Source organism: Rattus norvegicus, chromosome 13 (assembly GCF_036323735.1).
Source record: "Rattus norvegicus strain BN/NHsdMcwi chromosome 13, GRCr8, whole genome shotgun sequence".
NCBI lineage: Eukaryota > Metazoa > Chordata > Mammalia > Rodentia > Muridae > Rattus > Rattus norvegicus.
The window spans coordinates 98,653,062-98,725,150 of record NC_086031.1 but is presented as its reverse complement, the minus strand read 5'-3'; the positions used below and the strand labels follow the sequence as shown (position 1 = coordinate 98,725,150).

At 44.6% G+C, this 72,089-nt stretch overlaps 1 long non-coding RNA gene across 1 annotated transcript; it reads left to right on the top strand.

Moving 5' to 3' along the window:
• Window positions 1-50,400: 50,400 nt before the first annotated feature.
• On the top strand, window positions 50,401-61,434 carry LOC120096339 (uncharacterized). The gene is made up of 3 exons (XR_005492709.2): window positions 50,401-51,016; window positions 56,783-57,565; window positions 58,668-61,434. It is a non-coding gene; the product is annotated as an uncharacterized LOC120096339 (long non-coding RNA).
• Window positions 61,435-72,089: the final 10,655 nt, after the last annotated feature.

The window sequence follows — 72,089 nt, the reverse complement described above, 5'->3', positions numbered from 1 at the left end:
CTTAACAACGTGAGAAGTTCATTCAGTCTTAGCAGTTCCGGGGTGTTTTGAAATATCACTAATATCTACTCTGAAACTCAAGGCAAGCTGTTAGTTGTGAGCCCTTGTAAATACAAAAAACAAAACAAAACAAAAACAAAAACAAAACAAAAAACCAAGTCATGCAATCCCAAGGCAAAATAGCTGGGTGTTTGCAGAATACTTATTTCCATTGCAAAAGGGAAGGGTTTGGTAGGATCAAAGGCTGCAGAGCAGACACTCAGTCTGTAGTGGACAGACAGCATCCAGGACACACAGTAGCCTGCTATGAACTCTCAAGGACTGGTACTGGTGCTTTGTGCTCCCAAACCCTTTGCTCAGCACGTGTTGAGAGGATTCTGCAGGGTGGGGGAGGGGGGCACAAAGAACCTATACTCTCCATGCGTTTCAGATGGATTCCCAATCCTCAACAGCGTCCATTTTCTTAGGTGACAAAGAACATGGATCTATTGCTCTTCTTATCCTCGACCTTGGTGATTCCCTGCAGATCTCAATTTTCTTGCTTCATTTTCCCCAAATTGGCCATGCCAATCACAGTGTTCTTACCTATGATCCCTCCCTCCCCCCTCCCCTCCCCATCTGCTCTTCCACCCACACCCCTCCTTCCAAGGGCCTCCAGTGTATATTTGTTTCCCCTTCTGAGAAGGATTCAAGCATCCATTTCCCCTCCTTGCTATTTGGATCCTTTGGGTCTGGGGATTATAGCATGGCTATCCTGTACTTTATGGCTAACATCCACTTACAAGCGAGTACACACTATGCATGTCCTTCTGGGTCAGGGTTACCTCACTCAGGATACTTTCTGGTTCCATTCACCTGTCTGTGAAGTTCACGATATCCTTGGTCTTAGTGGCTGAGTCGTGTTCCAATGTGTAGATAGACTACATCTTCTGTACCCATTCTTCAGTTGGGAGACATCTAGGTTGTTTCCAGTTCCTGGCTATTATGAATAAAGCTGCTATGAAAATAGTTGAGCACGTGTCCTTGTGGGATGGTGGAGCGTCTTTTGGGTATGTGCCCTGGAGTAGTATAACTGGGTCTTGAGGAAGAACTATTCCTGATCTGAGAAACTGTCAAATTGATTTCCAAAGTGGTCGTACAAGTTTACATTCCCACCAGCAATGGAGGAGTGTGTTCCCCTTGCTCCACAACTTCCCCAGCATGTGCTGTCACTGGGTTTTTAATCTTAGCCATTCTGATGGGTGTGAGATGGAATCTCAGAGTCATTTGGATTTACATTTCTCTGATGATTAAGAATGTTGAACATTTTCTTAAGTGTTTCGCAGTCATTAGAGATTCTTGTGCTGAGAATTCCCTGTTTAGCTCTTTTTATTATTTTCTTTTTATTCATTTATTATATATAAGTACACTGTAGCTGTCTTCAGACACACCAGAAGAGGGCATCGGATCCCATTGCAGATGGTTGTGAGCCACCATGTGGTTGCTGGGAATTGAACTCAGGACCTCTGGAAGAGCAGTCGGGGCTCTTAACCGCTATCTCTTCAGCCCTCTGTACCCCATTTTAAATTAGGGTATTTGGATTGTCAGTGTCTAACTTCTTGAATTCTTTATATATTTTAGATATTAGCCCTCTGTCAGATGTAGGGTTAGTAAAGACCTTTCCCCAATCTGTAGGGTGTCATTTTGCCCTGATAATGAAGCCTTTCAGTTTCATGAGGTCCCACTTATCAATCGTTGATCTTAGAGCCAGAGCCATGGATTGGTTTAGTAGTTCATACCCTGTACCGGTGAGCTCAAGGCTACTTCCCTCTTTCCGGTCTAATAGATTAAATGTGTCTGCTTTTATGTTGAGGTCTTTCATATATTTGGACTTGGGTTTTGTACAGGATGATAAATATGGATCCACTTGCATTCTTCTTCATATAGACATCCAATTAGACCAGCATCATTTGATGGAGATGCTCTTCCTTTTCCATTGTATGGTTTTGGCTTAGCTCAAAGAAATCCCTAGCCCTCCTCTACACAAGTGATAAATAGGCCGAGAAAGAAGTTAGGGAAACAGCACCCTTCACAATAGCCACAAAATAACATAAAATGCCTTGGTGTAACACTAACCAAGCTAGCGAAAGATCTGTATGATGAGCACTTCAAGTCTCTGAAGAAAGACACTGAAGAAGATCTCAGAAGATGGAGACATCTCCCTTGCTCATGGATTGGTAGGATTAACGTAGTGAAATGGCCATCTTACCAAAAGCCATCTGCAGATTCAGTGCAATCCCCATCAAAATTCCAACGCAATTCTTCATAGACATAGAACAGAGCAATTTCCAGCTTCATATGGAAAACCAAAAACAAACAAACAAACAAACAAACAACCCCCCCCCCCCAGGATAGTTAAAAGACCCAGAACTATAAAAGGATGTCTGGAGCTATCACTATCCCGGACTACAGAGCAATAGTAACACAAACTCAGTGGTGCTGGCATGGAAACAGACAGTAGGGTCAATGGGTTAGAGTGCTTGCTCCATTGGCAGAAGGTTGGGGTTTGATTCTCAGCCTTCACACGCCACACACACACACACACACACACACACACACACACACACACACACAGCTGTTTGTTACTCTAATCCAGGGGATCTGGCATCCTCCTCTGGCCTCAGCAGGCACCAGGGATGCACATGGTGCACATACATGTATGCAGACAGAATACACACACACTCTGTTGTACTCTTTGTTCACGCCTCTACTTACTTTTACCTTCCAACCCAGAGTCCCTGTGTTGGGCTCCTTCTCTGTGCACATCCTTTTGTTTCTTTCTGGACTATGGCTCCAATTATTCCTTGGTATTCTTGATTATTCTGAGTCTATCTTCGTCTCTGCATTTTCTATTGTGTTTCAACCCACATGTTAGTTGACCTGATAGACATGGATCTGCTTGTGAGTCATCTCCTGATTTCTCCAATGCTTTGTATTCTTTCCCACATTGATTTCCCTTCTGGGATCCTACTGAGATACATGTACACACACACAGAAACACACACACAGACACACACAGACACACACAGACACACACAGACACACACATATATATAGTGTATGTATGTGTACACACATACACACATGTATATAGTATATATATGTATACACACATGTATATATGTATATATAGTATATCTATGTGTACATACATATGTGTATAAAGTGTATATATGTGTATATACATATGTGTACACGCATGTATATATGTGTAGTATATATATGTGTATACACACACATACACACACACAAATGGGCCTTGTGGATGTTTTATAAAGACAGAATAGCTAAATAAAACGGCCCAGAACAGGAACAGAAAACATATTCTCACCTGCTTCTGCCCATGTGCTGTTTCCCTGATGCCTGGAAGAATTTTCCCCACCGTGGTTTCACAGCATCTTTCCCGACACCCATCTCTCTCCTTCCCTGCAGCACTTTCTGCCCACCTGCAGAAGTGCCACCCCCTACCCCCCACTGTTGTGCCTGACTCTCTTCCCAGACACTGTGACTACTTTGCAGGAGGGAGACCCTACCCTCTCACGTCTCGACCTCTAGGCCTGCACGTGCAGGTGTTCAGTCTGCTACTGAGTGAGTGCAAGGTCGGCCCTGTGACAACCAGAGGGTAGAGACCTTTGTTCTTGTTTGGTGGATTAAATCATGAGCAAAATTCCAAACTTAGTGACTTCTGGTGAGGAGCGGTGATAAATCACAAGCCACTTCCTTCTTTTCTGGTTCTGAGATTGGAACAGGAGTAGGGACCACTTCCTCTCACCAATCTTGAGAACTGCCACTCAGCCCTGACCATCCTGTCCTCACTCTGTCTTGGTTACCTTTTGTTTTTCTCAGAAGGTGCCAGAAGCTGAAGGAGGCACGAGAAAGAAGTGTGTGTGTGTGTGTGTGTGTGTGTGTGTGTGTGTGCATCTGTACACAGCGAAGGAATGAAAACAACAGCTTTCAAGGTGGTAAGATTGCTGGCTTGAGTTCTTCTATGTCTCATGTCTAACTGGAAGGTCCTTCTCTTGACAAAGTACAGTTTGAGGCCACGGATACAAAGGGAAGCACAAACTTGGACATTGTGACATGATATTTTCATCCACAAATGTGTCGAGCTGTAGATACAGCTGTGATGGGACGTACAGGGCCCACAGACTTGAGAGGTTTGCAGACTTCATTGGAGGAGGACAAAAGTGGAGCAGCCTCTTGTTAAAAACATGCTAAGAGCTTCCCAGAACGAGGCCTCCGAGATGGAGGCCTCCAGGTATGAGTCTTGTCCTGATGGCATGGGTGTGAAGTAAGGAGCTGGTTCTGCTGCTTCTGGCTGGAGAATTTAAGAGCCCAGCTTTGTGGATCTGCGTTTTCCCTCTTCTCCCTTCTTTTCTCTTATTTTTATATTTAGAAATCCTTGCAACTACTTTTGGATATTCAAAAAAGGGTAAGGATGGACACCGAGATGGCTCAGCAGCTAAAGGTGCTTGTGGCCAACCCTGACAATCCGAGTTCAAACCCCGGAACCCACAGTGTAGAAGTGGACTGACTATTGCAAGTTGTCCTCTGGTCTCTAAAATATGTCATTACGTGTCATATCACATCACATGACATACACACACACACAGATACAGACACACAGAGACACACAGACATACACACAGAAGAAATTAAGTGTAATACAATTTTTTAAATGACAAAGAAAAATAAAAATTGACACGCCCTTTATCTCTGTATGTATTCCTTTCCCCCTAGAACTAACTACCCTCTGTAGACCCCATAAACAACATTTCTCCCCCCTCCCCTCCACAGCCCGTCTTCCTCCTTTTAATTTACTGCTACTTCTGCGATACAAGGTCTGGGTCTCTGCTGCAGACCTAGTTTCCTTTCTCACAGATAAGCTGCATCCCAGGGCTGGGGATTTTGTGACCAATTGAGTTGTAACTTTTTAATGCTTTTGATTCAGTAGGACCGGGAGACCCTGGAAGGCAGGGCTCCAGGGAGTCCTAGTACTTCCCAGCATGACAAAGACCTAAACTTAGAAAACTCAGAGAACCACTGCAAACTTCTCATGTGGGAGCTACAAAGAGGGATCACGGGGAGAGAGCTGTGTGTGTCCAGAGAAGCTGTGCACCGACCTGAAGGGCTAATAAAACAAGAGAAGACAGTGAACATTTGCCAAAAGCTAGGGTGTGGTCCACAGGGCAGGAACATGGAGTTGCTCCATAAGATTAGAATAAGTAAAACATTAATAGTTTGCATGCTTCCTGCTCCCCCTCCCCCTGTTTCATGAAAATTAAAATCCATCTAATGTATCGGCTTTAGGTGACTATGAGACACTACACAGACAGTGGGCATGAGGTGTGAGTTCAGTGACAGAGCAGTGGTATGCAGAAAGCTCTGGGTCCTATCCCTAGCACCACCAAAAATAAATACAACAATAAAATAAAAAATAAAACCCGGTAGAATTTGTAGTTGTCAAGGAAGGCTGCTACTGTGAATGGCTGGTCTGTCTGTAATAATGTTACCACATAACAACAGCCACAAGACGAGTAGCTCAGAGCCAGCTTTCGGCAGATCTTTGTTCCAAATAGGGTGGCATAAGAGAGGCCTACACATCTGTAATTGTCTGACTAGGCATCTGCAGCAGGCTTTTCTCTCTCAGCTCATGTGGGTAACATGGTTGCAAAAAGGCCAGTAAGAGCTGCCAGGGTCCCCAGCATGGGAGCCACTCACTGCAGACTCGACTGGTGCAGAATGCCCAATGAGGTTCTGACCTAATTACTGTTAAAAAACAGATGATGGCGAAAGTTAGCTCAGCCCCATTGTAGCATCGATCTTGTTATAGAGGGGCCTCCCTTTTGGGGTGAGAATGGAGGAAAGGCTCCAAGAGACGCCAATGACTGTAGAGAACAGAAGTCATTCTGGTCCTCAGCACTCAGTGGAGGATAACTTCAGTGCCCACACAGGCTTTCTGTTAGTCTATTCCATTAATAAGCAGGCACAGACATCCTATCGAAGAGTGAGCCGCAGGCTGTCTTCCCAAAATAGAGCATTCCTCATTGCTCTCATTTAGCTTCCTTCAGAAACACTCTTCTTAATAAGTCATGTTAGTTGTGAGGAGACAGGAGGGGCAATGGAGCGGGTGGTGGACAGGCTGCCTCTGTCACCGGTCTTGGGTTTCTCCCAGGTGAGTGTAGTGGCCCTCTTATAGAAGGAGTCTGGGAGTTACAGAGATAAAGGTTCCTTGTACCTAGAGATCTGCTGTCAAACGACATGACATATTCAACAGGACTCGTGGCTGGAGCGATGACTCAGCAGTTAAGATCACTTGCTGCTCTTGCAGAACTGAGTTTGATTCTTAGCTCCCATGTCAGGCAACTCACAACCACCTATCCAGGGTATCCGATGCCTGTGGCCTCCTCAGGCACCTCTGTTTAGGAGCACACACACACACACGTGCACATGCTTAAAAACAAAACAAACCTTAACAGAATGTGACTACGCTATCTACTTTCCTTGTTGCTGTGACCAAATTCCCCGAGAAGAAACAAATTAAGGGGAGAGGGGCCGTTTCCACTGTGGTACAGAAGACATGATGGTAGGAGTGGGAGACAATGGTCACATCGCATCTATAGTCAGGAAGTAGGGCCTGACTCACTTCCTCCAGCAAGGCTCCACCTTCTAAAGGTTTTACAGTGTTCTAGGAGGGTTCAAACACATGCACCCATGGGGGCTTTCACATTCAACGACGGCAGTAAAAGCACGGTGTTGGAGCAGGAAGGCTGGGGTGGAGCCTGTCCTCTGACACTCTGGGATGCGACGCTGGCATCATCTATTTCCCTTTCCAGGCCCCAGCTGTCTCCTTGACAACCCAGAGGTGAAGATACCAACCCCAAAGCAATGCTTCTGGTTACTCCATGAGCAGAGAAAGCTCTTGGTGAGATTTCTGCTTTGCACAAAAGGACCGGAAGAGGTCCTTTGGTCCCACATGGTCTAGCATAGGAACCTGGGTGCACGAAGGACCAGGGTCTCCTGTCAACTGTGACAGCCATGCCTGTTTGCTTCTCCTTTCTGATGTGTTCTAGGAGGATGTGCTGGTTAATTTATTCAGTCAACAGAAGCTAGGGTCATCTGGGAAGAGGGAACCTTAACTGAGATGACATTCCTGTTAGATTGGCTTCTAGGTAAGACTATTGGTGCATTTTTCATGATTAATAATTCATGTGGAGGGGCCTAGACTGTTGTGGGCTGGTGGTCCTGTGTTGTGTAATAATAGAATTGAGCCAGGAGAAGCAAGTTAATGAGCATCATCTCCTCATGGCCTCTGCTTTCCTTGAGTTCCTATCCTGACTTCATGAAGAACTGTGGACTACAGGATAAGACAGTACAGCCCCCTGCTGTCCCAAGCCACTTCTGGTCACTGCCTTCATAGTGACAGAAAGCAAATAGGTCAGAAGGGGACTCTGGGAACATTAGTGTTGTTTTCCTTTCAAATCAACCCAGCTTCTGTTGATCTCCCCATCCCCAGTCTTGCTAGCTGTCACTTTCAGAATCAAGGCTAGAAGCATACCTTTCTTCCTTGCTCTACCTGTTTTTCCTGATCCTTCTGTCTTTCTTATCTTCTTCATGGTTCTCTTCTTCCTTTGGCTTTTATCCCTCCTCTTCCTCTGCCTCTTCCTACGTCCCTCTCCTCCTCTTTCTCCTCCTCCCTCCCTCTCTGTCCCCATCCTTGTCTTCCTCTTCCTCCTCTATGCTCATGGTAGAGCTCTCACTTCCTTCGCCTACTTGAAGCTATAAATTTACTCCTTAGTAACACACACACACACACACACACATACACACACACCTGCATACTCACAAAACATACTCACACACACTTTAAACACATAAACATGCATGCATACTCACACACACATGCACACACACACTCATTCATACACACATATACACAAATACACATATATCACATACACACAAACCCATACATTCATACACACTTACACACTTCCTAGCTAGACTAGGGTATGGTGGGACACACCTCTGATCGCCACCACTGGGAGTCTGAGGCAGGAGAATCACAAGTTCTAGGTCAATTGGAGATATGCAATGGAATCCTATCCCCAGAACCTCCCCAAAGATAAAGTCTTTTCTATCCCCTTCCTCCAGCCCCTTGCAACTGCCCTTCTACCGTCCTCTCTAGGAATCTCACCACCATAGGTACCCCAGCAAGGGAGCCCACACATGCTGTACCAGCATTTTCACCACTGGATAGTAAGAGCAGCACGTGCTCAAGCTTCGTCCTTGTCCTAGGTGTCAGAACCGCCTTTCCTTTTTAAGGCTCGATAATCGGGCATTGTATGTTCTGATGGTCCATCTTGTCAGCTTTACAGGTTCTAGGATCACATAGGAGACAGGCCTCTGGCCATTTTGGTGAAGGAGTTTCCAGACTGACTTAATTGGGTTAGGAAGCGCATCTTGCATGTGCTCGTATCAATCCATGAGCTGGGTTCAAGACTATAGAAAGAAACCCATCTACTTGGATGTGGTGTGTACCAGGGCGTGGTGGTATGGGGGGGGTGCGTCCCCTTTCCTGAGAAGGGGAAGAGATAATGATAAAGAGGAGGGACTTGCAATGGTGGGACTTGGAGGAGAGGAGGGTTGGGGGCCATGATTGGGCTGTGAAGTAAATAAATAAATAAATAAATAAATAAATAAATGTAAACAGACAAACAAACAAACCCCCAAACTATTAGAACACGCACACACATATGCACATGCACATGCACACACACATCTATATTCATTGCTGTACTCGTCCTGACCATTGATGCAACATGGCCAGCTGCCTCAATCTCCTGCCGCCGCACCTCCCTCGTGATAGACTGTGCCCTCACACATTATCAGGTGTTTTGTTACAGCAATAAAAGAATAATAACACACGCGCGTGTATATATTATGCTTGTAGCATATATGTCAGCGTTAATCTGTCGACACACAGTGGCATAACTTGTTGACCTTGGGCCTTGCGAGTAGAGCGGCTATGAATATAGAAGTGCAAGCATCAAGACCCCGAATGAATCCAGTTCTTTGGGGTACACAGTCAGGCCCAGGATGGCTGGACTGTCTGCTATTTAGATTGTTAAGCCCTTTGCCTTGTTTTTATGGTGTCTACGTCATGTCATATCCCCAGTGCTCATGGTACTTACTGGCTCTAGTTTCTCTTCATCTTTGCCAACCTTTGTTATTTTGTTTTAACAGTCATTATCCCCTTTGATATGCTGATATATTCCCAATTTATATTTTATTCTAAGCATGGCTTTTATGATCAGAAAAACTATAATGGAGATACTGTAATGATTTACTAGAAGAATTTAGAGAATGTTTTTTGTGGCTTACTTGTGAGGGCTAAAGCGCTGGCTTCTGTGTTGTTTCTGTGAAAGCTTACCAGTTGCGCAGCCTCGACTCTCCCAGGCTGACACCAGGAGCTTGTGCCTAGCAGGGTAGAGTTGGGCCAGGTATTGTTAAACGGTGCTGACATCTTGTTTGTGAAATAGGAAGCAGGCGGGATGAAGAAGGCTGATTTCAATGAAGTTTTACGGTGAAGCTAACCGAACTGAGAAGATTTGAAAAATATTCTTTGTTTTAATAAAAAGCGTAAGTTAAATAAAACATCTTGGCTTTCATAAGCAGTGGGTAGATGTTGACATTTGAAGAAGATAATTAGTGAGCTACCTGATTATATAACATAAAATCCTGCTTGTATGCTCAGGTGCCTTCAGCAGTAGGAATCGTCTCAGGTATCAGCAATAAATCTCCAACGCCTCTTCCCCCAACCATGTGGTTATTTATTGAGGGTTTTTTTTTTTTTTGAGAGAATTGCTTTGAACATATTGACTGGTTTAATCTCGTCTATAAATCAGATTATTTTACCGATGAAGGGGAGGGACTTAGAAATAACACGCAACTCAGCTGTGCACAGAGATGCTGACAGTAGACTAGTCTTATGTTTCTCCAAGCTACCTTCTGTGAAAGTCAACTACGGGACTTGTTTATTTGTTTTTCCCAAGACAGGGTCTCACTGTGTAGCTCCAGCTGTCCTGGAACTCACTATGTAGACCAGGCTGGCCTTGAACTCACAGAAATGCACTTGTCTTTACTTCCCAGGTGCTGCTATGCTTGCACGTGTGCACTACACACATGCACACACAGACACAACCTTAATGATGGCCTTAATGGAGAAAGCACCCTTGCATTCTTCTATGTTCCAGTTCTTGATTTTAAGTCCTCTGCATTTAATCAGTTTTAGATTCGGATACCCCACACTGCTTTTAAAGGTAGCAGGTGGAGAGCCTTCTCCCAATGGTTTATGTGGAGACTCTGCAGAGACTAACTTGGTATGTGTAAGTTTGACTTGCATCATTTCACCAGCCCGAGGGGGGGGGGGAAATGTGAGCACCAGCCCACTCATGCCCAAGGCCATCTCACCAATAATTTCAGAATCCCCCCACCCCCAATCCTATAACATGAATCTAGACCTTACACACTCCAGAGAAGTCCTCCACCATGGATCTGCATCTTTAGCCTACTTCGAGGTATTTAAAGAAGAAATTAAGGCTCATGTGAATCTACATGGCTTCCCTCTGTTCTCAGAAAGGAAGTGACTGTCCTTTAACTAGGAAATTAGGAGACGGCATTTTAATATTTTTTTAATCCTTTTGTTGGCACTGGGGATTAAATTCAGGGTCTTTCACACGATAGGTAAGCGTTTTCTCACGGAGTTCCATCTTCAGTCTCTTTTGACATCTTATAATAACATTTTCAATTTGTGTATCTGTCAGAGAACGTCACCACCATTGGGTCCTGGTGAATGTACACATTGGTGAGGCTTAGGGGTACACATAAGTTCAGCTATGTTTCCTATCATCCTGAGATGACAAGACACTTGTAGTAAATTACCTTTACTATTTTAAAGGACCCCTTTTACAGCTGGATTTTAGGATCGCTTTTTCAGAGGGAGGCACAGCAGAAACGCTAGCCCTGTTACCTCTGTTTCCCTCTGCTGGGCATGTCCACTGTCTGTTTTACTGCTGAGAAAACTCAGGCTTAGAGGAAAGTTGAGTGACTCAGTCAAGGTCATCAGACTGAGATGTGCCAGAGCCAGGAAACCCATGACTACAATGACCTGGAACTTGTGTTCTTTTTCTGTTTCAGATGTCATAGTCCCAGTGAGGAGATGTATGTAGATCTAAGTATCAGGGATGAAAAGGAGGACAGTGGCCTTGAGGGAAACTGTTCTGGGCTCTTCTAGGCTTCAGCAAACATTTTTCCATGGCATGTAATTTTGCAGTCACTCCCTTACATGCAGTTCCACAGACCTAGGGGCTCACATGGGGAATGAGGGGTGACTTTAATCCGTGAGATGACCAGCCAAGGCAGCTTCAGCCTCAGGGTAAGAAAGCAGAGGCCAGGGAAGGCTAGGATAGGCTGTAATGCTATTTATGGCTTACTAATGAATTCCATTTTATAGCCCAACTCCCTTAAGTTGTCTCTTCCTGTGATTAATCCCCGTCCCCCAGTTCCCTCCAAGCAGACGGTTGTTGATAGGGAGTGTGCAGGGTAGAGTGAGTAAAGCATACTAATGCATGTTCTCCTCGGCCAGAGATAACCTCGCTTTAAACGTGATGAATGCATCTTTTACAAGGAAAGATACCATTAGGAAGGGGACTTGGGGTGTGTGCATCAAAAGCCCAGGTAAACGCACATGGCCTAGCACTTCACTCCAGTCTCTCTCTCTCTCTCTCTCTCTCTCTCTCTCTCTCTCTCTCTCTCTCTCCCTCCCTCTCTCTCTCTCTCTCTCTCTCTCTCTCTCTCTCTCTCTCTCTCTCTCTCTCTCTCTCCATCTCCTGGTCACTTTGAACAGTTTAACCAGTCTGTCAGTGTTCCTACCCAAAAGTGACTCTGTGCTGTAAACAACTAGAACGGCTACCTCGTTCTGGATTTAAACACTTCATCCCAACTCTTTTCCACACCTATTTCTTCCCTAGTTAATAATGGCATCAAGAAGCCAGATTCCTGTAAAACGGCACAGCTTTGGTCATTAAATTATACAGGATTAGGAGTGACTTTTTTGGAGGACCAAAGAACTTTAGCTCTTCTTACGCACGCTTGTGTGTAGACTCACTCGGACTTGGAAAGAGAACAGAGCTGTTTTTCTGGTGAGGATTATACAGTTAGTAATTCAATGCAAGTTGCCTCCTTCCCAGACTTCCTCATCTGGGCCCAGGCCACTGCAACACACAGACTAAACCCACCAGTCATGGTGAGTGTTATTTATAGGGATGTGTTTGTTTAGTACTGAGAAGGCATAGGCGAGCAGGGGGCATGCATGCTGGTGTCTAGGTTCAGGCTCACAAGAGACGCTTGCCCCATGTGTGTGCCAACTTGGAAATAGGAACAGAGCAGAGGAGCTGATGTTCCTAATCTAGCTTCTATCATCTTTTAAAGAAGAGCTTTGCTCTGCTGGCAAGAGAAGAGTGAAAGGAGGGGGAAGAGGAAGAAGACAACCCCCTCTCTTCCAGAACTGATAACCAAATAAAATACTGTTATATTTTCTGTCTAATAAGGACGAGGAGTTTCATAACTCCCTTGATTAAGCATGTTATCCTTCTTCAGGAAGTCACTTTGATTTATGCAAAAAGTGATTTGGACATACTTTCTCCGGCCGTGGAGATTTCATAATTCCTGGTGTACGTCTGGAAAATCTCCCCTCGTCGTGAGTCCAAACCAAATTAATGTCTTCCAGAATGACCCAAGGAATTAATGAGGTTCCCGCTGTCGGTTCTGCCCATCCAGGGTCAAGTAAATCATTTGCTGGCTCTCGGGCCCCTGTTGCTTCGCTCCCTCTCTGACTCCACATTCGATGATAAGGGTGTTGCACAAGCCTTTGAAATACAGCATCACCGACACTCTCCGTCCATCTGCTGGGCCATATTTTAAGTTCTGCTTCTCTGTCTGCTGTAAACTCAGCCTTTAATGGAGCCAGTAATTGCTGATAAATGGGGTATCAATGAAGCCAGCGTACCAGAAGTTTCCCCGTTCTTTCTGCTGATGCCTGCTGTTTAGATCTCCTCTGACATCACCTCAAATTATTGAGTGGCTGGTTCTTTCCTTCCCCAACTTGTGTTTTTGGATGAGGTCTTGACTTATTTTTTTTCCTTCTTATTTCTTCCCCCCTCTCTCTCCATCTCTCATTCTCTCTCTCTCTCTCTCTCTCTCTCTCCTTCCTCCCCCCCACCCTGATAAACTTTAGCTGGGTGCTAAGAGGCTTTTCTAGTGTGTCTTTTGTTTTCATAGTTTTGTGTCTACAGAACTGCTTTAAGTCTTCTATGTTATGTGTATAGTTTATGTGTATATACACGTTCCTGTGTGTATCTACACACATGTATATGTGTGAGTACATGTATGCTCGGGTATGTAGAAACCAGAGATCACCATTGTCTAGCTTATTAAATTATTTTCCACAATAATAATAATAATAATAATAATAATAATAATAATAATGCATCTCACTGTTGTAAAGAGTAGTGGACCAGCAAGCCCCACGGGCTTTCCCGTCCTCGCCTCTCCAGAGCTGGGTTTACGGTGTCTTCTGATGCGCCCAACTTTTTACACAGGTGTTGAAGATCCAGACCAGATGGTGTTAAGCTCTCAGCAACTAATCTATCCTTCAGCCCTGCGCTTTTCTGTTCTTTTCTACCCTGACTGTCTCCCTCGGCAACCTAAACCATGAACTAACCTGGAAGGCTTCACACGTTATGGAAGGGACTCGCCGGTGGTCTCTAGGCTAACAGGACTTCGGCGTCTGTGGCTTACCACCATCATTCCATGGCATTCTGTCTTCAGGAGTTTATCATGAGGACAGAAGCACCAGTCCTGTCCAGGCCCTCTTCTTCAGTCTCGCTTTTTCTCCTCTTTGCCTGTGTGCTTCCTGTGAGAGTCATGGCTGCTGCTGAGATGGGTAATACCTCACTCGCGTGCTCTCTTTCCAGAGGACCAGGAGGCTGCTTGTGAGACAGGTAGGTAATATCTCACTTCATGGTGTTATCTGTCTATAGGACCTGGAGGCTGCTGAGCTCCCGCTTGCCTTCCAAACAAGAAAAATCCTCAAAACATCCCAACCAGGACTCAGTTTCTGTAACCAACCAGTCCAAGGGGCATAGACATTTTCATAGCATTTTCAGATGCCACCGGTTGCTTTGCTATGATGCTGTACAGGTAGATTAGGTCCTAGGAGGAAGTGGTCTCCTGGGTCTTCTCACAGTGGTCGGGCGGGGTTCAGGTTGTGATCTGAGAGGTCACTGGGAGGAAAGAAAAGGTCCTTTCTTTCAATAGAAAGAAGAAAACCATACACAAATGAGTGACAATCTTATATTTCAAGAGGCGAGGTCCCACATGTATATCTTTGGGGCCTGTCAGCGGTCTGAGAAACTGTCTCCCGCTGTGTGATATCGACTCCTACAGCACAGAAGTGATGATATTGCTCACTAGGATGCTGCCGCGAGGCTGTGTCGTTAGACTTTGAAGGGGAGAACTCACATGTGTGAATGTGAGCAGAAGACTCACTTTCTCCCTAAGCTCTGACTTCTGCGATCCTCACCACGGCATGGATGGGCCAGTGAACAAATGGGTAGACGTGGTAGGAAGCTTGCAAGAACTGTGGTTTGAACTGTGAATGGAGTCTCTGAAGGGTTCCAGTGGTACCTTTACCAGAGTGGATCTCCATTCAAAGGTGATGATGTTCTGACTGGGATGATGCTGTCTGAGGAGAGTAGACTTCATACGTGTTCCACACAGAGGTCAGAGGTAAAGGGTCAGCAAAGGCAGACAGTCTGCAGAGGGCCTTGGTTCTACACTAAGCATTGTAGCCTCCACTAAGAAGGCAAGGAGACTGTAAAAACTCTGTCAGTCAGAACGTGACGTGAATGCAGGTTCTCTTCTCTTGCTTCTTCTCTTGTCTTTCCATTTTCTGTCATGGACTGAATTGAATGCTTCCAAATTCATTGGTTGAAGTTTTAAATTCCGGTGCAATTGTATTTGGAAATTTAGGTTTTGGAGCATAAGTCAGATAGAATTATTTTGTAAAAATTTGTATCCTTGTTGGATAGGATTGTTAGCTTAAGAGAAGAAAATCTGTCTGTCTGGCTATTTGACTGAACATACTTACTAAGACAAGGATACATGAAGATACAACAAGGTGTCTTTCTAAACTTCAAGGAAACAGCTTATTATTACGCCTACTAACACTTTGATTTTGGACTTTCTAGCCCCTAGAACTATTAGAAATGGATTTCTATTGCTTAGGCCACACAGACTAGGTCAGTTTTGTTAAGGCCTGTACGGTCAATTTTGACAGTCAACTTGATACAACTGGAATCACCTTGGGGAGATTTTTATTCCCAGTGAGAAATTATCTAGAACAGGTTGGCTAATGGGAATGTTGGTGAAGGATTGTCATGACTGTTAACTGATGTAAGAAGGCCAAGCATACTATGGGCAGAACCATTCCCTAGGCAGGAGGAAGGTAGGAAGCAAGCAAGTAGGCACCACGGTTGCATTTGCTTCTGCTCTTGACAGTGGATGTGATGATACCGGCTGAAGCTCCTGTCTCGACTTCCCTGTTATCACGGACCATGTCTGGAACTGTTAGCCAAATTAATAACTTCCTTAAGTTACTTTGGCCAGGGTATTTTATCATAGCACCATAAATAAACACTGCCCAAGCTGGCTATGACATAGAAATAAAGTAGTAATAGAACATTCTTTGTTTTAGTCATAGCAGGAAAAGTGGAAGAGGGTCCTACTTTTGGGATGGGCAGAGAGAGACAAACTCCCCATTGAGCAGGTGACTCCAACTTGGAAGCTTGGGTAGGTGATTGGATCTTCAAGGATGGATGGAATGGAGACTGAACCTCCTGGAAAGTACATTCTCTAACCTGTTGAGCTGCCTAAATGCTGTGCAGTGAGCTCCAGGTTCCTAGATTTTGAGCTATTACCTATGCTGGGGTTGGCTTTGGTAATGCAGCTCTCTTTGAGTCATTTCTCCTCCTATAAGTAACCCCTAACCCATATTTCTGTAAGCAACCACAACAAGATTTGTTGGTTCTCCAAGCTGGACTTGGGTGGTATCTATGCTGTGGTTTGTCGTGGACTCTCTGTCTGGGATGAGTAGACATGTGTGTGGCACCTCCTATGGAAAGTCCTGTCCCACAGCAGTCAGTGTTGGTAGGTATTCCCAGGAGTAATCCTTAACACAGGACATGTGCAGTTGGCGTCAGATAGATGGAAAACAAGTCATTATTATCCAGCGTGGGGCCTGGTGCAGAGACCGGTTGGATCTTGTTCTGGGTAGGGGTAACCAAATCACAATGCAATGGGATTTTGTTTTCTTTGCTCCTGATCACAACTCCAGTTATCAGTGAAATGGCAAATATAGAGGAGGCTTACAAGCTATGGACAAAATGTTGGGCATTGATCTATTGTGACATTGTTTATGTGTATTTATTGTCCCAGATCACTGTGCGATTTGTAGGTGCAACGAACCCACTCAATCAAGAATTTGGAAGTTAGGAACTAGATATTACTGTAAGAGAAAGTATTGGTTACCCAGAGGCCTCAGTTCAGGGCAAACTCAAGCTATTAAAAGCATAATGATTCACTGTCGGGTGTTTGAAGTACCCTTCCTCTACCCTATGCTCTCTCAGCAACTTCCTCTCTTTGTATCAAGAATGACATCATTTCCTCACTGTCAGTTCTACATGATTCCCATGTGACTGGGCAAATAAAAAAAAGTCCACCTCATTATAACGTCCAGTAATACCCAGTCTTTTCCAAGAAAGTTGCAAAATGAGACAACTGGATGGAACAAAAGCCAAAACTAGTTGCCACATTTTTATGGTTCTGAATGTGCCTGTCACCACACCATGTCCTGTTGCACACTTCCCTCAATTTTCCTAATCATCACTGAGTTCTTACCCCATGTATTGAATCATTTTGAGGGACAGATGGCCCCATTAGGAAACAGGATTGGGTCGTTGAGGTGAGGCCACGGTTCTGGTCAGCCTGTGCTCAGTGGGCTGGGAAGAAGGTTTGAGAGACTCAGGTCCAGCACGCAGAGCAAGAGGTAAATGGACAGTTACCAGCCAACAAAGGGACATATCAGCTAGCAGGCCAGTGGAGTGAGGCTATGGGGGTGAGTTGAGTGACAAGGGCAGCTTGTGTCTACTGAGGCTCCTGTATCTTATGCTCTGATTTTCCCCCCTTCGTACATCTCTCCTACTCCGACATTAAGCTGATGTTAATGAACTGAGACATAAATCTAATACTCACACCAAGCACTTAGATTCCAGGCTGTTATTATGATTTCACAGGCGAAGAAACTGAAGGTTTTGAGAGGCGGAACCTTTGATCCCATGGTTAGTCAGTGGAGTGAGTTAAAGAAAGGGTGGAGCCCAAGTCTGCACGATTATTCACCCATCTCCTCCAACACCAACGGACAGCCTCTGAGTGGTTTAGAGCATTTGCTGATCTTGCGGAAGACCCAGGCTCAATGCTCAGCACCCACAGGGTGCTTTACAACTGACTCTACCTCCAGTTTTGGAGGAAATAACACCCTCTTCTGGTCACCAAGGGTACAACATGCATACGGTTATACACATATAACCCCACAAACACTCATATGCATTAAAAATAACAATGAAACAGAAAAAAAAAAAAAGCCCAAACTCAATGTACCTAGGTAGCCTGACCAGAGAGGAGAAATATGTAAAGTGCAAACCAGTTTCCCTGACAGTGTCCCTCCCTCCCTGTAGACCTGTCAAACGAAGGTCAGGCTTTGGTACTGTTGATTACGTCACTATGTAGTGTCCCAAGCAAAGAAGATCTGGGTGATTGGATACCTTATATTCCAACAGTAAGGACCACATGCTGTGACAAGGAAGGGACAGGGACTAGTGTGGTTTCAGGTAAGGATTTGGGAAAATAGAGGAAAAAGAAAAGAAATAAGGAGAAAGAGTAGGCCAGTGAGCAGGAGGAGGGAAGCAGGGGTCAGTTAAGGAAGCCAGCAACCCCAAGTAGGACCAATGATCTTTACACTTTCCCTCCAAAGATAACTCTAGGGCCATGGAAGTTCAAGAGTCTTGCTCGGAATGGGTTATCGATGAATTCTGCCTGAAGAGGAGTGGTAGTGTTCTGGGTGGATGTTTAACCAAAAAAGAGGAAATGACCCTTTCGCTGCTGATGGAAAGTTCTTGGTAGTTGTTTCTATTTGTGTTTCTATGACCTAAATGGTGTTTCAACAATGAATTCCATGGTTTTTAAAGAGATGCCAGTGTCTCAGGTCACGGCTTGCTTAAAGACTTCTGTGTCTTGAAATGCCTCCTGGGGGTCTCTGTGGCCTCTCTCTCACAATACAATTCCCTTTCCCTATGTCCTATCACATGCAACATGAAAAAGGGAAAGAAAAGAGTGGAGGTATAGAGGAGACAAACTGGGAGAGGGAATAGGGAGATGATGGAGAGGAATGTAGGGGTTTCAACACATAGGCTATGTGAAAACATCACGAGGAAACATGTTACTTCACATACTAATTAAAAAAGAAATAAAAAATACAACCATAACTTAGGTAAGTCATCTGTAAATAACATTTATATAACAAGGGTATAATCACTGAACATATTTTTAAAAATACTTATTTGTATTTTCATTTATGTCTACGGGTCAATGTTTTCTACATGTATGTAGGTGCCTGAGAGGTAAGAATCGGGCATTGACTTCTCTGGAGCTAGAGTTACAGGCACTTGTGAGCCACCTGGTGTGGGCTCTGGAAACCAAACTCAGGTCCTCTGGAAGAACATCAAGAGCTCTTACCCTCTAAGTTGTCTCCCCAGCCCCACAAGCATTGAACATTAATTTCACCAGGCATGATTCATCATAAATATACTAGAAGTAGAGCTGGGAAAGTGAGTAGACATTAGGAGTGAATTATAATATAGCTAAGTTTTTGTCTTCCATTGTAGTAAACGAATTTTAAGTTGAAATATGAAAATGGAACGTGAAACAGACCAAGGACCTCAGACCTCCCGGCTTTACTAGGTAGCCGTTGCTGGGTAACAGGGAAGCCTGAGATGCAGCCCCTTTAAACAACAGCTGCTCCTTTAGCACAAGAGTCTGTGGCTAGGAACAGTTCTGCTGAGATCAGCTGAGTCAGGCTCAGCCACTCTGGGCTAGGCTCCCTCCTGCCTGGACTCCCTAGTTGTTGGTTCAGGGTGGCTTGCCTTAGCTTCCTGTGGTCTGTATCCAGCAGAGAGGAGCCTGTGCTGGCTATGGGGTAGCAGCATCCTAAGAGAAAGCAGAAAAAAATCAGAAGGCTTCCTGGAGCCAAACCTGGGCCCCATCACTGTTGCTTCTGCTGCATTTTATTAAAGCCATCTAGTAGAGGAACTTCAAGTTCAAAGAATGAGGAAATATTCTTCCTCTTTCTCCCTTTCCCGCATTACAGTGGGAAAGATGCAGGCATGGGAAAGCAGCAGAGAACTGTGGTCATTTCCTCAAGTCTCTGCTCATGAAGATCTGCACTTCCTTGTCACATGAGCTCTTTAGATGACCTGTGACGCTTCTTTCACTCTGGGTCCATGGCATCCTATAAGATTGAATTTTCTTTTGTGAGACTGAGGACTGCCTGGACTTTCGACATCACCTAAAACAGGCAGAAAATTTCCCAGTGGTTCATGATACAGTTTGATGAAAGGATTCAGTGCTGGGCTCCGTTTTGAGACAATGATTCGTGAAGTTGCCCAGGCTGGTCTTGAATTCACGAAACTCTTCCTTACCCTTGGGAATCTCTGCAATTACAGATGCATTTTACTGGTTCTGGCTGTGACTTTCTATTTTCTTCCTCCCTTCTCTGTGGGGAGATTCATTCACCTCTCCATTCTTTTATTTACTTCATACATTTATGCCAATTTGGACTTATAGATATTTATTTTATTCTTGAAGTTACGACCCAATGCTATTGGTATTTTTTATGGCTCATAATAAGTTTATTGAGAGATTTTTTTTTTTCAGTACTCGAGTTTGCACACATTAGGAAAGTATTACCCTAAGTTCTTCCTCAGTCTATTGGAAGCCCTTTGGTGTGGGCATAAGTATACTTTTGATATGTAATATCTTTTAATTTATTTTTAAAATTTTATTTAGCACACTTTTAATTGTTTGAAACTTTAAGTTACTCTAGGCCTTTCTTGTGTTTTCTCTGCTGTGTCCCTAGAATCAGCCATTTTCCCAAGAGTCCATGACTCCTTTGATGGGAGAGTAACATTTAGAAATCTAGATATGGACATGATCCCAGAGTGGTCACAATTCTAGCATCTTTGAGCAGGCAGAGTTAGGGATGCATGTATCTTACTTATTTCTCTTCTGTTAGGATAAAAGGCTCCAAGAAAAGCAATTTAAGGAAGGAAGAGTTTATTTTGGCTCGAGGTTCCAGGAAAGTCCTTCATGGTAGAGAAACAATGACAACAGGAACTTGAAACAGCTAGTCACATTGTGTCCACACTCAGGAAGCCCAGGGAGATGTATGCCTCTCCTCAGCTGGTCACATTGTGTCCACACTCAGGAAGCCCAGGGAGATGTATGCCTCTCCTCAGCTGGTCACATTGTGTCCACACTCAGGAAGCCCAGGGAGATGTATGCCTCTCCTCAGCTGGTCACATTGTGTTTGAACTCCGAGCACAGGGGGACTTTTCTTTTTCAGGCAGTCAGGGCAAAGCCCTAGAGTGGTGCCACCTGTCTTTAGGATGGCTTTTCCCAGCATCAATTCACCTAAACCACATAATCACTTACAGATTTGCAGGAGGCTAACGCAGTCTAGATAGTTCCTCTCAGGCGTGTCCAGAGGCTCCTCATAGTTAATTCTAGGTCCTATCGAGCTGAGCATCAATATTAATGCAGTGTTACGGTGCCTGTGTGAGGATGCACAGGAATCTGGATCATTTCTGCACTGATCTACGAACAGAGATGGAAGAACTGGCTTGTGCTGCTCTCCCAGATTCTGCTTTAAGAGTTGGTCTGGTCTCAGCAATCTTCTCTTGATTATCTGTAGCTTCTCTCTGTAACAGTAAGAAACTTGGCCTCATTATCTATGTAAGATTTTCTCTGATTTGTTTTTTAGCTCCACTGTACATGTTCAGTACTGGTTCAGAATCCCTCTACCTTTGTAAGAAACAACTAGAATGCTCTATAGTCAGCTTACCCAGAGATCTCCTGTCTCTACCTCCTGAGAGCTGGAATTCCAAGCTGGCCACCATGCCCACTTGAATTTTCTATGGTTGTGGGGGGTTTGAACTCTGGTCCTTAAGCTTGCAATACAAATACTTTATGCATTGAGCCATCTGCCCAGCACCAATGTCCAGGCTTTTATATGAGTATAAATTTCCAGTTCACCTGTGGTGATTTGAATATGCTTGTCCCAGGGAGTGGCACCATTAGTAGGTATGGCCTCATTGGAGTAGGTGTGGCTGTGTTGGAGGAAGAGTTTCACTGTAGGAGTGGTCTTGGAGACTCTCCTCTTGGCTGCCTGGAAGACCGTCTTCTCCTGTCTGTCTTTCATTCAAAATGTAGAACTCTCAGCTCCTCCTCCAGCGCCATGCCTGGCTGAACTTTGCCATGCTTCTGTTGATAATGGATTGAACCTCTGAGACCTGTAAGCCAATTAAATGCTGTCCTTATAAGAGTTGCCTTAGTCATGGTGTCTCTTCATAACCATGGAGACCCTAAAGAGACGACAGTTTGGTTTAGTGGGATGCATGGTTAAGAATGTGTTTGGTTATATAGGAAGCTACAAAAAGCCAAAATCATTCTACTGAGTCATCCAGTCAGCTAAGGACAGCAGTGGCCCCTGTTTCTCATGCTCTGGAGTGTACTGAGTGCCTGCTAGGCAGTGAGATCCCATTTGACTTGAGTTTGCATTTCTCTAGTCACAACTGTCTTGGTTATTTCCAGAAGTTCATCCCTGCCCTTTAAAAGAGAAGATAACTCTACATTGTTAGTCTGTGATTACATACACTATCTGCACATCTTTTCTCCACTCTTCTCCACTCTATGGTTTTTCCTTTTCCTTGTCTTTGTTTTAAAACTTTATGTGTATATTTGTGTGTGTGTGCACGTGTGCACACAGGTACTTGTACACTGGTACTCAGGTGTATGTGGGTACAGGTATACATGTGCACACAGTGTGTATGGAGGTCAAAGGACAACTTTGGGTGCAGTCTTCAAGTGCCTTACACCTTTGGTTTGAAACAGCACTTTTTCTTGGCCTGGAACTTGGTTTGTTATGTAGGCCAGACCAGCTGGCTCACAAATTTCTGGGGATTCACTTGTTCTCTGAGCCACTTGTAGTCATGCTCAACCATGCTCAGCCCAGGTCTGCCTCGCCCTCTGTGGTATGTGTGTGTGTGTACATTGGCTGTGTACTTGGAGGGGAGGTTCATGTTTGGGAGTCTTTAATCACATGTCCACCTTAGTCCCTGTGACAGGCTGTCACTGAACTTGCAGCTTGTCCTTCTGTTAGGCTGCATAACTAACAAACTCTGAGGACCCACCTGCCTCTGCTGTGCCCCTTGGCACTGTGGTACAGTCGCATGCTGCTGTGCCCAGATTTTTGTTTTGGGTGCTGCGGATCCCACTTCAGTTTCTCATACCTTTATAGTACATGCCTTGTTCACTAAACCAGTTTTCCCAGTCCCCTTTCCCACTCTGCAGCCTGATTTTTTCTTTGGTCTCTGGGATCTAAGCTCAGGCCCTCAGACTTGCAAGGTGAGCGCTTCACTGTCTGAGCCATCTCCTCAGATTGCTCTTTCAATGTCTCAGCAGTGCCTTTATCAAACAAAAATGTCTGTTTTTTGACAAAGTCGAATATGTCATCTCTCCCCTCTCATCCCCCTCCCAACAAAACTGCACTGTTAGTGGGCTATGTTGGGGTGTAGTGTGCCACAAACACCTCGTATTAAGTCAGGGTTCTCTAGAGTCACAGAACTTATGGAATGTCTCTCTACATTCAGGGAACTTGTTGTGATGACTTGCAGTCTGTAGTCCTACTACCCCAACACTGGGCAGCTGTGGATGGAAGTCCAAGAATCGAGTAGTCCCTCAGCCCCAGAGGCTCGTCGTTTCAGCTGCTCCTCTGTAGAAGCAGGTTCCAACAGATGTGCTGCCTAGGAAGGTACAAGCAGGCGAAGAAGAGAGAGTGAGTCTTCCTTCTTCCACTGTCCTTCTGTAGGTCTCCAGCAGAAGGCGTGGCCCAGATTAAAGGTGTTCGTTCTACCACTTCTGGATCTGGGACTTGTTTTGTCCCAGGCTGACCTTGAACTCAGAGATTTCCTTGCTTAGTCTCCTGGGATTAAAGGCGTGTACTCCCTTGCCTGGGCCTAAGCTTCACGTAGCCACTATGCCTCAAGATCTCTATGCCAAGATCTAGGTCAGAAACTTGTGTCTTCTAGCCTCAAGATCTGGGACATGAGTGAGCCCTCCAATTCTGGATTGTAGCTCATTCCAGATGTAGTCAAGTTGACAACCAGGAATAGGCATCACACGTCTTTTAAATAAAGTACGCATTTCCATCATGACTTCTCCTGATCGATCACAGAGCTCCAGATGCTTTTCCCTCCATTTTTCTTCAGCAAGTTTCCAGCCGATTCAGCTGTGGCTTCAAGGGTAGCGGTTTGAGTGGATCTTTGGGCAGGAAACTAATAGAATCAGATGATCATTGGATCCTCCTTGGCTGATGAGCTCGGGGTAGTCAGCCCCCTCCGTAGGCCTTAGCATGCTTGTTTGTAAATCTCATCCCTTCCAGCGTAGCCATGAAGACTGAGCCAGACCAGAGAGAGGTGCTCACACAATACGACCTAGGTTCCTGTTTTTCTATTAGTTTCTGTGCTCAGATTCTTGGATGATATCTGAGACTGAGGAGGAAACAGAGGGGGGCTAACACTTCTGGAGCATGTGGGGACTAACTAAGAACACTCCAAATGGAGAAGATGTTATTTGTGGGTCTGGTGGCTTCTGCCCCTCTCCTGGGGGAGTTTCTGGTCCTCTCTGGTTCAAAGATCATATGATGGTCTATGTCCTGGGATCAGATGGTAACCCTTCCACTACCGACGTCTTGTCTGCTCACATGGAGGCAAAGTGCTTGGTACCCTTAAGTGCACCTCATGTCTTGGGTTGGTCAAGAATTATAAAAATCGTGGAATGTTATTTCTGGAAGGGACTTGGGAGTTTTGTGACGATATTTTGTTTTTTATTCTTCATTTAGTACATGGGATAGTCACATGGCCTCCCTAAGGAGTACATGTGTTTCCTACAAAATAGCTGGAGACATTTGCCACTTGATCTCCTGTCCCCCTACCCTCAGCCCCTTGTGTTTCTGTGCGCCCAGGTTTGACTCCACCAGGGCCTTGATCGGGGAGGCCATTCTTTCCTTTTGCCTGCATCTTCCTGAACTTGTTCTTCAGACCGAACTTGTGGTAGTTGAGCAGCTATGTTAAAGGAAAACGTTAATGCAAGTCTTCTCTCTCGGCCTACCAATGGCTGGCAAACACTGACAAACACCCCATCCCAGGGTCTCAGCCCTCAGTTTGCAAGAACATTTGCTGTTTTTGAATTTGGCTTTCTTCCTTTATTTTAGAGTCGAGGAAGCCCAAGTGACATGCATTTCTGAAACGTTCTTGTTTCCCAAAGAACGACTCTGATCTACGTTCAACGCACTCGGGGCTTGACATTTTGTGCTAAGTTACTTCTGAAAAGTCCTTTTAGCACAAGAACTCACAACTCCTCCCAAGTTAGCCCGCGTGAGGACTTGAACAGGCTGAGCAACAACTGTCTAGAGTTGTTGAGAGAATCTTAACATTTCTGCTCCCCGTAAGTGAAGCTTTCTGATAAAGTGAAAGGAGGCCTCTGTACACGTTGTCTAGAGTTTTCCTGTGTGGGGCAGACACAATTTTATTTGCAGCATATCAGATCCCTGGAAACAAACGCAGACAGTATGGTGTGTAAGCCATTGCTCTATTTTGGTCAGTGCTCCTAGAACCAGACAGACGCATTTGCTCATTCATTGCATTCAGAGATCCAAAATTTATAGAGCTCTTCCTTTGCAAAACCCCCTAAACTAGGTTTATTTCCATGGACTTGACCTTTGGTGTTTAGACTTTCTGCCCCTGGCAAACCCAGCGTTCATTTGTTCCTACGCTCGGCCATTTTGGCAGCCTCCTTAACAGCCTGAGGAAAGAACAGGAGTCTACATATGGAGACCTCATCCCAGCTGCCTAATGGATTCAAAAGGCATCCTGAATATTCATCATTTCTCCTTTTATGAGCACCTTGGCAATTCTCTCCAAAGGCAAAGGCTGCAGTAAATTCAGAAGTGCCATTTAGTGAATACCAATTTATCCTCAATTCAGTCTAGGTTTTTCCTGTCCCTCAGCATAATATCAGAGCTCCTGAGAGCCCTGTGAATGCAGGGTATTGTCTCAGCTTGGAGGAGGCGTGACTGCCTGTGAAAAATCCCTCGCCTGCACACCCGGGCTCTGTGCTTTGGCCCCATGCAGGCCACAGTTCCTTTCTTAGAAGTTGGAAACTACCTTTGGGGGGAAATGCAAAAGTCAAATGGAAGCTTTTAATTAACAGCTGTAAATTAGAAAACAGTAATTTTTAGCGTGGTGAGTGTGCGTGCCCTTCGGTGTACTTGGTACAGCATTCCCAGATGTATGTCTTCCGGGAGACTGTCTGGACAGTTTCTCAATGGAGACAGATACAGAGAGAAACTTGGCGTTAATTTTATTTACTCGAACAGTGTGGGCTTATCAGGTATCACTGTGTGTGTGTGTGTGTATGTGTGTGTGTGTGTGTGTGTGTGTGTGTGTGTTTGTGTGGGTGTGTGTGTGTGTACACCTTGGGAACATTCCGTCTCCCCAGGCTCTTGACTGGTAATTGAGTCTTTTCTCTCACTACATTTCAGTATCAGCCCAATGAATGTATGGCACTCGCAGAGTTCCTGTAATTTTTTTTTCTCCCTTCTTTCTGGAGAAAAGTGGCACCTAAAATTCTCTATCCTCTCTGCCTTTGCACCTCCTCACACTCGAACAGAGCCACACGCATCTGTTACTGATCTGCTCACCCAGGTAGGCTGTTGAGTAGGATTTCCAGTTGCATTTTCTAACTTGCTCTACATAGAATACATCTTGGAAAAATTCAAACAATGGTCAAGTCAGTAGGTTTGGGCCAATCCAGGCTGGCCATTGGCCCGAAACCATTTCCCTGGTGACAGACTTTGCTTCTAAGCAAGTTGTTAAACTTCCATTCGGGGCTGGGAGACTATGGCTTTTCTCTTTTCTTCTTTATGTACCCCAACTGTCTTAGTGAATTTAAATAGCTCTTGAGACGATCACAGAGTTCGTGAACCATGGTTCGCAGGCCACATCTGGCCCGTGGACATGCTTTCTTTGGCTTGCACAGTGTTTTGAAATGTTTTTAATTAGTTACCAACATTTACAAATTGGGAAACTTCACATTAAAGTGTCCAGATTTGGGGAGCCTCGTGAAAATCTAAAGACCTAGAAACCTTGGACCTATTTTTCTAACAGCCCAGGGATGAAAAGTTAGGTTTATTGGAGTTTCGCTACACTCCCTACTTGCCCACCATTCTGGCACCGCTAGTGTTCTCTACCTGGCCTGTTCACTCACTCACTGACTTGCCTGGCCTCTGTGGGCCTTTGGGTTTGTGAGATCTGGTCTAACCAGATACAGAAAGTCTGTGGAGGAAGATCATGCTTCCTGATTTGTTTCTGACCTCCTCCAATTATTCCTGTAAGAAGGAAAGGAGCTAATAAATTCAAGGAAAGATGAATTCAAGGAAAGTTTGTGAGTTTCTCTAGTTTAGGAGACTTTTGGCTTTTCACCAATGTAGGAAGGATAGGCAGAAGTCTCGCTGTTGTTGTTGTTGTTGTTGTTGTTGTTGTTGATGATGATGATGATGTGATTGTGTGTGTATTCAATTGTTAAATTTGGCCTTGGATATTAGGATTCTGCAATTCTCTAGATGTGTAAACAGATTGTAGAAGTCAGGACTAGATTCTCAGCACTCCTAGGGGAACGTAAATGAGAAGCTGCATCTCAGAGAACAGCGGCGGTGTGGCTGGATATGAAGCTTGGTTTGAATGAATTCTGCACCCTACAGCCCGTCCTTAGGAGTAAGCTGAGAGCTGCTGGTGGCCAGGCATCTTAGCGGGTAGGATCAGAATGCTAAGCTGCTATCTAAACCCAAGATTAAAGGGCTATTCATCTCACTCCTTGTGTTGCTTAAGAAGCAAGAGGTGATGAAACAGATCTCACCCTCTGGTGAGCAGTTAGTGGTAGACTCTCATGTACATGGTCCAGGAGATGAGCCGGCCAGTCCAGTAATACGACATGACTTTGAGGGTGGCGTACATGAAGAGGAAGTAGGTGGGTGTTTTTGAGCAGCCCCCTTCAAAAATTTAACTCTGCCTGAGGTTACTCCTGTGTCTCAGTAACAAAGCATTTGGGTCCTCTTGATGTGCATCAACAGGGAAGCGTAGAGCCCATGGCTGCCGATGGGGAAGTCCCGCATCTGTAATGAAGGAATTACACACCACTTATGCCCTGGACCCCATGTGAACTGTTGGAGTGTTGGGAGGAAGATCTCCAACTCCCTAGGTGACAGCTGACATAATATTAGAGAAATCCTGAGAACATAGCAGCTTTCCCTCATGCGTCTTGGGATTACACATGTGACAAAGTCGTGGCTTTGAGCACAGGCTCGTTCTCAGTCTTTGCATGTGAGAACACTCGGATCACTATGCCACATTCCGTCTAGAGCGCTCAGACTTTGGACTCTCTCATTCCCATTTTTGGAAGTGGTTCTTGGCTTCTGCTTTCTCCTTCTCTTTCGGCGTCATGGTCTGCTCCCTCTTGGCTTTTGATTTTAAGTGCCCTACTTGTAATCCTTTCAGGCCGAGGGAGAGCAGAGAAATCGGAAGTATTTTACGTTCCAGGCTGTAGGCCTTATGAGGTGACGACAGTGTTCTGTAGGGATATCCGCTCTGTTTTTCCTATTGAAATCGGTGGCGGATCTGGAGCAGAGAGCTTAATGGGGGCAGAGAGCAAATGAAACGGCGGTGGAGATAAAGCTGGGGATGTGATGATGGTGATATCGGCACAGCAAGGTGGTGGGAGTCAAAGAGCAGATGAAACAGGGAGAGAAAAGGCTCCTGTTCATACCCACACACAGGGGAAGCCTGAAGGTTCCATGACATTAAAAACAAATTCTAACACATATGGTCGATTTGTACAGCCTTAACATCATGCCAGCAAAGTGCCTTGTTGACTAGGAGGAAGGAATGACTATTTTGGAGTGAGTTAATCCATGAGGGCTGGGGACCAGTCACTGAACTATGGTCTAGGTTTGCATTATACTGTATCTTTTGATGAACATTCTTCTTTTAAACTATCCGTTTTCTCTTCGAAGAGACGTTCATGCAATAAATCTCATCCGAGGCTTTCATTTCTTTGTTTTTCTGTTTTTGTGGTTCTTTTGTTTATGTACTCCAGGTTGGAAGGCCCACATGGTCGTCTTCCTGAATCTTCTGTCAGGATGCTGTTAGGAGCTTTATCTTGTCCTCGGTTCATACGCTGTCTTTCACGTCTTAATCTGCGGTTCTGACAACTGCACTCCCACAATCAGTACAAGCATTGTGGCTCGTCTGAAGGCTGAACACCCTTGAAATCACCAAGCCCTCGTCGTTTCTGGCTCTGACTACAAATAAAAGTGTTTCAAAATCTCCGTGAATAGGTTTTAAACTCTCTGTGGGGGATGGCATAATACTTAACACATCTCAATAAATATTTGCGTCAGAGTAAGCATTCATAGGAGAGTAAATCTGCTTTCTCTTAGGAAGTTAGCTTGGCTGTGGAAACACAGGGGAGAATCTTTTGATCTTCAGAAGTCAATGCTTATCCTCATGAGATCACACACTGGGTCTTCATTAGAGATTGGTAATAATTAAGCCTTACACGTCAAGAATTATCATGAAGACCCAGGAGATGTTTCTGGAAATGTGCAGATAGATGTGTAGATAGATTGAACACTGACTCCAACCTCAGATAGGACTAGAAAAGCTGATGTGGCTTACACGCAGTGTCCATAATCATCAGTAGGAATCACCTCACAGGACTTCTGGGTTGAGAGCCTCATTGTTGACTTGACAGCCTTGCGGTGAGGAGGAATCTATGAGTTTGTGCTTTAAGTCTTTTCTCCTCGGAGACTCTTAGGAACAATGTTATCTAATCATGCTCGAGTGTTTTTTGAAAGGTGCTGTTCAAGTTAATGTATATTTCACAGAAAACATTTTCTAGACCAGTGTTTTGAGATACTCGGAGTGGAACTTATGACCCAGATTCCCTTTTTACATCGTGTAGTTATGTATTTGTTTGTATGTCACTTGGGGGGAAACCAGTTTTCTCTGCTTACCACGTTGGTTCTGGCGATCAAACTTAGGTGGTCAGACTTAGCAGCAGACACCTTTGACCACTGGGCCATTTTGTCAGCCCTGCCCCTAGAGTTCTTAAGGATGAGACCTGTGATGTGCTTGCTAACACACATCGTGACTCTTTCAGATGGGGTGAGAACATGCAACATTTCCCATGTGCTTTTGCCATAGAATGCCGTACAATGAAGAGGCTTCTTGAAGTAGTTGGAATAGGGTGGGGTAGTGTCTTCCAAAATCCACACTGGAGAGCAACACAATGGGCCCATGCTCCCATAGTACAGACTAGGAAACTCACAGTGGCAAGAGCTTAAGTATTTGTGTCACATATACTCATGCATATGCCGGTGTGCATACAAAGGCCAGAGGAGGACATCAGGTGTCTGCTCTGTCACTGTGCACCTTAATTCCTTCAGACAGGTGCTCTCACTGAACATGGAGCTACTAGCCCCGGCAATCCTCCTGTCCCCATCCCCTAACGGTGCTGAGATTACAGAAGCGCACAGTCATGCCCAGATTTATCTTAGAAGGCATGGCTGTTGGTGATTTGGACTCAGGCTCGAATGCCTCCATATCAAAGCACCCTTACCCACTAAGCCGACTTCCCAGGCCTTGCCCCTCATCTTTTCCCTCTTGAGGGCTTAGACTGACCATTCCTTTCTCTGCTTTCTGTGGATGGTAGGTTCTTTTGGAATAGTAAGCTTTGTCCCATCCCCAGTTCCCTGTGTTCTGATTTGGGCTCTCGTTCCAATGCTGGTTGTGTTTAGTGTTAACCTCAGAAGGTGCCTGTCGTGGAAGAGACGTTGGCGTCTTCCAGCTCATGCTGTTTCTGACATTTCACCCAGCTCCACTGGTCACTCCTCACTAATTTGAACTCCACATTATGTATTCAGTTTGTGCTTCGGGGCAAGCTGCATTAGTCTCTATTCTGAATTCTGTCATTCATTAATATTTCAGTTTGCTATAGGAGCTTCATTTTTACTACTTCTGGCTTCCACCTGAGTCCCAGTGGGTCTGCTGTAGTGTTTGAATTCTTCTGTTTTCATATCAGGCAATTAACTCATATCCATTGTAACAAGAAAAAGAGTACAACCAGAAAGTTGGTGTTCAAATGTTTCTTTGATCAATAAAGCATGTTTTAAATCACTTATTTTGTCCAGTGTTTGAGTAATTAAAATGTTATAAGAAGCCGACTGAGATACCAAGGAACTGACTGGACAATGTACTTTGGCAATTTCATTTTATTTTGGTTATGTATTTAGCTCAACAACATTTTGGTGATGCCATAAAAGGGAAATATCTTGAATGGATTTTTATTTATTTATACTCGCCAGCCTCCTATTTCTCCTCTCTATAATTGCAACAATTCCATCTTCTTCCATTCTGAATTTTAATAAGGTCAGGATCAAAAAGCTATCCTACACATAGGGCTGGGGAGACTGCTCAGAGAGTTAAGTCTTTGCTGCACACGCATGAAGACCTGGGCTTTGCTCTGCTCTTCAGAATCTGTGTCAAATCCGGGCATGGTGGTGCACATCTGTGACCCCAGAGCTTGGGAGGCAGAGACGGGCGGATCCCAGGGTCTCACTATCAATCCGCTTGGCCTCAACTGCACCCCCCCGGGTCAGAGAGACCCTACCTCAAAAAGTACTGTGGAGAGTACCAACCTCTGTCTTCTACATGCATGTGTAACGGGCACGCACATCTATCCATACGTGTGCTTGCCTGTTTTACACACACACACACACACACACACACACACACACACACTACACATACTACAGTACATCCCCACAAAGGTTATTATATAAATGAACTACAGATTATTATGATCAAGACAGCAACTTAAATAAAACTGAAGTTGACCTTCACGCCAGGTTGGAATTTTTCCTCCATGTATTTGCTGGAGGTAATTTATCTCTTGGATGAAGGAAACAATCCTGTCTTTATCAGGTGTTGCCTTTACACCTCCAAGCAAGACTTAACGTGAGGACTTCAGTCCACACAAATGGAGAACGAAATCAAAGATGGAGAAAGATTTCCACCTAGCCTGGCTTTCCTTGTAATTCTCTACTTCCCCTTGGAGGAAGGTTCTGCTCATTGGCCAGTCTCAACCAGAGACATATTTAATTGCTAATTCTTTGTCTTTGCATTTTTCCATGTTATATTTACGATTGTGAAAGCTTGTTTAAAGCATTATAGCTAGAAAAAAAAAAGTGCAGTCAAATGTGTGGAAGCTCTCAGGGAACTAATAGCCTATCAAAAAACCAGGAAGATTTATTCAATGTCTCCCTTCCAGGGGGATGTATTGTTGGTTCAGCTGCAACTCCTTAACTTCATCATATTTTATATACTTTGGCCATCACGGATTGCCACAAGGGCCGTTGCATGGGTGTGATTTAAAATGTGTTCTGATTAAGTATACAGAAGTGCTCCTGTTCTCCAATGCAGGAAGGAGAGGGACACCATAAATATACATTGTTTAAGTGTAAATTCTACTTCGCACTCATAAGCTATATTGTACGTGTATGTTTTATGCTCTGTTGGTACTTTAAAAAAATCATTTAATTTAGGGGGCATTCACAGAATCTAACCAAGAGCCAGGTAGCAAGGACCTTTCTATAGGATTTGCAGTGGGGCAGAGTAAGACGAGGAAGTCAGCCTACAGGATAATGCCCTCCTGTTGAGTTATATACAATGTGTATGGCTCTGATTCCCATGACTTGGATGGGCAAGAATACTCAGTTTTAAAATTTCTTTAATCATGTCTCCCAATTTCCTGTGGGTAGGATTACTATCACCTAACCTTGCCGGATTGCTTCTTTTCTCGGAGAATCCGGGAACTGCTATAAAGATAAAAAGGTTAGGTAAGGCCTTTTATCATATTGACACCCCTGTGGCCATAAAAACCAGTGTCCCTGACACCTGCTGTTCTCCGACTTTTGCTAGGAGTAGGGTATGGAATTTCGGTGAGCTTGGGATCCTATGAATTCAAGGGTCTTTCCCTTAGGATTCCTGTCCATCCAAGCCCCAGAGAGGCTTGCTCATGCCTGCAAGTATAACTTCAGAGTGTGAACAAGCCCACATGAATCTCACACCCTACAGACATGTTTCTTTCCTTGCCAGGCCTGAGAGGTTGACCTTGCTCATGTTTGCCTGTCATAACTACTGATGTAGTTATGACATGTTTGCCTGTCATAACTACTGATATGCTCATGTTTGCCTGTCATAACTACTGATACGTGGCCAGGTAATAAGACTTGAAATAGAATGGCTAGTTCAACCTTCCTGATGTTCAGACGCTTTACTACCGTTCCTCATGTTATCATGACCCCCCCCAACTATAAGATTATTTCATCGCTACTTCATAACTGTAATGCCGCTACTGTTATGAGTGGTAATGTAAATATCTGATGTGCAGGATATATGATAAGTAAACCATACCATGTCACAACCCACAGGCTGAAAAACACAGGGCTATTGGGATGGTATAGCAGGTCAGGCCCTTGCTGCCAAGCTTGACAACCTGAGTTTGATCTCTAGAACCTGCATGGTGGAGAAGAGATTGTCTTCTGATCTCTATACATGTGTGCACATGCATGTGCGGGTGCGCGCACACACACACACACACACACACACACACACACACACACGCATGCACGCACACATGATATAATAAATATGCAAAAATAGAACAAAAATTAATGATTTCATGAGTAACAAAGAACAGGTGGCTATACTTATTTTTACCGAATGCTGATAGAATTAAAACATTATGGCGTGCTGACCAAGACACAAAACAACCAATTAGCCAATATGCTTTAGTGGTTCCATTTTATTTTGGTTGTGTGTTTAGCAGATGGCTCAAAGGCTTCCCATACCTTGAACTCCTCTGGGCATCTAGAGTCCCTCCATCATCATCAATCCCCTTCCACTCTCAGTTCTGGTGCCTATTCTGCTACTGCTGAATCCGGGAGGCCTGAGGGGCTGCACTGCCCGCTTGGAATCAGCAGAGGGAGGTAGCAGAGATAGAGCAAAGAAGGGGGAAAAATGTGGCTCGCTCATAGTTCAGGAAACCATCCTCCTCATAAGCTTTGTAATGGGTGCGTGAAGATGCTGAAGCCAGGAGGAAACAGCAACAGAATTGACCTGAGTTGGGAAATCGATGTAATCCTACTTCACTCTGTAGTCCAGAGAGCACCATGTTACCAGCAGGGCAGTCCATCTGACATAAGCAACGTGAAACACGTTGGCCCAATAAGAAACAGAAAATATATCCATGCTTGAAAGGCAGTGGAACGAAGACCCATTTGTTTTTTGTGAGCCATGGTTTTTAATGTGTGCCACTGTCTGATTTGTCCCAGCATCGGAAACTCTAAAGTTCCACTGGCCTTGCGGTGATATTCAAGCCCCATTCATAGGAGGGGGAAGACTTGGTTGGGCTTTTTAGCTATGGACAAACGTTGTTCATGGAGGTCTGGGGACAGTGTCAGAACTCCTGGAGCTGGAGTTTCAGGTGGTTGTGAGCCATTGGAGGTGGGTGGTGGGAACTGAACTTGGAACCTTCTGGAATAACAGCAAATGCTTTCTATCATGCAGTCATTTCTGCAGCCTCTGTATTGTGTTTCTGAAGCAAAGTGGCATGGGCTTTTTCTAAATACTATGTAGAACCTCACCCTTTCACGTTAGGCTCTGGTGGCCTATAAGCCGAACTCAGGGCACCCTTCACTGCAACTTCACTTCAACGCAGCAGGAAACGTGCTCAGCGTCCTCGGAGTTTCCATATTGCAATCAGATAGAAAGCTGTAGTTGAATCTCTTTCTCTCTTTGTCTTTTTGAGGCACAGTTTCATGTATCACAGGCTGGCCTCTAACTTGATGTGTAGCTGACCATAGCCTTGGTCTCCTGCTTCGACCTCTCTGGGTCTCTACTGGGTTCCACTGGGGTCACAGGTGTGCTCTACCATGGCCGGTTTACATAGCAGTGGGGATAGAGTGGGTGCCTTCTAGGCTGGCACTGTGTTAATGAGGACACCTCCTCAGCCAAGGTTGTGGATCTTAAGTAAAAGTCAAAAGTTGCTCTTGCCAAGGCATGGCGAGAGAGCTGGCAATTCCTTGTGTGTAACCTGCTCACATACATCTTTAGTTTCATGGCAGTGGGATTGTTTTTGTTTTGTTTGTTCTGGTTTGAATATGAAATGTGCTCTGTGAACTCAGGCGTTTGACGACTTGATTCCTCCTTGAATAGTGACACTGTTTTGGGAGATGGCAAAAACTTAACATTTAGTGTATATTTGGTGCAATGTAAGGGTGCAGAGGTAAGCTCTGAGATGTTGGCCTTGCTTCAAGTCTGACCTCTCTGCTTCTTAGCATACTAAGATATCAAGTTACCTTTTAGAGATAGACTGAGCAGCTCCAAGCCACTATGTCTGTTGCTAGGGACTGTATTCCTCTAAACTGTGAGCCCGAGTAAGGTCTTCTTCTATTAAGTTGCTTCTTGTCAGGTATTTGGTCAGGGAGGGGGCAAGTGTTTAATTCTTTCTACGCAGTACTATCAGTTGTAACAGAAATCAAGCATTTTTTTTGATATTAGCTAAATGACATCAAAAATCAAATTAGAAGCTTCATCGAGGAGCTCTACATATCAAGGACTGACCTGAAGTGAGACAAAAAGTATGAGAAGGGAGCCTGTCCGTTCACAGTGTTTCTCCCACAGTGAGGGAGTCAGGAATCAGTGAGCCGTGGCAGGCAGAGTGTAAAGTCTCCAGTGGAGAATCATAAGAAACTTCGCAAACATTAAAAAGAATGTTTAACCTAGAGGGAGAAGGAAGCCTGGCGTGTGTGAACGAAGGAGGAGATAGCCCCTAGCTTGTCTTGAGTGATACCAAGCATGATACATGAATGGAGGGAAAAGGCTGGGGGCAGAGACGGGAGGACGTTCCTGACAGATAGATCCATGTGCACCATATGTGCATTGATACCACTGGAGACCACAGGCTTGGGAGATGGAGCATGGAGAGTGTCAGCTTCCAGCGATGACGGAAGACAGGGGGTGATTGCCAGATTGTGAAGGATGGCTTGTCCGATGACGGGAACTATCTGCATCAGCGGGTCATAAGAGGAACACGTTCTGCAGCCCTAACGGGCCGATGGAGCATCTGTTCGTGAGCTACTGCCGGGCGCTCATCTGGTTTGATTAAAGATCCATTATTCATGCCAGAAACAAGAGATTAGGCACTGCTCTCTTGTAAGCATGGAGGATCCCAAACCTGGAACACACATGGGAAGATGTTTGAGGACCACACTTGGAGAATTAGCTCCTGGCAACCGCCCAGCTACTGCCGCAGTGCCTGTTCCAGGGGAGAAGAGAAGACGTTAGGAACGCAGCTTCAGACACAGATCTTGCTGGGCCACAGGGTTCTGAGGTTGGGAGCATGAAAGAGGTTGCTGTAAAGGGGTTGGCTGCCGGTGTAAGGGTACAGATGTGTGGAAGGCATACGGGAAGGCAGGGGAAGCCGCAGGCAGAGCGCGTTCTGGGCTGTTTCAGACTCCACGGCCCCTTGGCCTGCCTTCTCCCTATCCTGCTTCCCTTTCTTTAGGCTGTGTTCCTTCCAGCCCTTAAGAGCAGATGAGTTATGGCTGCTGGCTGTTTCCGAGCGCAAGGCATTCTTCTTTAATTAGAAGGTTCTTAACAGGGGAGTGCAGACCTGCTCACAGGACATTTGGCACCATGGCACATATAAATCCCTCAGCAAGCTCCCCACTCTCTATTCCTAGGATGTAACACTTTGCTGCTACGCAGACACTGTCTTCTGGCTGTAAGTACTCCCCCTCTCTGCTCCCTGCACATACCCTGAGAACGCAAACTTCTGTGATGTACTTTTTTTTTTTTGACAGCCTTAGTGACAGTTTTATGGCCTAGAAGAAATCGAAAAATACTTTTGTCCCCATCTTACTCTAAGGTGCCACGTTGTTGAAAAAACATACCTGATGATTCTGTGCGTTCATATATGAATTGAGAGGTCTCCCATGACCATTAAGGACCTTAGCTGATGCTTCAAGCTACTATATTGAGTGGGCAAATGTGACAAAACCATTTTTTTCCTACATCAAAAAAGGGGGGGGGAGGAAGAAAAAGAAAAAGAAAAAGTCAAGCTTAAGTTGGAGAAATGGCGGCCATGGTGAAGCCATTATTTCCTGTAAATGGCCAGAGATTCCTATGTGTTCCTGTGAGATTATCATTGACTGAAATGGCTCCTGTCCACTCAGTCTCATGGATCCCCTTCCACACTCTAAAGGATCTCTTTCTATTTCAGGTGTGGTTGTGCTGTGGAAGAAGTTTCCAGAACTCTTAACCCTTTCTCCCTCACTCCCACCCAGACAGGCACATGGTAAAAAAAACTACCATAAATGGTCTGTTAAAGGTAGCATGGAGGTTATAGTGGAGATGGGCAAATAATAACAAGGGGCTTTAGGGCTGAGGGCAAGCCAGGAAGAGAAACAATTAGACGTTGACAGTTGTAGGTTCTCTTCTATAAGGGAGCTCCCTATGGCCTTTGAGGAGTTAGCCGCTTCTCTTTAAGCTGCCCTGGCTGCCTGGATCCTAGTCAGTTATGCTCAGTAAAGGCGTGGTTACCACAACTCTCCCTGTCTACTGCCTCACTGCTTCATTGCCTGTCTTTAACGATCACTTTTATCAGATCGACACGCTGCTGTTTTCTTTTGTTAACATATCACCTTGACATGCCTATGACTTTCCAACTAGCATCTCATTTCGTTGCCATCCCAAGAAGATCCAGTGTCTCCTTTCTGCTCTCCAGGATGTTATCTTAATGCCCACTTTGGTGAGACCTCTCTCCATCACTGCTCCCAGCCTGCATTTGTGGACAACACTCATAATGCCCATGTTGCAAGCTTCAGTGACCAGACAGCTCTTCGTGACACTAGAGTGCCCCTTATCTGGCCCTCACTCTTGGTGTTATCAAGACCTACGCTTGAGTTTGTATGTTTGCTCTTTTCTCTTTGTCTCTGAACACCAGTGAGTCCAAAGCCCCGTTTGGAACCCCTTTCACTGCTCACCTAAACCCTAGCTGCATATAATCGTTAAATAGAGATTCTTATTAGTGCAGTTTTGCACTGTGCTGAATCTTCTGTCTGGAGCCCTTTGGACTCCTAATGTTCAAACTGTCTGCCTTCATCTGCTCCCAAATGTCATTCATCCAAACTTTTAGACTCGGATGACTTTGAATACACACAGCTTGTCTATCATTTCCAGCTTAACCCTCCCAGAGTCCTCTCTGTCTCACCCAGTAGCATCCTTATCCTTGTAGCTGTTTGCCAGCCTGTGTCCACCTCTCCCTCAGGGGACCCAGGCTCATTGTGCACTCGGCTGAACTGGAGGGAGAGAAGCTTAGCCAGTGCAGATGGGTGCAGGCAGGATCTGAGATGGTTATGAGTATTCGGGTAAAGAATAGACACCCTGGGGCAGCTTTGAAGGACTGATTCAATTTATTGGGGAGGGGAATCAAGGGTATTTAAACCTTTGGGGAGTGAGGCAGGGCTACCAGGGTGAGGGTACATCATTGGCTGGGAGCCCGGGTACTAGGGATGCCTCATTTGCATGAGGAGAAATTCTAGGTGCTGCTGGACATGACCTTGTAAGAGAAGAGGAAGTTTAATCTGACTACTGGATACCTCCTCTGATGAGGCAAATGCATATGACACAAAGCTACATGTGTCCGGACATGCAGTCCTGGGGTGTGTGTGTGTGTGTGTGTGTGTGTGTGTGTGTGTGTGTGTGTGTGTGCTGTGTGTGTGTGTGCCTATAGGGGGAGATCCTACTCCTGATGATCTCTGAGGTTTGGACACACCTCAACCCCACTCTTGCTCCAGGCCTCCTCCTCGTGGTCCCATGGCTCCCTGGCCCCATGGTTGTTCAAGAAAAACAAAAACAAAAACAAACAAACAAAACACCAACCCACAAAACGACACCAAATCTGTGTTTCGTTTGCTCTGTATACAACGTGTCTTCAACAGAATAGCAGAGATCCACACCATGTTAATGCTGCTTCTCTCTTGATACTGGCTCGGGTGTCTCTCTCCTTGGTGGCTTCTGTAGATTTCCAACTGGTCTTCATGCCTCCCTCTTTGTTCCCTCATAGTTTTAACCCAACACAGCCGGGAGAGCAATCAATCCAAACACAATGTTAGCTTGTGTCAGTGTTCTCTGCAAATACCTTTGATACTTTTCCATCTGTCTTGGTCTCCTGGGACAATGGGAACAATGTACCTTAGACCGACTTGCTTAGAAGCTGCAACTTTCTTTCTGACAATTTTCTTGACTGTGGTGTCAATTCACTGGTGAATTCCGTGTCTGGGGAGGATCTGTCCCATATAGATGGCATCTTTTCCTTGTGCCCCAGATGGTAAAAGGGAACAATTTAATACCTGGGGCTGATTTTTATAAGGACGCATGTCTGAGGTCTTCATGATCTTGTGACTTCTCAAGGGTCCCATCTCTTAGTGGCAGAACCTTGAAGGTGAGGATTTTAACATGTGAGTCCTGGGGGCACACAGTAATTCATACACCACAGCGCCACCTGACTCATAGATCCTTCCATCTTAAGGGATCATAGTCCATGTCCCACTTTCTTGTGCTCCATGCTTCCTTTCCAACTCTGTCCAGCACCATCAGGTCTTCCTGAGTCTAAGCCTGTCAGACAGGTCCTCCATCCCCCCCAGGACTCCTGCCTCTGTACTGAGTGGACCCACATCTCCATCTTCCCCAGATCTTACTCAGATGTCACCTCTCAGTGAATCCCACCTTTTGGCACATTTCACATGGCAACCCACCCAAAGATAGCCCTAATCCTTCTTATTTTACTGTGCCGATTTCCTACGGCACAAACACCTTGAACCTGTTGCCATTTGATTAGCACGATCATCATATTTAAGGAACCATCTGTGCTGTCCTTCCCCCAAGGGTATGAGCGTCAAGGTGGGAAGCTAAACATTTATTTTTTTAACATTGTTTTTTTTGTTGTTTGTTTATTTGAATTATTTTTTTTATATTTCTTCTTTTTATTTAATCCTTTTTTTAACACTCCAGATTTTATTCCCTTCCCAGTCCACCCTCTGACTGTTTCACATACCTCCTCCCTATCCCCTGTCTCCAGGAGGATGTTCCCATCCCCCCATCCTCCTATCCCATCAGATTTCTAAACTCCCTGGGGTCTCCAGTCTCTTGGGTGCAACTTCTCTGACTGAACCCAGACCCCGAAGTCCTCTGCTGTATATGTGTTGGGGGCCTCATCTCAGCTGGTGTATGCTGCCTGGTTGGTGGTTCAGTGTCTGAGAGATCTCAGGAGTCCAGGTTAATTGAGACCCCTGGTCCTCCAACAGGGTTGCCCTCCTCCTCAGCTCTTCTAGTTTTTCCCTAATTCAACCACAGGGGTCATCAGCTTCTGTCCATTGGTTGGGTTCGAACATCTGCATCTGACCCTTTTAGCTGCTTGTTGGGTCTTTCAGAGGGCAGTCACGATATGTATATTTTTGTGAGCACTCCATAGCCTCAGTAATGGTGTCAGGCCTTGGTGCTTACCCACTTGGGTCTGTTGCTGGACCACCTTTTCCTCAGGCTCCTCTCCATTTCCATCCCTGCAGTTCTTTCAGACAGGAACAATTATGGGTCAGAATTTTGACTGTGGGATGGAACCCCATCCCTCATTTGATGCCCTGTCTTTCTGCTGGAGATGGACTCTACAAGTTCCTTCCCCTACTGTAGGACATTTCATCTAATGTCCTTTGAGTCCTGAGAGTCTCTCACCTCCCAGATCTCTGGTACATTCTGATGGGGCCCCTAACCTCCCACCTCCTGAGGTTTCCTGTTTCCATTCTTTCTGCTGACCCTCAGGATTTCAGTCCTTTTCTCCAACACAATACAAGATCATGTTCCCCTCTTCCCCCCACTACTCTCCTCTCTAGTCCCTCTCTCCCCTCTTGTGACTGCTTTCTTCTCCCTCCCAAGTTGCACTGAGGCATCCTCACTTGGGTCCTTCAGCTTGTTGACCCTTTTGAGTTCTGTGGACTGTATCTTGGGTACCTTTTTTTTGGGCTAATATCCACTTATTATTGAGTACATACCATGCATGTCTTTTTGGGTCTGAGTTACCTCACTCAGGATGACATTTTCTAGTGCCATCCATTTGCCTGCAAAATTCAGGATGTCCTTGTTCTTAATAGCTGAGTAGTATTCCATTATGTAAATTAACCACATTTTCTGTATCCATTCTTCTGTCATGAGACATCTGGATTGTTTCCAGCTTCTGGCTATCTCAAACAAGGATGCCATAAACATAGTGGAACACGTGCCCCTATGGTATAGTGGGGCATCTTTTGGGTATATATGCCCAAGAGTGGCATAGCTGGGTCTTCAGGTAGATCTATCTCAAATTTTTTGAGGAATCTCCAGATTGATTTTCAGAGTGGTTATACCAGTTTGCAATCCCTCCAGCAATGTGGAGTGCTCTCCACATCCTCTCCAACATGTGTAGTCACCTGAGGTTTTGATCTTAGCCATTCTGACTGGCGTAAGGTGGAGTCTCAGGGTTGTTTTGATTTGCATTTCTCTGATCACTAAGGACTTTGAACATTTCTTTAGGTGCTTCTCAGCCATTTGAGATTCCTCTGTTGTGAATTATTGGTTTGGTTCCACCCCATTTTTTGATTGGGTTGTTTGGTTTTTTGGTGATAAGCTTTTTGAGTTCTTGGATATTAGCCTTCTATTAGATGTGGAGTTAGTGAAGATTTTTTCCCAATCCATAGGATGCCATTTGTCTTACTGACTATGTCCTTTGCTTTACAGACACTTTCCAATTTCATGAGGTCCCGTTTATCAATTTTTTTTTTATCTTAGAGCATGAGCCATTGGAGTTCTGTTTAGGAAAATTTCTCCCTGTGCCAATGAGTTCAAGGCTCTTTCCCACTTTCTTTTCTATTAGATTCAGTGTATCTGGTTTTATGTTGAAATCCTTGATCCACTTGGACTTGAGCTTTGTGCATGGTGACAAATATGGGTCTATTTTCATTTTTCTACGTACAGACAGCCAGTTAGACCAGCCCCATTTATTGAAGATGCTTTCTTTTTTCCCATTGTATATTTTTGGCTTCTTTGTCAAAGATCAAGTGTGCATGTGTGGTTTTATTTCTGGGTCTTCAATTCTATTCCATCAATCAGCATGTCTGTCCCTGTACTAATATCATGCAATTTTTATCACTATTGCCCTGTAGTAAGCTTTAGGTGAGGGGTGGTGATTCCCCTAGCTGTTCTTTTCTTGTTAAGAATTATTTTCGCTATTCTTTTTTTTTCCTTTCCAGAAGAATTTGAGAATTGCTCTTTCCATGTCTTTGAAGAATTGTGTTGGAATTTTGATAGGGATCGAATTGAATCTTTGGTAGGATGGCCATTTTTACTATGTTAATTCTGCCAATCCATGAGCATGGGCGATCTCTCCCAATTTTACCTGATTTTGTTTAATGTTTTGCATATTTTATAGTATACTTCTGGCACCTGCGTCAGCACTAAGAATTGAGCAGTGAGTTCTAAAATAAACATCAGTGGAATGAATGAATTAAAAAAATAGCACAGAAGTCTAATATTATGCAAGGTGCAATTCTGTGAACACTGTAATCCTTGAAATAGCACACAAAGTTGGTATTATGATTACTGTGTCTCTGAGAGCTCAAACAAGTTGTTAAAGACCAAATAGTCAGTAGAACGGTCTTCCAAAGAATAAATAAATACAGGCTGGGTATCGCATGGTAGTGGGCAACTGTAACAATAGATTGTAAGTTTGGGGCCAGCCTGGGCAACGTACTGAGTCTCTGTCTCGAATCAACACAAAAACCAGACAAACCCCCAATCAGTCTGCCTAGCTGTTTGGCAGATATTCTCTAGGCAAGCCTTCTACAAAGCCAGTATTCTTGCCTCTTCATGGTCTTAGGCATGTCTGTGAATACTCCAAACTATGCCCTTGGAAATGTGTACTGTGGAGAGAGGCTTTAAGGCCCAGAGGCTCATTAAAGATTGACCTAGATGGTCAAACGCACAATTGGGAAATGACCCATGGTTCCATTCATTTCTCGTGGAAAATATTTCTTGAAATCGTTAGCTAACTTCCCTGTGATGAAATTCCCAAGAAAGCTTGTATAGCCTTTTCATTTCCTCTAGGTTGCACATGCTTTCCTGAGAAGACAGGAGCGGGGGAGGCTGAGCTCCTCTGGGGACTCTGCAAGATGACTTCCTCTAACACCGCTTCTCATTGCTCTGTAGATGAGTCTCATGGGCATGCCTGGGCTTCCCGTGGAAGCAGGAAATGCTCATTTCTTGGAGTAATAAATCTGTGTATGATATTAAAATGAGCTCCTTTGAGACTGGCTGGGGGTGCTGAGTCAAAGTTCCTTGTCGCTGAATCTTGGGTTGCTTGGAGCAGTCTTCAGGATGACGTGGTTGCATTAAGGTCAAAGGCTCTTTGCTGAGGGAGGAATGATGTCTTAGGGGAGCTCACTAGCATGTGGGCTGATATTCTAGACCAAATCAAGGGGAAGGGTGTCACCTCTGCCTCCTGATCCTTGGTTTCATGTTTTTGTAGCATTGAATGGTGTATCTAGGTACCAGAAACTACCTTCAGAAGCCATTAAACTTGTCTGGGTATAAGCAGAGAAATCAGCAGTCAGATACTTCTACTGTCTTCTTGAAGAGGAAAAAAAATGCCTTTAAAATATATCAGACCGATGCATCTAATCTGGCAGAGTATTAATGCACCAGGGATCAGGAGGAAACACTGGAGGGGCACTCTCTCAGTCAGAGGAGAAGAGGAGGGGAATGAGGGAGGGACTCTGTGAGGGGGACTGGGAAGGGAGACACCGTTTGGGGTGTAAATAAATAAATATTAATTAAAAATTTGTCATACTGGGGAAAGTTTTAGAGGTTAGATGGAAAAAACCAAAACAAAACAAGAATATAAACTCACAATTAATAAACAAGACTTTCTTTTTCTGACTTTTTTTCTTTTATTGGATTTTTAAAACTTACATTTCAAACGTTATCCCCTTTCCTGGTTTCCCCTCCAGAAACCTGCTATCTCCCCCTGCTTCTATGAGGATGTTCTCTCTCCCCAACTCCTGCCCACCTCCCTGCTCTAACATTCCCCTACACTGGGGCATCGAGCTTGACAGGACCAAGGGCCTCTCCTCCCACTGATGCTGGACAAGGCCATCCTCTGCTACCTATGCAGCTGGAGCCATAGGTCCATCCCTGTGTACTCTGAACAAGACTTTCTTAAGCCCAGCTTTAGAAACTTCCAGTTTCACCTCTCTTAGATGTGATGAAGACATGGTGAAGGCTTGTGGTGTGCAAGGTTATCTGCAGCAATGGTTATCTCTTAGGTTAGGGTAAAAGCTTAAAGAAACCAAGACTGGATAGACAAAACTCACTGTGTTAAAAAAATATCCAGGGCTTGTTTATGTGTTTTTTATACATCTTCCCTACAGACTTGTGTGTGGATTTGCTTATTTCAATGAGTTCCTGAGTCATTTCAGAGATGAAATTGTCCTTGAGACCAACTCATCTGATGCTCTACACTGTGAAGGGAGACACAGAGATCTCTTCTGATATTCTCACCCCGAGTTCACAAAAGTGGCATCAGCTTTAACACCGACAGCAGCGTCAATACCAATATTACCATGAGCTACTACTGGGGGACACCGGGGAGCCTTGTGCATGTACTGTTCCATTTCTACTGCCAGTCAAGCTCTGAAGGGTGAGGACCAGCTCTTTGCTGGCTTTGGAACAAACTTTCAACTTCCTGCTTTGGTTCAACCCACTTCATAGGATGTGTGCCCTTTCAGAGTGTCCTTGTCCACCAAGCTCCTTTCAGCCAAAGCTCATTTCCTTCTTCAGTTGTTCTCCCTGCACCCGGATGCTCTCCCAGGAGCCTCACAAGCTACACCTCCAGCAGCGTTCATTTCAGCCGCATGACCATTTTCCTCCCTGGAAGCTTTTCCCTGTTTTGAATCAGGCTTTGACTCTCCCACACCTCCTTTCCTTAACTCATTCACCTGAAGCTTATTACCATTTGCTGCTTCTCTTCTTTGGAGGTCTGTTTGTTTTCTGCACCCGCCCACCAGTGTGCGGTGTAGGGACTCAATGTATCATGTAGTGTCTGGCAAGCGGTATGTGCCCAGGAGTTGGTGGATGTGGGATTGAGTGTCCCAGCTATAGGCTTTAGTTTCATTCTTCCCAGCACTTAGAAATTTATCTGATTGATTCTATCAAGTCAGCTTCACTTTAATACTGTGGGTGATTTACCTAACCCTCCTGGATCAGGACTTTCTTATATATAAAATGATAGCACAGAGTTTATTCTACACACTTTTTGTAAAGATGGATTTAGGTGAACTGGTTTATATAAAGCATTGTTTTTAGAATCTAAAAATGTATTTTTTGATAATTTTAAACACACACACACATGAGTGCACACACACACATGCACACACACACACACACACACACACACACACACACACAATGTATGTTGATCATTGTTTTGAGAGACTCCAAGCCAAGCAACCACCTCTCCCCTAGATTCTGTAAAGAGACTCAATAAATTTCTTGGTTCCCCAAAGTGAACTTTGGGGGAATCATGCCCTGGTTTGTCTCTGGGACCTTGGAAGGAAGTGTACACATTGCTTTATGTCTCTCCCAGGGAAGGAATTTTAGCCACAATCATGTACAACCCAAATCCTCCTTCTTACTCCCCCAAGGCTCCCACAATATTTTCCCAGCTGACATTCACGTTCTCCCCTTTTTAATAACCCACTGAATTGTCAGCGTGAGGTGTGAGTCTATCTACCAGTGCATAGGCAACCTATCAGCAGTCATATCTTTAAAGAAAAATGTCTCCTTCCACATGCACCTCTCAAACATTAATAACACGTCAGTAAGGGTGGGACAGGTTAAGCCCCTCCCATAACTATGCTGGAATGTTGACTAGCCTGAACTTGTGCAGGTCTGGGGCCGGTGACCACAGCTGCTGTGAGTTGATGTGTGTGGCAGCCATGGCTCATCCAGAGGACAGGATTTCACTGCACCCTTCCTCATCCCCCTGTTATTACATTCTTTCCACTCCATCTTCCAGAATGTTCTTTGAACCTTGGTGCAGGGGAGGGTGATACAGATGTCTCATACAGAGCTCAGCCCTCAACAGTCATTTATTAGTCAGTGCAGACTTGATTTTTTTTCTACTACAACAAAAGTACGGCCTACCTTCAGAAATTTGGTCTTTTATGTAACGTCTTGAAAAAAGGGTGGACCACAGCCCTGCTGGAGTTTATGTAGTGGAGTTTATTCATGAACACCCAGTCCTGGAATGAATAGATAAATGGTAGTCTTAATATTCTCCTTGGCTAGTAGTTAATGAAGATTCGCTCACTCTGCTTTATTGAGTTTAGAGAAGGCACAGAATTTCCTACGAAGAGGAGAGCAAGAGAACAGGGACCACGATCCAAGTTTCTGGATGGGGATGAGAGTAGGGGAGCCTCTTTTCTTATGATTGTCTCCCACAAAATAATCATGCATACATACTCTCTAATTTCTCCTCTTTTCAAATTATTATGTCTACCAATGGCGACTCCCAGTGAGAGGCCCAGCCCATACGCGCCGTAAGAATACATGTGTTTATCTCACTCTTCCATATCCCTCTACCTTTCTCTGGATGCCAGAGAAGAACAATCTTGGCTTAAAAATATTCCTTAGGACAGAGATGCCAAAGCCCCACTGTCATTTGCAAATGGCTGTGTATCCCTGGTGCTTTATTCTGTGATGAGTAGAGTTCTGTCCCAGTTAGATCCTGGGCTAATTGCCTGGAGGAAGGTATTGAATGTCTCTTAAGAGAACGGACCTGATTGCTAGACTGCCTGGTTTTAAATATAGCTATAACTGTGTATGTCTTGTGTACTTTGGACAGTGTACTAAATATCTTTGTGGTTCTAGTTCTCTTGACTCATCTAAGAAATTGAGAAAGTCATAACAAGGCAATAACTTCAGCCTCTGTAAGGTTATGATGTAAGTCATGGGAACATTTACAGGTAGGTATGCACATGTTTGTGTGCATGCCATACAGGGAAGGCTAAGGTTAATGCTGGTGCACAGCGGCGTGTCAGGTTAGATGGATTTATTTCCCTTTTATTCTAGCAGGGCTCTTTTGGATCCTTTGTTTCCAAAACAGCGCTGATAATATTTGTCTTGTAAGATTGTTATAGAGGGCAGAGGACATAACTGTAAAGATTATTTTAAAAGTTGACATAGTTTTATATAGAAGACATAGTTTTTATCCGTTCATTGTTTGTTTCTCCTTCTGCCTCTAACTTATTTCTCATGCTTTCTTTTAACTCAATTAATTTATTTATTGACTTTACATCGTAATATCAGTACTCTCTCTCCCTCCAGTCCCTACCTTTTGCAGCTCCTCCCCCAACTCCTCCTTCCCTTCTCCTCTGAGAAGGGGGAGCCACCCCTAGGTATTCCCCTCATCCTCAAATCAGGCACTGCAGGACTAGACATATCTCACTCTGAGGCCAGACAAGTCAGCCCATTAGGGGAACAGGATCCAAAAGGCAGGCAACAAATTCAAGGGCAGCCACAGTTCAAGTTGTTGGGGACTCTAATGAAGACCAAGCTGCACTTCTGATACATATGTGTGGGGCAGGACGGGGTAGGTGGCCATGTTATCTCTTTGGTTGGTGGTTCTGTCTCTGGGAGCCCTCAAGGGTCTAGGTTAGTTGGCTCTGTTGGTTTTCCTGTGGCATCTCTACCCTCTATGGGTCCCTCAATCCTTCCCCCAGCTCTTCCACAAGACTCTCAAGCTCCATCTAATGTTTGGCTCTGGGTCGTTGCATCTCTTTCTTTTTTATGGTTTTAATAACCATTTCAGGACCTGTTGCCAGGGTAGAAATGGAAGCTACCATCTTGTCCTAACTGAGCCAAATCCTCGTTATTTACAATGTAAAACTCACAAATAAAATGACCTTAAGTTTTTTAGCTCAGTCCCGTGAAAGCCAGTGTCTCATCTACACTCTAAGTAGCCCACTCACCCATCAGGGAACCAAGCAACCAGGACTCTAGCTACGAGTCTGTTACCAAGATCTTCTGGTGACTTTAGGTTCTGGTGCTATGTGTCTCAAACAGTTGCCAATTAGATGAGGTTTTTAAGAGTCAGGAAGGTGGCTGAGAGGTTAAATGTTTGCTGAAGAAGCCCAAGGACGGGAGTTCAGATCTCAGTTTTAATTCTAACCTTGGAAAGCAGGGACAGAGGGAGCCTTGAACGAGCTGGCTGGTGAGTAGACACCTAGATGAGCACAGGGCTTTCGACACTCTGACTCAGTGGATAGGTAGAAGACTGACTGAAGATATCCGACATCAACTTTGGACCCCCACACATGGGTGTGTGTCCTAATACATGCAAAAACATGCATACACACATGTCTACCACACACACTACAACCTTTAAATAGATGAAGTTTTAGATACAGTGTCTGAACTTGCTTAATGGGATCTCTTGAATCTAGTAGTGAAGGGAGTATATGGTATGATGGTAGCCTATAGCCAGAGGCCCAGCGATGGCCATGTGCGATGTTCTTTTTCTACTACTAGAAATAAATTTTTACTCATGACTGTCCCTTTGATATACACACACTCAGACTGTCCTTATTTCTCCTTTTACCAAATTACAACTGTCGCTGGCTATTGCAAATGAGACAAAATAATCTCGATTCCCCTGAAGAAGATACACATTTACCCCCCAAGTCCCAGAGCTAATCATTTTAATATGTAGCTCAAACTCCTGTGGTCTGTGTTATGGCATGGACCTCCTCCTGCCTGTGGTAGAAGCCCATGATGTCGTGAGGCAGGTGGATGTCTTTGGGGCATAAATCCTATCTCATTAGATTGGTGTAAAATACTCTTAATAATCAATGTCTGACTGTGTAGAGAACCTGTATTTCTGGGTTTGTTGTTTCCCCTATTTTTAAAATTTTAATTTATTTTTTAAAATAACAGGTAAAATAACATCTATTTATGGGGCGGTGTGTGATGCTGTAGTACACACACTGTCTTAGAGTTCCTGTTATTGACGATCCAAGGCAAGTTGGGGCAGAAAGGGTTTATTATGATTCCATGTGATTGATAGTCTATCCCCGAGGAGAAGTCAGGGCAGAAGCCAGCAGGGCAGAAAGCTGGAGGCAGACCCTAGGAGTCCTTCTGTCTCTCCCTCCCAGCTCTGGGTTACACACAGGGCCATGCCTGACTTTTGTATGTGGGTGTTGGAGAACAGAGTGCAGGCCCTCAAGCTTATGAGGCAAGCACTTTCTCACACAAGCCACCTCCTGTGCCCCTGTATTCCTCCTCTGTTTATGGTGTGAGCCTTCGGAATCCTTCCGTGTAGCTCTCCGAAGCACAGAGACCACACTGCTTTCTGCAGTCACCCTCCTGATGGAAATTTGACCTGCATTTTGCATTTCTTTTGAAACTTTGGTAGCAACTTGATGATGTCACAGGATGAAAAAGCCAGTTGTCCTCTGAGCTGATGGTTCCAATCCCAAACATGGAGACCCTGAGAAGGTTATATTGTGTTTGCTGAAGTGAGATATGAGGAGAAAGGTGGTCGCTGCATAGGGATATCTAATCTATTCTAAGATATACAGCGACTAGGAAGGGCAGCCTGTCAGTCATGGCTGGCTACCATGCTCTACCCCTGAAGCAGGAAGTCTTCTGAAGCCCTTCAACTCAGTTAGTCTGCCATCAAGGCACTGTGGCTGGGTGCGTGGGTGCAGGCACTTGTGGGCCTTCTCGGATTTCTCTTTGTTTTACAAACTGTGGATGTGTTTGTTGGCCTGACACCAACTTTACCACTTAACCTTTCTTTGCCCCCAGCTGAGGCCATTTTTGCAGGGAACATGCACCTCCATGTCTGCAGAATCTTGGATCCTTTTGGGGCAAAGTCGTGCTCCGAGCCGTGGTGAAGGAGAGGGAGCTGTGTACACACAGCTGAAAATGACTTTAGCACAGAGTTTATTTAATACATCCTCCAAATTGTATTCCGAAGCTCTGCTAACAAGAGAGCACTCTCTTTCTGAGCAGCGTGAGTGTTTTATAAATGGAATTTGCAGGCCAGCAACACTCCCATTAATTTCCCCTGTCTACAGTTAGTATCATTACATTCTTAAAGCACTTTTAAAATAAACTAGCCCATGATGTCACATGCACAATCTGAACTCCAGCAAGAGGGACAGCAGAGTAGCAGCATCTGGGGCCCTGGAGTGCTATTTTTTAGGGAACATCTTGATGGCTGTAATTACTGTCGTGTTATGGGAACTTTAAGAAAAAAAAGGCGCCAGCGTTCCAAATAAAACATAAAATGGCTTTGATATAATAAATGTTACTATCATTGTTTAAAAGTGTTGTGACCCGTCTGCTGTAGTTTCTGAGAAAGATATTTTCCAGCACTGGATATTTCCAGCCCCACCACCCCCTCTCAGAGTCTATTACTGCAGATAAGGATGAAGAGAATCCTCAGGGTAGACTTGTTTTAAATCAGCATAACACAATGCCAGCTTTGTCTTTCCTCAAGACGAACCTTCAAATTAAATTTGGGATGAGCTTTACCAGATCTCCGAGCGGCTTTGTTCCAGAGACAGAGAATGCACCCTATTCGGGAGAATTAATAATTCGTATGCTATAGTCGTGGATAATTGCATTCATTAGGAAAAGACAGGAGCTGAGGCAATTTCCTTCAGGGTACACTTACTGCACTTACACGCATGACCAAGGCAGTTAGAAGAGTTCGGACCATCCCAAAGGGAAAGAAGTTACCCTCAAATGAACACGTGCTCTAGATGATGCCTTCCCAGGGGATCCAGTTCTGGAAGAGCCTGTGGTGAATTTGGTCCAAGGCGTTGGACCAATTTCTGCATAAAGTGATGGAGAAGCACATATATGAAAGAAGTCATCCCATGTGTGCGCTGATTCACTTGGCCTCCCAAAGAGGTCTTCTCAAGCAAAATTCACTCAGGCTTATGAAATCCAAGTTCCCATTTCACAACGGGTGTTAGCAACTTAAAGGAAGGTAATGCCCAGGCAGCTGGTGTTGACAATAGCACGGATACAGAGCCCAAATGGAAGAATCTGCTTTGTAGATTTTTTTTTTCTCTCTCCCTCTGCTGGTTCACTGATAACATTGTTCAGTTTGAAGATGGATCTTCTGCTACAAGAGTTGGGACTTAACCAGGAAGAAGTTGTTTGACCCGATCTGGATTCCATCATGTTCAGTAAGTTTATAATCTTCTCATGTGTCACACGGACTGACAGTTTTCCCATGTTCTCCAGCGATCAACCGCTTATTTCATTTGGTATCATGTTTCTGGTTTTATCTATGTTTTATCCACATGTCTTTCCTGCGGTAATTAGCAGACCAGAGGACTGGGGAAACAATGGTTCAATCGCCAGCAAGTTTCTTAAACTTCACTCTTTGTGTCAGCACTGGCCAGCTCCCTAGATTATGCAAGCAAGATACCCCAAAACCCAATGAACCAGAAACCCCGGTGCTGAGGGAAAGACCCGTTGGACCTTCTCTGAACACTGAGCAGAGTTCATGGCTAAGGGCTGTCTAGAATATGGCCATCTCTCTTATACACAGGGCTTCATTATGGGCCTTCACAGTGTCAGGTTGGAAAAAAGGTGGAATTGTTTGAAGGGGTTTATGATCAGTTGACGACTGACAGTTTTTGCAGCGCTCAGAAGCCTGGGTCAGAATTTTAATTTTGCTTTGGTGGTTATACAACAAAAGATGCCCCAAATTATTTTGTCTCCTAGCTCCAGCCAGTATCATTCCCCCTTTATTGATTTCAGAGTAGCTCCCGGGGACTGGATATTTAATGAGACTAGTGGATGGATGGAATATTCCAAAGAATATTTTTGTGTATGTCCCTCCTAGAAAACTAATTGAACCTTCCCATGAAAACAGTATTACTCCCTTTATTAAGTAGTGCTTCATGAAAAGATGTCAGAGACACTAACTACTAGTCCAGTCCACTCTCTGTTTCGTTGAAGCATTTATGGCCCTTACTTAAGATGAGAGAAATAACAAGGAAAGAAATTACTACAAATACAGAGCATTTTATTACAGAAATAAAAAAGGGGAGCGGATCTGTTGGCTGCTGCCTACTTTTGAAATATGAATTCTATCTGTCTTTATTACAGTCTATTCCCTCAGGGCCTTTCCCATATTTATTAAGTTTTGAATGTTGCTATTAAGCAAAGATTTGTGCCTACTGGTAATAGTCAGAGCTATTTTCAAGAAACGTAAGAAATGAGAAAAACACAGAGACCCATCCTTTTATGTTCATGTCAATAAATTAGGAGATACACAATTACCTAAACTTGTCATCTTCAAAAGTTTTCTGTGTGTATTGTCATAAGAAAATGCCTTGTCTGGTCCACACAGATAGTAATGACTCATAGGTACGTGATTCTTCTTATTAAGAGGGAGGAGACAGGAAATCCAATATAAATGAGCTGTTTTCCTCAGTAGTATAATAAAACTTGCATACTGGTATATGAGATTTTGATTATATCATCCACTGATAATCTGTAGACTCATTTCCCTGCAGTGAAAAAGCTGTCTATTTCCTCCCCGCAGTCCCCTTTGGCCACTAACCTTTTAGCAATCCTGCCCCTCTACTGGGGAAGAGGCCTCCCAGTCACAGCCACCACAGTGTAGTATATTTTTAAGGGCTGTAAATTTTTACTGTCAGATTTGAGCCAGGGGTGTTAAGCTCCAAAGATACATCTGCTTCCTTCTCAAATGGTCTTTTGTTGTGCTTCTTGGTAGAGGGAGAATTTTAAGGCCACCAGAATAAATCCCAATGTGGGTAGGGGTGAGTTATGGTGCTTCAAGAAGGAAGGCTCATGGCTACAAATAGAACCTGTCTTGATTCTATTCTTAAATTCTGCTCTTTCCCCCCCTTTTCATCGTGCCATGATAATATTTTATTACTCTTAAATGAACGGAATGAGTCACTATTAAATTTCCAAAATGAAAAATTATTTTGTAATCTGACTCAGAACCTCTGAATGTATCTGGTTTCTAAGTTTGGATTTCCTAATGTCAGGTTTTCCTAAATAGGGTCCTATGGATTCAGAGCCAGAAAACAAATGAAATGTTTAAGCAATTACTTGGGAAGAGTGTGCCTATAGCCTATGCCAATATGTCTGTCTACTCCATAGTGTTTATTAAACACTGACCAGATTAATCAAAGAACACTTAGTAATAGATGCATATTTATTCTAATGCTCACTAACCAAAAGTAGAAATATGATAGACCAATTTTATAGCTAAGAACAAGGCAGAGATATAATATAGTCAGCCCTCAATTTGCAAATGGATTTTACTCTAAATTCTATTTGCAAGTTGTTCTTTTGGAACTATCAATGCATTTTTTTTCTATAGAAACAAAATTATAAATAGTGACTAGGTTTCTTGCAAGCCCATAGAATACACTTTACTTGTATTTAGCTGAAAACTAGCTCAGAAGAACTCCATTGACAGGTTTCTGTGGAAATATAGGTTTTACATTTTTACTCAAATATATACTTGGTTGGAGTGCAAAGATGTCATGTGACTCAGATGCAAAAGTGTCACAGCTACACCAGACAGTGCTGGCCAGTCCCTTAGCCTTTGCTGGTTGGTGAAAGACAGTACAAATGCCACCCATGGAGCATCAGTTTGCCTCTCAGAGGGCAGCTGAGCTGCTTGTGTTTTTCTGGCTGAGAGGAACAGAGTCAAGGGAGAAAGTGAAAGAGGAGAATCAGGTTGGGGATAAGGAAGGATGTAAACATGTTGTCTTAAGAGACTTTATCCTCTTAAGGATGGATGATTAGACTTGAGGCCTGCTCCACGGGAGGGAATTCATGTCTGACACTATAAATCTGGCCAAGGACTGATGGCTATGGAGGCTAAAGGCCCTAGAGGAACCCTTGAAGTGGAAACTTTAAGGTTTCTTTGGAGAGTCAGTTTCATTAGATGGTGTTTTGCTGGGGCAAACACATGAAGGAATGTTTTCCTGAAGTGGACACAGGTGAAAGGCTAAGGCAGACTCCTGAAGGAGCAGTTCACTGAAGCAGACACAGGTGACAGCAGACAAAGAATGTTCTGCTAAAGCAAGCATGTGAAAGGACACGTGATGAAGGATTCTTTGCTAGCAACATTCATATATTGGTCCGCCTTACATTGCATAGTTGAACTCCATTTGTCAGGACTCTATAGAGTGAAATGCACCAAAATAATTCTGGTCATTTCAGTTTCTCACCATTTCAGAAGATTCAGGCTGATTGGCAGAGTGATGTCAGCTGAGACAGACGCACATGCTGAGAAGGACACATGATGTTTGCGGGGATATAAATAGGACTCAGAGGACAGTAACAGTGGCTGAGCTTGGTTTGCTTATAGAGCTGTGCAATGCTTGTTGGTCTTGTACCTTTGCTGATCTTTGCTTAGCTAAGCAAGGCACAGCTGAGAACTTCTCCTGGCATTCCCGTGGTTCCCCCTGCTGACTTGTGCTGCTGAGGCCTGGCTGTCTCTGTTAGGTAGTACCAACACTGCTGATTTGTGTTGGCTATCCTGACTCTAGCAAACTGGGCTGCTAGAGTATCAGTGAAGTGTTGGCCAGTGGATCCAGGTACCACTCTTAACCTGTGAACTGAACTGCCGATTTCCAGACAACACAGACAATGTTCCAAAGAACCATTTCTATACAGTCCACTTTCCCCATATTTTTTCTTTTCCATTACCTCTGATGGGTGGTGGGCTAAAAGGGAGGTTAAAACATTTAAGAACCATCATTAAAAATAAGGTTTGAAAAAGTAAAAGTTACAGACCCTACTGTAGATGTTTTGCTAAACGATCATGCCAATTGCCTTCTAAATATTTACATTAACAGCTGTAGCTCAGTGCTGCTGTCGACTTGGATTAGAGAAGCTTCTGTATTTTAGTGTACAGTGGTTTGTGCATCGACTCATAACTGGCAAAAGTCCTGCGAATAAGTGACTGTGGAGTGCTCAGCTCTGTATGAGACATCTGTAACATCCTCCCTTTCCCCAAGGTTCAGAGAACCTTGGAAGATGGAGTGGAAAGAACGTAAGAGCAGGAGGATGAGGAGGGGTGCAGTAGGAAATCCTGTCCTCTGGATGAGACATGGCTACCACACACATCAACTCACAGCAGCTGTGGTCATTGGCCCTAGACCTGCACAAGCTCAAGCTAGTCAGCATTTTAACATGACGGGGCTCCACTCCCTTTTAACTGCATTATAGTTTCCCAAATGCCTTAATTGAGGTAGTATCCACAATTGTTGATTGACAGAGGAGGGAGAGTCATTTGTCCACATCCTGGTGGACGACCCCACATCCATGTGCATGCTGGCAACACTAATGGGATTCAGTGAATTCTATTTAAAAGCTGAACAGACATGGGATTAAGAGGGAGATGTGTTGAGGGGACTTAGATAGAATTGCAGAATAGATTAAGGGGTGGCTGTGATCATGGTCTACTATACACATAGAGAGAAGTTGCAAAGATTAAATAAAAAGAAAAAACTCAGTAAGATGTAGCCTCACTTCATTGTGTGGTATCTTTAGTGTCAATAGGTGACTAGGGTGGTTCATAACTTTTGGTCTAAGCATCTAGAAAAGTCAGATTTATTTTGGGAAAAAAAAACCCTCTGTGTCACCTTTTGTGAAAAAAAAAAAAAAGAAGTGTTAATAAGACTTTGCCAGGAGAGTCTGTTTTATAAATCTGAAAAACAAAGCTTGCCGGGAACAGCCATCCCCCATGACGTCTCTTGATGAGTTTGCAGAGCATGTACTGCAAGGCAGAGCCAGCCCTGGAGAAGAGCTTCAAGAATTTCCTGAACTTCTGAGGTACAGTTACAGTTACAGGAACTAATCTGTGGAGGTGACTCATTCAATGGCAGGAAGTGACTCGGACAGGTGTGGGTCCAAAACACTCTAGAAGGAAGGGGCTGATAGCTCCTGTGGTTTTTCTCATCGTCTTTACCGAGATGATCATCCTCCTGTCTGAGGCTACTCAAGATACTGCCAGAGAAATGAGAGGTCTTCGTCAAGCTGCCATTTGAGGTTCTGCGATCCAGAGAAGCCTACTTCACCTTGGGTTCTATTCCAACTGCACAGACAGAATCCTAAAAGTTTCACCTTTGAAGCATGGATTAGGAAGCCATATCTAGCTATACTACCCATGAACTTCTACCCAGTTAGGAGACTGACTCCCAGATGTTTTCAGATTTTTTTTTCTTACATCCATATGACTTTCTGTAAATGCCACTTAACGTCACTGAGTTTAATGATGCCATTATGATACCAAGATAGTGTTACCTAATAGACACACCACTCTAGCATTCATTGAAAGCATCTGTGTGCCGAGGATTCTTTTATATGACTTAGTTCTCCTTAGTCGCTTTGGCGCGGGTATCATGTATGTGTGAAACTTAAGGTTGACAGTCACAATATGACAGATACCCACAGAAGGCAGAGGGGCAATGAGATTTTAATCTGAGGCTTTCTGATTCTGTTTCTGAGCTCTTAAGTAAAACATTGAGTTTTACACTTAACAGACTAAAGTACTTTTTATCTTGAAGATTAATCTTTACTTCTTGTATTTGTGTGTGTGTGTGTGTGTGTGTGTGTGTGTGTGTGTGTGTGTGTGTGCCACATGTATCCCAGTGTCTGTGGATCCCCTGGAGTTGGAGTTATAGGCGGCTGGGAGCTGTCGGAAGTGAGTGCTGAGAACTGAACTTGGGTTCTCTGGAGGACCAGTAAGTGCTCATAATCGCCAATCGCTGCCGCTCCCCTAACTACCATCTCGATGTGACTGGGAAGTATTATAAAGTGTGAACTTTCTCATGACTGGGTTACTTTGGAAGTTCGGTTCTCTGGGGCTTCTATTTATGACTTAGTAGGAGACCAAACTCGAATTTAAACTGTGTGATAACCTCAGGGCCACTTGGGTTATCTTTCTCTAGGCATCGAGGGCTGCTGAGAACGGGACCTGCAGAGCATGACATTTCTGTGGGAAGCCAGAGGAAGAAGTCTTTGACTCATCGCTCCACACAAAGTACTACCTCAAAATGGCTTAGATATGCATCTAGCTCCCTTCAATGAAACCTTTACTCATGTCTATCATAATTGGAACATTAACAAAAAAGAAGCATTAGAAGAAGCAAACAACTGCTCCCTAAACCCCCAAACAAGATCACCCATATTACTGCACTTAGGAACAACCACCCGGGGGCTGGGTGGATGGCTCAGGAATTAAGAGCACTGGCTGCTCTTCCACAGGACCCACAATTCCCAGCTTCCACAGGACGACTCACAACTGTCTGTTACCTCAGTTCCAGAGGATCTGACACCCTCACTCAGACATGCGGGCAGAACATCAATGCAGCTAAAATAAATGAATCTAAGAAAAAAGCAAAAACCCCAAAACCACTGTATTCTTGGGGGAGGGGAGCTTTAAAAAAAAAGAAATAGCCATTTAACATTTTTTTAATACAAGAATTTAATAAGCAAAATGGGATCTTGTCTACTGATTGAGCTGACAAGATTCAGAAAGTGCCTCACCACTGAGCCATCTCCCTGGGCCTTTTAAACTTTGTTTTAATGGAAGGACTATGTGTCCATTGTGAGCTTGCTTTAGAGAAACACACAGAGCAAGGCCCTGATTTTTTAATTTATTAGGTCCGTGTCTCAGTTACTTACCTGCCAACAGCCAAGAGTTTCTTACTTATCAGTGTGGAATTTTCTAGGTATGTAAGCCTTTTTCCCACTCCCTTCCCTCTTTCCCCTCCCTCTCTTTCCCCATCCCCATTAACATTTGCTGAGCATGTAATATTCTAGGAAGTCTTCTAGGTGCTGGAACACTGATGGGAGTAGGTTTCCTGTATGTCATGTTGTGGGTCTGCATTTTGCCCTGCTGTGTGCTAGGCTGCATTTATTCTGCACCACCATTGCTGTCAGGTGCTGGGCTCAAGCGAACTGCTCAGTTGGGGAGGGGAGACCTAAGCTGGGCTCCCTGACTCCTGGGGATCCAGTCGCCTCTGGAAAATTGCACAATGGAGTCAGGAACGGAGGGGCAGAGGTCCATAGGCCAGCGACGAGGCTGGGGCCTAGGCCTCCCAAACTCCTGGACATCCATATGCTGCTGGGTCTTGGGGAGCTGGGAACAGAGTTGGGGGCTGTGGGCTGTTGATGACAATGAGCCTGGGCCAGGGAATGGGGAACTCTGGCTTAGGTCGTTTGCAATTGTCCTTAGTTTAGCAGTGGTTGTCTGGAAGCATAGGGGGGCCTTCTGTGGGAGACTTAGGCTGTGGCTCTGTAGGCAAAGACCTTTTCCACGCTCCCCAGTGAGGTCCTTAATGGAGGAGACAGTCCTTGGCTCCAGTTTACTGATTGCTCATGATGGAAAATGTGTGCAAAGCACCTTAGGGTGGAGCAGAGATTAAATACTTTTTGCAGAAAGGAGAGTCCGGGAAGGGATGCTCATTGGATAAACCCTCAGGGCATCTAGATACCTCATTAGAACAGAGAACTCTGTTCTGTGCTACATCAATGACGAGGGGAGTGTGTCACATGTTCTGGGCCGGGACTCTAATAAGGAACAGGGAGACGCCTACTAACTCAGGTTGGTTCCTGGGTGCCAGGGTCTCAGACCCACACACCTTTATCAAGTTCCCTGGCCTGGCTCATTGTTCCACATCATGCTAATCCCAGATGACGAATGTTCCGGCTCTTGAGGTGAAGGCTGCAGTTTTCCTGCTCATTTTTTGTGTTCATGAACGCAGATATTTAAGAGGTAACTATTTTCAGCGGAAAGCATACAGCCTTTAAAACGTTCTTCTTTTTCCTTAGGTGCAGACGTTGTGGAAATGTCATATTGAAAACGCTCACGCTCCCGTGGAGACAAAGGGGATTGACTTGCTCAGTGTGCATCTCTTTGTTGTGGCTCAGAGATCTGAGCGTGGTTTCTGGGAAGCCAGGCAATGTGGAAATGAAAGAGATTCTGTGTCTCGAATTGCTGAGCCACCACTGGGCTGTCGAACAGAAACGCACGTTTTGCCAACTTAAAGTGGAAGTCTGAGACTTAAGTCAGCTGTCAGTTATCTGTGGCTTCTGGCTGTTACTCCGTTGCTAGTTAGTTTCAGTGAGTTGCTGAGAGGAGAAGAGCAAACCATTCACCCATCCAATGACATATGGGAGGTGCCACATCCTTGTCCTGTATCTTTCTCGACCTTGAGAGGGCGGAGGATGCATGGCTCCATGTTAGAGCATCTGGGAAGTGCTCATAAGATCCTGAGTCCCATCCTCAGCACCACTCTCTGCCCTCAGAAGTGTCAGTGCTTGTCCTTTAAGCAGGAAGTGCCCACAGAGTTTGCCTATACAGCAAGTTGATGCACGCAGGGGTTGGGTGGGGTTGGTGGGGAGGTGATATGTGTAAGAAGGACATTGTCAGAAGATGAAGGACCCACGGAACACTGCTCTGGTGAACCTAGGTGGCCCATGCTTGCTTGGGTAGCCAAGGTTCCAGTGACCTTCCTTGATTGCTGCAGTCAGTTCAGTTGAGCAAAATGGCGAACTGTTTGGGGCTTTGGGGAAGATGCTCTGCTTTTATCAAGATCCTTCCTCTAACAAGAATATTTAGATCCAAAGAGACCTCAATTCGGATGAGTGCGGTGTTTATTCCCCTCAGCTGGCAAGGCCTTCCCCATCGTCCTTGGTTTCGCATTATTCTGCTGGTGCTGGCACAGGTGAAACCAGTCAGGAGAGGGGAGCAGTGACATGTGGAGGTCTCTGCCACAGAGGAGTTGGGATAAGATCATAGGCAGAATTATTTTGGGGCCACGTTCTGGAGTGATGGACATGACAAGGGTTGAGAGAAGGGGGCAACATCTTTTTCTGTCTTAAAGGAAAATTGGACAATTATGAAACAAACTCAAGATGTGGTATGTGTGTGCATGTGCATGTGTTCATGTAACTGCACTATTGCCTCTGTGTGTGTGTGTGTGTGTGTGTGTGTGTGTGTGTGTGTGTGTGTGTGTTTCATATGTATGTTTGGGCATATTCCTATTCCTGCACCATTGCTTCTCTCTCTCTCTCTCTGAGCATGAGCATGTGTGTGTATGTGTATGTGTATTTGTGTGTATGTATGTGTGCCTATGTGTGTGTGTGTATATATGTATATATCTGTGTGTTTGTGTCTGTGTGTGTGTGTATATATATGTATGTGTCTGTGTGTTTGTGTCTGTGTGTGTGTGTGTGTTTGTGTCTGTGTGTGTGTATGTGCATGTGTGTGTATTTAGGCTAGAGGTCATGTATTTTCCTTTATTGTTCTTTCTACTATTCTTTAGGATCTCTCATTGAAGGTGGAACTCACAAGTTTGGCAAAACTGATTGGCTTCTGAGCACCCAGTATCTCCTATCTTGGTCATCAGCTCTGGGGGTGTGGTTACTTAGCATGGCATCCAGACTCTATGTGGGTGCTAGGGATCTGAACTTGGATCCTCATGGTTACACAGCAAGCCCTCCGATGCTCTCCAACCTAAGGGACTTTGAAAGGAACAAGAGGTCGCAGTGTCTATAGTACATGTTATAGGCACATGGAACTGCAAAAGTGTTACGGAAGTGTAACATATAAATATATATATAAAATATAATATATGGAAGTGTAATATATATAATGTATTAACATAATATATGAAAGTGTAATATATATAATTTATATTGCAAGGATAGTGCATGCTTATAGGTGGTTTTAAAATGCACAATTAAAATCATTTATACATTCATTTATGATCATCTGTCCATCCATTCATCTACTTACCTATGTTTGATTATTTTGTGGGTGTTTCATGTGTAGTTTTTACATGACAAAATCACAATATACGTTTCAGTTTATGATTTTTTTTTTGTCCTCATGACTGTATGCTGACTGTGGTTAGTTGAAGTTTTGGAAGATTGCACTGCAAGTTTTGGTAACTGTCCTGTCTAGTTTTATGTTGACTCAGCACCAGCTAGAGTTATCTGAAAGGAGGGGACCTCAACTGAGAAAACGCCTCAGTAAGATCCGGCTGTAACGCATTTTCTTGATTAGTGATTGATGGAGAAGGGCCTAGCCCATTGTGGGTGGTGCTATTTGTGTGCTGATAGTCCCAGGTAATGTAAGAAGCAGGCTGAGCAAGCCGTGGGAGCAAGCCAGTAAGCAAAGCCTCTCCATGGTCTCTGCATCAGCTCCTGACTCCAGATTCCTGCCCTGTGTGAGTTCCTGCCCTGACTTCCTTCAATGACAGTGCCGTGGAGGTGTAGGCCAAATAAACCCTTCCCTCTCCAAGTTTCTTTGGTCAATAGTAACCCTGACTAAGATAGATTTTCAGCCATAGTTTAGGATGGTCAGAATTATGGGGACTTACCACTATGGAAAATATTACTGATTCAGTATTGATTAATGAAGTTAATTACCTATCAGTACTTATTTATATGCACTTTGTTTTGGGGGGAAGATATAGTTGATATACACACCTCTATTCTTCCTGCTAAGTGCGATTAAACACCATGCTGGCTAGTTTTTGTTTGTTTGTATATTTATATCTTTAATTAACTTGATGAAAGCTGGAGTCATTAGGAAAAGGGAACCTCAGTTAAGGAAATGGTCTAATCAGACTGTCCTGTGGGCAAGCCTGTGGCGTGTTTCTTAAGTTAGGGATTGGTATAGGAGGGCCCAGTTAGTCCTGCATGGCGGCATCGTTGGGCAGGTGGTCTTGGAATATATAAGAAAGCAGACTGAGCAAGCATGAGGAGCGAGTCAGTAAGCAGCACCCCTCCATGGCCCCTGCATCAGCTCCTTCCTCTAGGTTCTTACCCTGCTCGAGTTCCTGCTCTGACTTCGCTTAGCAATAGACCGTGCCTGTAACCATAAAGCCTTTCTTCCCCTAGTTGTCTTTGGTTACCATGTTTATCACAACAATGAAACCGAACACACGAAAACTCTGAACAAAATACACAGCACGAATGGGGGCTTTGAAGCTTGGGTACAGAGAAGTCAGGATGATCTGAGGCCAATGGAACATGAGGACAGCAAGCTCTCCACATCTTTTTGCTTCACATATGCCAGGCTTAGACCTCCTAACACTGGTCATAGGGACATGGCGAGAGGAGTAGACCGCTCCCTCAAAACTTAAGAACCTGAAGTCACAGACTAGCAAGGCAGAAAAATTTGACTAATTACCCAGCAACACCAAGAAAACTTGATTCCAACTCCCCTCATACCAGCAAAGGCCAAGCAGGGAACCTGGGTTTCTGCCCATCAGAAGCTAGAATGGGGTGCGTTACTTAGCTTCCCTGGGTTGATATGGGTGACATCTGTTAGGAGATGGGACTTCCATTCCCCACTGAGTTATAGTGAGGGCTTTCCTCCTGTTGCCACCTCCCTCTTCTGTCTCAGTAGAAGCTCTGTGGGTAGTCTTGGTGTGCAGCCATAGCCACAGGTGGGTGGTGTTAGAGGAGGCCTAGTGAAGACTAGAGACTGTTGCTGCCCTATGTGGGTGCCCAACCTCCTTCCTTGGTATTAGCAATGGTCATTAGAAGAGAAGTAACTCGCACTGTGTCCAGCAGTAATGGGGAGCTCTCTGACTCCTCCCATGTGCTGGTGGTGCCCGTGGGGACCTATACTTCTATTTTTTCATCTGTGAGGAGTAACAGACACTCTTCTTTCGCCTGTTAGGCCTGTGTTAGAAGAAACCAGTTAAAAAAGGTTTGGATAAGATCCTGAGTTAAATGATATTGTACTCAAGCTGGCCTTTTTTTTTTTTTTTTTTTTTTTTTTTTGCCAGTGAAAACCTCTCATTAAACTAAGAAACAAGAAGATCTCAAATTGAAAACAGAAAGATAGTTGATACAAACATAGCCAGGTGTGGAAGATCATGGGCATGCAGAAGGACTGAATGCAGTGAGTTCAAGGCAAGTCTGGGCTGTGCATCACAAGACTCTATATATTAAGAAATAAAAACTAGGCACTAATATCAAGCTGATGATTTAGCAAAGATTTTAAATCAGTTGTCATAAAAATACTTTGTTGGGTTGGGGATTTAGCTCAGTGGTAGAGCGCTTGCCTAGCAAGCACAAGGCCCTGGGTTCGGTCCCCAGCTCCAAAAAAAAAAAAAAGAAAAAAATACTTTGTTAAAAATAAAACTTTACTAAAATTACAAATTATAGAAATAGCCTTAGCCAGGAAGTACAAAGCCTCAGAACAAAAGAAAAATAGAAATGAAGAATTTCAAACTGAAATACGATTAATTAAAATAAGATACTTAATGGTTAGGCTAAAGAGCAGGATGGGGAAGGGACAGAGGTGAAATGCCTGGTAAATTGAAGACAGAAGAATGGAAATTACCTAATGTAAACAAAAAGAGAAAAGAGGACCTGACTAGTGCATCTGAGCCTTGAAAATATAACAAGAGTTAGTGAGTGAGCCACCAGGAATGCAAACACTGCAGGCTGACACTGCAAACACTGCAAATAAACACTACAGACACTGCAGACAGACACGGCAGGCTCTGCAAACGGGCACTGTGGACACTGCAGACACTGTAGACACAGCAGACACTGCAAACAGACACTGTGGACACTGCAGACACTGCAGACACAGCAGACACTGCAAGCAGACACTGTGGACACTGCAGACACTGTAGACACGGCAGACACTGCAAACAGACACTGTAGACACGGCAGACACTGTAGACACTGTGGACACTGCAGACACTGTAGACACAGCAGACACTGCAAACAGACACTGTGGACACTGCAGACACTGTAGACACGGCAGACACTGCAGGCAGACACTGCAGGCAGACACTGCAAACAGACACTGTGGATACTGCAGACACTGTAGACACGGCAGACACTGCAGGCAGACACTGCAAACAGACACTGCAAACAGACACTGTGGATACTGCAGACACTGCAGACATGGCAGATACTACAGACTCACACTGCAGACACTGAAGGCAGACACTGCAGACACTGCAAATAGACACCGGACACTGCAGACATAGTAGACACTGCAGGCAGACACTGCAGGCAGACACTGTAGGCATGGCAAATAGACACTGTAAACACTGCAGATGCTGCAGACATGGCAGACACTGCAGACTCACACTGCATACAGTGTAGGCAGACACTGTAGGCACTGCAGATACACACTGTAGACACTGACAGCAGACACTGTAGACACTGTAGATGTGGCGGACACTGCAATCTCACATTGCAGACACTGCAGGCAAACACCAGGACACTGAAGACATGGCAGACATTGTAGACACTGTCATCAGACACCACAGACAGTGTGGACACTGCAGACACTGCAGATATACCCCATAGACACTGAAGGCAAACACTACAAACACTGAAGAGAGGAAAGACATGAAGATCAGAAAAGAACTAATGAAGAACCAGCAACAACATCTCCCACCTGACAAAAAGCCACTAATTTCAGAAACCAGGTGAAAGCCAGAGAAGAGAGACCCAGGGACACCAAGTCAAACAAGTCGCAATCCCAGTCGAAAGCTGCAGACAGTAAAACAAATGCTAAGTGACAGAAGCCTCTTACCTATAAGGGATAAACAAATAGAACACTGACAAATTTCTTATTGGAATACCGTAGAAGCAAGAAGAGACTGGCACGGCAGTTTTTAAATTATCCCCTTCAAAGATCAGTAGGAACCGGGCTGGGGGATGGTCAGTAGGAACTGGGCTGGGGGATGGTCAGTAGGAACTGGGCTGAGGGATGGTCAGGTTGGCGAAGCGCTTGCTGCAGCAGCTGGTGGACTTGAGTTCAGAGTCTCCAAAACTCTCGTCTCCAATGGCACCAATCCTGGGGCACTGTTGGAATTCTTGCCCTGGGGGCGTGAAGACAAGCGGATCTTCAGCGTTGGCTGGTCAGTCAACCTGGCTGGCTAATCAGTGAGGCCCAAGTCAGTGAGAGACCTCGTCTCAAAAATCAAGATGGAACCCTTCCAAGAAAGGCATTAGAGTGTGGGTCTTTGACCCCCATGCACGCACATTTATTTACACACGGATATATTAACTGGAAAGGAAAGCCATCTCTCCAGCCCTTTATCATTTTGGTTAAATCTACCCCCACTCCCTCTCCTCCAACTCCTATACCATTAGTACTTTTCCCATTCAACTTCATGGATTTTTTTTTTAAACTCAGGGTCCATTGGTGCTGCAGGTATGTTCATGGGTCAGGGCCAGTCATTATAATGTGGACAGCCAATCAGGATCCTTATCAGAAGGAAACTGTTCCTCCTTCAGCAGCATCAATTACCAATAATTCCTCATCTATAGGTAGGACTTGGTGAGTCCCTCCCCCAAAGTTTAATTTTAAAAGCTAACCTTGAAACAATATTTTGAAGCAAGTGTCACATACAGGTAAACCTGGGAAAGTCTGTCTCCTCATTAAAAATCCACTTAATACGAACCGTACTGTTACCCAAGCTGGGAATTGGGTTGCCAGGATGCTTTGAAGAGGATTTTATCTGGAAAGGAATTGTCACAAAGCATTCTGAAATTCCTTCCCATGTCTTCCTCCCCAGTCCCTAAGTCCTATCTGTTCACATGTTAGCTTTCCCCACCGTGGTTTGCCAAGTTTCTATGAATGATCAGTTCTGCACAGGGTGGTGCTTTTCCTTGAGAAGGGTCCACAGAAATCCCAAGATCTTTGAAAGTGCTTCATTGTGCATAAAATAACAACCTTGATGAATGAGGTGGTTTTATTTTATGAAAGAATTTTAAAGAGCTGAAGGAATGAGTTTAAGGAATTCACTTTTTTAAAAATTAAATTTTTGAGAAAGTAGATGTATTTTCCCTTAGTTTTGCTGACTGTGTTTCAGTGATTCCTGTATTATCATAGCTTTCTCATTCCTTCCATTGATTTTAATTTTTAATTGTGTGTGTGTGCCCACCCATGGAGGTCTCTCTTTTCCTCTCTCCCTCCTGCTCCCTCTGGTTCTTTCCCTCTCTCCTCTCTTGAGGTACCCCCTCTGTGAACCTATTCTGCATAAATTGCTTTAATAGTCTTCATGCTAAGACAAGTTTTGCTGAGCAAGGAACGATGTAAACTTGGAAGGAAGTAGGATTTTATTTTGAAAAGCTACAGCTTAGAAAGGCTTTCTCGTTAGACCCTGGCAAAGGTGTCAGCCATCAGAGTTGCACAGATCCTTGCTCTTGGGGGTCCTCCGGGGCTTGTGATTCTTAGGTTTCTCCTCTCCTTGTGAGAGCATCTCAGTTTATTGCAGGCACTCGGAATTCCAGGCCATGCCAATGGCTTCATCCGAAATGATGGAAACACCGAATGCTCCCTCAGCCACATATCCTCACGTCACAGATGCCAACATGACTCATTGCGTTTTCTTTTTCCTGGAGAACTGTTATCATCTCACACAGGGACAATGAGATAAACTTTCTCCAAAGATACTTTTCATTATTTGAATTCTGTCTGTCCATTTTTATCTAGTATCCAGTCTTGGAAATATCCAACTTCGAGTTTCTCTTGAGCTACTGTTATATACAGAAGTGACTTCTATTTTTCTATTTTTTTTCCTTTCAAGCTACACCATCCTTCTACTTCTTACTGTGATACTTCTGCAATGTCAACTCATCAGGCATCTCACACAGAGGAGCCAAGCCTCATTTTCATAAGTCTTAGGACCAGTGATACCAAGAACAAAGAGCCCAGTGTCTCCTCTCCGCTCCCTTCCCCTCATGGAGCAGCCTGCCATCACCTCAGACATCATCTCACAGATGGGAAACTCTTCCCCACCTATTCTCTTCACTGCACCAAACACTTCAGCTTGGAAAAGCCTGCGGGGTCCCCACACATTCTCAGGTACACTCTGCTGTGCCTGCCTGCGGTGAAATGATACGGTGCTGAGTGGAAGGAATCTGGCTGGTGCCACCTTCTGTTGGTGACCCTGGAACTTCAACTGGCAGCAAGTGGTAAACGCCCTCTTGATGTGGAAACTCCAACCACCTTGCGCCTCAGAGAAGGTGGGTCCAGCAGCACTGCCCTTTAACTCAACATCCTGGGTTAACACCCATGCAACTGTGTCTGGAGCCTGGTAATTGCATTATAAACTGATGGGCCAGAAGGCGTAGTCCCAGCAACCACTGGCACTGAATGGGGTTGGCACAAAGGCAAACATGGGAAGAGTTCAATGGTGGTAGGAATGGGAAGACATTGTTTGAGGATGCTTTGGTCAGATATCAAAGCCATTTGTAGGCATTTGCAATGACTTCACTTCAGGGACTTGGAATGCACCACACGGTAGTTTGTTGGATATGGGCTTTGGCATGCTACATGCACCATGGGACGATGGGAGCTGCTGAGTTGAACGCTGCCCCATTGAATACCTTAAACCCTTTTCTAGTGTCAGCTGCAAGGAACAGAGGGAATGCCTTCTTGGACACATCAAGAGGGCTTGGGCACAACTGTATACAGTTGTGACATTTCACAAGATGCAATTTCATGAGTAGCTTTGCCCAATATTTGCGATAGCACCACTCTGCTGTATTCCTGTCATAACCCTACAATCTCAGGAGTTGCAATTTATTTGTGAAAAAAAAAAGGAAAAATATTCAATCAAATCCAAGTTCCCAGGGGATTATGTGACCATCAGTCATGAAGGCAAGCCCCCAAGTTGTGTGGTTTTTTTTTTTAATTTTTATTTTAAATTCTCTTTTAAGGAGAAATTTTCTGTTTGGTATCACATCCTCTAACAGGGATGGGTGGAATGAGATTTAATTAGTTTCTTGTGGGAAGTGGTGCCTATATATGTGTGTGTGTGTGTGTGTGTGTGTGTGTGTGTGTGTGTGTGTGGTTTTGGCAATTGGCTTTTCTGTGATGGCAGTGTGCAGTATGTCATGCTAGTTGAAAGAGCTGTACCAACAAACCACACTCCTAGATCCCCAGTAATCCCCCCTGATGCCTATTAATTAAATAACTCAGACTTCTGGACCACTTCTCCTTCTCACCTCTGCAGAGAAGATCATGGGCTCTGAACATTTTACCCATAAGGCACTTTTCCATGTTCATAGTTCAACTGTCGAGGATGCTTGGATGACACCCTTTCACCATTTGTGGATGATGAAGGATATTAGAGGCCTTGGAAAGATACAAGCCTACTGGAAGGATGAGCAAAAGGGGGGAACAAAGGAAATCTTAGCTTTTGAGAGTAGGATTAGTGAGCTGGGATCAGTTGGGAAGGATTCCTGGCTTCTCATGTCCCCTTGGATGACACTATGATTCCCACTCAAAATGGAAACATTAGCCAGAGGGCAAAGCTTCTGGCCATTTGCTTACATTCAGTAGCACGTCCACTGAATTCTCTAGCACCTCGAGCCTACCTTCTAGCTGAGAAGTCGATGTTTAATTAGAAGTGATGGAAACCACTGGCTTTAAAATTTCCAACTTCCAACCAGTTCAACACAGGTCTTCCTGTCACCAGGAATTTGGGTTTCTTCTGCTGCTTTTAAAGCCAAGTTTTGACTAAGTGCTGAAGCTATGTGATCTTTCTTTTTGGTGACATGAAGTGGTATGTGAAGCAGTGGCACTCTAGAGCCTGTGCCCACTGACTTCTCCATGGCCTATCTCACCTACTGCTTCTGGCTGTGGATGTGGAGGGTACTACCCCCCCCCCCAATCTGTGGTGGAGGCAGCTGAGGGGCTGTATGCAGTTGTTCTCACTCTCTAACTGCCCCCTATCCTGTACTGCTGAGCTGGATACTGCAAATAGGTAAAGCCTTCGGGGATCCCTATTTTTTAGTTCTTGACTGAGACCTTGCCCTCCTCTCCCCAGAAAGGCTCCTTTTAACTGACTGGGCAGACAAATGGCTGGGATAGCTGTTTAAAGCAGAAGAATGGCTTTTAATGGAAAAATGAGGTATTTTCCACTGTGGTAAAGTGTCTCTCTTTTTTTTTTCAATCATAAAATTGTTCAAAAGAGGAAGTAAAAAGGAGAACCTATATTAATTTGTTTTGACTTGAGTTCACAAATTGAGTTCTTAAGAATGCTGTTGGGCACCGATTTCGAAGAATGACAACTTTGTTTCTACATGGAAACATCACCACACTTTCAGAGGATAATAACCTCTCATTGTGAACTGGTTTTACAACTGGGACTATAGCCCACAATGAGTAGTTGTGTAGGGGGTTTCAGTGTGAGACTACCAGAATGAGAGAGCCATATATATATATATCATACATATATATGATGAAATATTATATTAGTGCTTGTTCAAATGACATTATCAGAACCTGTGATATGTAGTAAACTAGCTGATGTTACAAAGATAAGGTCTAGCAAGTAGATGGCATGAACTTGACCCTTAATAATCTCCACAGCCAGCCTTAGGCATGGACAGACCCTCAGTGTTCCCAGTAGTCCCTAACTGTGGGACAAGCTCAGCTGCCAGCTGCAGACTCTTGCTGTTACAGAGGGGAAGAGCTGAGTCTGGGCTTCACAGTGTTGGAAACCACTGCGCAGAGCCACCTCTAACCTCCAACCACCAGTTCTTCTCCACCAGCAAAGACTGAGAAAGCGGAAGGGAGGCAGATGTGGCTGCTGCCCAGTTGGAAAGTAGGGAGACATAAAGTGAAGTAAATGGCGGGCATGTGCTGTGGTGTGTGTGTGTGTGTGTGTGTGTGTGTGGTGTGTTAAGGTTCCCTCTGGCCACCCCAGACATGGCGGGAGACTGATTTCATTTTGCGCTAACTCCCCTTCCTGGCAAGGGTGAGACAATAAAGACCACCACTGAGGAAGACATTTGGAGGGTGGGTACCTTCTTCACTCCAACATTTTTGCTTTGGGGGTCTCACCCCATTCCTTTCAGCTGACTCTTCTCTGAATGAAAACCAGGGAATGGGTGCCTGAGGTGAGGAACATGATGGGGACACTGTTTGCTCATGGCTTACAGGACCATTCCTGAGTTGTCCCTAATGGTAGCTCTCCAGGGTCTCCAGGAAAGGGAATTCCAAGGGAAGTTCAATTCAACTCGCCAGCTTGACTGGAAGGAAGCTTGGCCTGAAGGCAAAGTGGTTGTGAGCCTGCATATGGGGAAGAAGACATGTATGGACGGGGTCTCCCTCCCTTTCTTATTTACAGCATGTAAGCGAGAATGGGACCAACAGCGCGTCAGCCGGATCCCGAGTGCACTGTCTGCTGAGCCCTTAGCACCTGTGCTTTCTGAACAACTTAGTAAATACGGTTGGCATTTTATCTGCCAAGTTTACCGGGCAGTATCTTGAGGAATGATATCTGAGGTTGTCCTATGGCTTCTACATGCCTGCACACACTTATATGAACTGTGCACATGTGTGTACCTGTGCATGAATGCACACGTGCCTGCATATACACATCACACCACACACACACACACATATACACAAACACATATACATCATACACACCACACCACACCACACACACACACACCCATATACACTACACACATATACACCACATATACCACACACCACACACACACACACACACACACACACACACACACACACAACCCACTACAAGCATAGTAATTTATATTTTTTATGGTAAAAGATGTGTTTAAGATGGGCCACAACTCTATTGCTAGAACATTCTTTTGGTGGCCCTTGGTAGACAACTTAAAAATGCTTTCCTTTCCGCCATGTTGCTCAGTTGCTTGTCAGAGCCTGCCTTGCACGCTGACCATGTGCGGGGAAGTCAAAGCGAGCTCTGCAGCCTTGGAGGAACATCTGGAGGAGGATGGGCACTTTCCCCACCTCTCATTCATCTGGTGTCACATGGATCCCGCTATCACCACGTGTCTCTTTTTCATTAAGTTTTTTTTTTTAGAGTATTATTTTATTTTTCAGTGCCCCCTTTCCTTTTCTGGAAAACAATTTGGTAAGGCTCCAGCTGCTCAGATGAAGTGCTGAAATTCCTGCTGCAGGGAAGGCTCCGTGGAACAGACCAACACTTACTTCAACCCTAGCAGCGACACTTGGAGGTTTACCCTTTGCCATTTAGCACGTCCCTTGGCTGTGTGCATGCACACAGTGTATCCTGGGAATTCAGCACATCCCTTGGCTGTGTGCACACACGCACAGTGCGATCTGGAACCTTCCCAAGTCTCTCCATTTTATACTTTGGGGTGATATTAGCTTGACCAATATTAAAAAAAGCAACATTAGAAAGATCTAGTTTTCTAACAAGAGAGCAGTGGGCTTTCTAGAGATCATGGCTTCGTTTTCTATGCAAAGCATCCTCTAGCTCATAAAGGTGCCATCCTCAGGCCCAGGCTTCCCAAACCTGTATCTACTCTCCCTGTCTATCCTCCCCTATGTATCTCCTTACCTTCCTCCCCCCCCCCACCACACACAACCTACCCTCCTCAGTCTGCACATAGTCTGACTTGCATGAGATAATATGGTGAAATGTTAATGTAGGTAGATTAGTCAGCCATGTTTTCTGAAGATTAGAGCTGTATGCCTAGAACAAATGATCTTGATCTGTCTCCCTCTCTTTCTCCTTCCCCCTCCCTTGCCTCCCCCTCCTCTTTCTTTGTGTTTCTGTGTGTCTCTGTATGAAAGTATCCCATGTGTTATTTGGATCATACTTATACTAAAACTATTGTTTATCTGTGATTCAAATTTGCTTGGGCGTCATATATTTCAATTTCGAAGGTTGACAGCAGTAGGGCAGACACTTTCTGTACCTGAAGCCCCCCCCCTCCTCCATTTTCCAAATCCCCCATATCAGCAGCAGGCTACACACAGGGCAGCTTACCCTTTTTGATTTGATCATGTTTACCTTCAGCAAGGAATCATAGAAAGACCTTTGTAAGCTCCTCGAGATTCCTTTCAAGACAAAGCTGTGTGAGACATGAGATGGGAACCTTGCTCCAACCTCACTGGCTGCAGAGCATCAGGGTTTGAGGTAGCCGAGTGGCAGCATCCCTGTACCAAAGAAGAGGGCAGCATCCTTGTACTGCAGCAGAGGGCAGCATCCTTGTACTGCAGCAGAGGGCAGCATCCTTGTACTGCAGCAGAGGGCAGCATCCTTGTACTGCAGCAGAGGGCTTGCTGCTCTATAGTGATGCTTGAGTCTCTTCTCAGTTACCCAGCTGTCTTCCCTCTTTGCTCATACAAGAAACAGCTGGATCTCTTTGAAGGTCATATGTGTTTAACATTTGTGCCTCTAGGATGTGTGGCTCAGAAATGGTGATCTGAGTTGTCCATGGAAG